The sequence below is a fragment of the Engraulis encrasicolus genome, chromosome 23, assembly GCF_034702125.1.
Source record: "Engraulis encrasicolus isolate BLACKSEA-1 chromosome 23, IST_EnEncr_1.0, whole genome shotgun sequence".
NCBI classification, from domain to species: Eukaryota; Metazoa; Chordata; class Actinopteri; order Clupeiformes; family Engraulidae; genus Engraulis; species Engraulis encrasicolus.
The window spans coordinates 20568625-20640713 of NC_085879.1; the positions used below are offsets into that span (position 1 = coordinate 20568625).

Genomic DNA, 72089 nt, shown 5'->3' on the forward strand with positions numbered 1-72089 from the left:
ATATCATGGGCAAAGATGTCGCCTGATGTAAAAATTAGAGTCCAACGTCAAATGCTTCTATGCAAGATTACAAGAATACAAGACGTTTTATTGTCATATACGCATCCATATCATGGGCAAAGATGTCGCCTGATGTAAAAAAAAAAAAGAAAGAAAAAAAAAGAAGGCGCCCGCAGCTCTGGCCATTTTGTATTGGGGCCCGGATACCATCTCTGACTGTGTTTGTTTTATAAAAAGCATTCGGAGAAAATGTTTTATATAAATGCCAACAGGAAGATTTGTATGTGTGTGTTTATTATTATAATTAAAAAGTATTATATTTATTTGGCTTTGGTTCTGATGGTGTGTGATATGTGCATATCACTGGGTCATATTAACTCTTTTGTTTAGGTCATTAGCTTCTCCGTTCATTGGGTCATTGCCAATTTTAGAAAAAGAAATGCCCTGGAGACTGGTAAAACGCAATTTCAAACTTCTGTGTTTACCCTGTTACATAGATTTTTGATGCACACTTGACTTGACACAACCATAGCTAATGTCATTCTTGTGTGATGTTGGTACCATATTTGTACCATATGTTTACAGGAAATGAATGTAACAAAATGAAAGATTAATCCATACAGTATATAGACCCATTAGCTGTAGTCACATCATCTGACTCCTTCTGCTTAAAATGTCAATGACCGTTTAGCCAAACAAACTCTTAGTTCCCAGTTCAGTCGAGTGCAATAAAGACCACTGTGAACCATTGCATCATGCGGCACCAACTGGTCCGTGTAGTTATTCCCTCCGCCTGAATTTTAAGCCATATAATCTTCCAATGCATTGGCCACATTGCTAACATACATTCCCCTGGGCTGTGTGCAATCCTCAGCACAGATCAGCTGACAGTGGGGAGGGGCGTGGGTCCTACTGCTCAGAGTGGGACAGAGTGCTCAGAAGCTAGTGGGCAGTAAAGGGTTGTGTGTGGGGCAGCCGCGGCTTAATGGTCTTAGCCAGGGCCACTGACAGCGTTGACTGGGTCTGGGACAAAAATCATCTGAAAGGGCCCCCCTCTCAATACATAGGCCTACAATATAATGTAGTGTATGTCCCTATTCTGCCCCCGTCCTCCCCCCATCCCCATCCCCACACACAACTTTTATTCCCGGTCCTGTTGGGAGGCCTGGTCTTCACATGGGAAAGTTGCTGGTTTGAATCCCATATCCCAATCCCACTATCCCAATCCTAATCCCTAAGGCTATGATCGAACCGAACACAGGTGGCCATGATGGTCTGAAATGCCACAATGCAATAAATGGATTAAAGGAAGCTCATCTGTGTGCAATTCAATCATTGCCTTTACTTGAACTACGTAATGTCTTCATCCTGCTCACGGTTTGACGTAACTTGGATGTTCGTCATATTTGACTGTTTGAATCCTATACCGTCCATGGCTGACAGGCAGGGTGGGACACAAACAGGTCAGATGCCTAGATGGCATACAGGTCCAATTCGGGCACCATGCTTAACGGAGTACACTGTAAAAAAAATCCCCAAAGAACCCTCAGCGGGGGGAACCCCTAAATGTTCTCTGAGGAACCTAAAAGTTCTAAGTGGAACCTATAGTATGTGTACACTGTACAGTAGGTTCTTGGAAGAACCCCAATGTCCTAGAAGGTTCCTTAGAGAACCATGGAACTCAAAAGCTCTTTGAGGAACCCTTTGATTGCCACTGTGGAAGAACCTCAAAAGTTTCTCCAAGGAACCTTGAGGTTCTTTCCAGAAATTGTAGGTTGTTCAGAGAACCTAGGGTTCTTCAGAAAAGTTGTGTAAAAGTCCTTTTAAGGAACCTTCCTATTTTTAAAGTGTAGACTGCATAAATTGGAAGCACAGATAGGCTCGAATAACCATGCAAAACCCAGGGCAACCACAATGTTAGGTGATATCACACACACACACACACACACACACACACACACACACACACACACACACACACACACACACACACACACACACACACACACACACACACACACACACACACACACTAATTGCCTTTTGAAACCCTGCTGTAGTTAAAGCAGAAGTCAGCAGATAATAAATATTTTTGTTGAATGCCTATACCTAGAAGTTATGTAATCTACTATGTTGTTCATGACTAAGCCTATTGAATAGAATTACGCCACGTTATGATGCATTATGCAGTGTTGTGTTGTGTTGAAGATTAATCCATTATAAATTCAGGTGAAACACCTGGACCATACTGGGTAAGGTTAAGTGCACACAAGACAAGTTTTTTTTTCAGGCAGGTGTTCCAAAAAGTGTGGCGGATTGTGTCAGTGGGTTTTTTTTGCCAGACCAGTAATGATCCTTTGTTTGCTACAGTCCCTACAAAATCCACCTTGTGACGCTGGCACACTGCAGAGAAAGGAAGGAGAGGGATTTTCCCTCTCCCCTCAGAGCTGTTTTGTGCGAAATGGGACAGATAGGCTACTGTAGAAACATCGAGCGGATATCAGTGTCGGTGTGTGTGTGTAGTGGATAAACCCATGTGCACCGACGGAGCGAACACACATATATACGCACATACAGCATCCCAGGAACGTCATGGCAACTTGGTGAGAAGGGGCGGCGCTGTTATTGCACCGCGGTCGAGACTGGTCGACGCAGCGCGGATCAGCCGATTAGACGCTCGCTCTGTCGGACCAGAGTGAACATGAACCAGCGTCAAATGCAGGTCCTCCATCAACCAAAAACGATGCAGTGACAGTGTGGATAACCAACAGAGGCCAGATTTTGGTCCTGGTGAAAGATGGCGCCGTCTGGGTCGCGCAGTGTCACACGGGGCTGCAAGAGAGTTTTACACTGGATCCCAGTTTTATTCATCGCCGTTATAGTGGCATGGTCTTACTACGCTTATGTTGTCCAGCTTTGCATCGGTAAGACGCTTTTCCAATGACTCAGACCAGTGCCTTTGCAGATATTTACATCAGGCACCAGTAGTAAAAGTATGTGTATGATCAAGTGTGATGCTAACATGTAGGTCTGGTGTGCAACCAGCTGTGGGTTCTAAATTGTTGTGTCAGAATCACTTACACTAAATTAATTATTCGATTAAGTGGTTAGGGGAGGGATAACGTTTAGGTTTTTTGCGCGCGATGGCATTTGGAAAGCGCCAACAACAACAAAAAATGTTGAGTCACTTTGAGAGAGTTCTATTTGTGTCAGGTGAACAGCACAGACAGATACAAAAATATCACAATTTGCATACCGCATGACTCCACAGACAAGACATTTGTGTGTCTCACTCTATATTTCTAAACGTCACTCGAAGATGCGATATAAGTGCTGTATAGCCTGATTTGATCATTTATCCATAACCAGATGTGGAATAGCCTACACATGCCTGCCATTGATCAAGAAACAGGCATCCGTTTGGACAGCATTCAATGGCCACTTGTAAACAGTCTGGCAATGAGTGCATACATCAAAACAAGACAGATTTATACCTACCTGTATCATCTTCCATGATAGCCTACATATTAAGTTACAATGAAGAGTGCCTATAAAGCACAGACAACTGACAGCTCAAAGTTGCAGAAACCCCACAGTCGCTTGTGTGAGCAGGAATTTGCCAGTTTTCAAGCTGCAATGCACTTTCATCTTCCTGTGCCATCTCAGCGGGTGGCATGTGGGTCACTTTTCTCCTTTTCTGAAGACATCTCTCTCTCTCTCTCTCTCTCTCTCTCTCTCTCTCTCTCTCTCTCTCTCTCTCTCTCTCTCTCTCTCTCTGAGCCTGTAAGGATCCCGATTGCAGATCACAGCCAGTCTTCTACAAACTAAGCCACATCCGAAACGTTCACTCGCTCACTATTCACTGCGTTGGGAACAGCACAGTGCCACAGTGTTAACATGTGGAGGTTCCTCCAAGAACTCTCAGCTGCTACATGGGGAACCCAAAAGGTCCCGGAAACCCCAAAGGTTCTCTACCCAATGTAGTGTGCTATGTAGCAGATGAGTTAACATTTCGGACCACCAAACCCAAGTGTTGTCGCAGCCATCCCCTGCATGTCACTCGCCTAACACTGTTTTTTATTTGTGATTTTCACATTTATTTTGATGAATATTCAGCCCCAGAATGCATTGAGTGGTTAAAAGATATTCAGGTGTTTTTCAGTCTTGTTGGTACACTCTCTGAGCTGTGGTGGGGTAACAGACCACAACACACACACACATACATACATACACACAAGCACACACACACTGCTGATGTTTCTGCTGGGTTGAGCTGAGCTGAGCTCCAAACGTGTTTATGCTGAGCTGCCTGCAGTCAGGCGGCCTCAATGGACACACACACACACACACACACACACACACACACACACACACACACACACACACACACACACACACACACACACACACACACACACACACACATTCTCTCTCTCTCTATCTATCTCTCTCTCTCTCACACACACACACACACACACACACACACACACACACACACACACACACATTCTTTCTCTCTCTCTCTCTCACACACACACACACACACACACACACACACACACACACTCACACATACAGTACTCTCTCTCTCTCTCTCTCTCTCTCTCTCTCTCTCTCTCTCTCTCTCTCTCTATCTTCCGCTCTCTCTGTCTGTCTGTCTGTCTGGCATGAACACGGATGCACGGCACGCGCACGCACACACGGATGCACACACACACACACACACACACACACACACACACACACACACACACACACACACACACACACACACACACACACACACACACAGGTGCTGTCTGACACCCCTTGCCGGTTTGTCAGACTCTTCTTAGTTTGCTACCACCAACTCAGCTGTGGGAACTTACGGCTTGACATTCACTTGGTCCAGGGCTCTCTGCCGCTTACCATTTCATTTCATTCATTCATTCATTCATTCATTCATTCATTCATTCATTCATTCATCTCCCTGTCTGCTTTTTTAATTCATAAATTTCGTTCATTAATTCATTCACTCATTCATTACATCTCCCCATCGGCTTTTGGAAGGGGTGGGTGGGTTAGTGCACGTGAACAGGGAAACTGACAGTGGGCGACAAAGGGTTCAGTTGTCTTGGGACCAAGGAGTGGGAGCTTCCAGATGACTTTCTCCCTGGCCTGGCCTGACCTGACCAAAGCTGTCCGCGGCCCTGGGCCTGCATGTGAAATACTAACATGATGAATAATACCAATTGATGTTAATTGTTGATCTGTGGATTTATCTTTTTTATCCATCTAGTCAAGTCACGTCAAGTCAATTTTACTTATATAGTACTTTACAATACAACAGAGGTAGCCATCCAAAGTGCTACACCACCAGTTTGGGAACCCCTGCTCTACGCATTGTAGTGTATAACTGTGAAAACTACAGCCGAGAATGCTCAGCTCCAGTTGGCTGAATTGCTGAGGTACAATAAGTGCAATAAGTGGGGGGGATTTTTCCAATTGAAACACTGCCTCCCCCCGAGTTCCATTCATGCCCGCCCATTGCAAGATGTCAGCAAGATGTCAAGCATTTTTGTGCGTGTCAAGTATTTGTGTGTGGGCCAAGATAAAGGGAAGGAGATGGGCCAGAAATAGCAGGGAGAGGAAATAGCTGATCACCAGACTGGGTTTGGCCCAAAGCATAATAATTACTTCTGTCTGTGACCTGCTGAATTTTGACTTCACTGTAACAGAAGATCAGCGATATAACATCTGCCCATTAGACTCACTGTGCTCAAAGCCCTCGCCTGGTGTTTCCCATACATAGGCCATTCTGTGGTGCAGCACCTCAGAATAAAAACTGAGCACGACAAATCGATCAACAGATGCCTCTTTTCCACTGCTGTTTTTCTGGTAGGCCTACAGTTCGACACAGTGCGACTCGGCCTTGCACTTTTTGGTTTTCTAATAGGCACGACACAGCTCAATCGTAATGCAAAAAGCGGCGAGCGATTCGCCCTGTGTCCAGCTGTAGGCCTACCAGAAAACCGGCAATGGGAGTACAAACATAATACTTTCCCTGGCCCTTTGTTTTTTGCTCATTGGGATGGGCAGCAGTTTTCTGTTAGCTGGACGCATTCTGTTATCTTACAATAAGCTTCCAAGGGGCCAAAGCAAAATGAAGAGCACTTGTTTTCAAGCCATTTTCTAGTGAAAAAGCTATGGTGTTGTCAGATCTGAAAATGTGCAGGCTGTCACACTGTGTGATAAAGACACATCAGTTCTGGAACCATGCTGTGCAATGGATATAATATTTGATGTTTGGTGAACAGGCCATACTGTTTTTTTTAACTTCATTTACTAATTTTATGATTCAAGCTTGCATGAGCTGAGCTATAAAAAAATACAAATTAGGTTATACTCTTTGTAAAGGAAGAAATGTGAGGCAAAACCATCTCATCCCAAAAATCGGAAGGCAAAACAATCCAATCTAAACTGGACATATCTCACAATTTCATAGCTTCTGCACTGTATTGGGATGTTGATGCCACATCAGTTGAAGTATGTGACATTAAATTAAGTTTTGCTTACCTTAAAGTAACAATTATGTCAGTGATGCCCACCTGGAAAACTCCAATTATCATTGTGGCACAGCATTCCACAACACACAGTGCACACCACACACAAAAAATATTTATGCTTCACCTGTGCAAGGGGGCAGCCCAAATGGCAAAACAAGGGAGCAGTGCTCAGGATATGTCAGGAGGATGGAGAGGAGAGGTTAATTACTACCCCCACCAACCTGGCGGGTCGGGAATCGAACCTAACAGGATGAAAGGCATTCCTGAATTCATGTTACCACACACCAGACCACAGCACTCACTGGCAGTTTGTATAGCACTGTAGCTTTCTTGTTTAGTTGCACAGAAAAGTATGGCTTATTAATTTTTCTTCACCTTTATAGCCAATAATACCCGGCAATAATTCCAGGCTATTGTACATTGCCAGTTTGCCAGTGTATAGTAGTAACACAGTACTTCTACTGTGCTGTTTTTCTGAGCACATAATATGATTAAATAATTGCCTGTTGTAATATATGTACGACTAACATCTACATCATTCTTTGTAAAACAAAGTTCAATCATTCATTCAGAGATTTACCATACGTAGGCTGAACTCTAGACAGCTGTAAAGAAATGCCATCTGCTGTGTAGAGTAGTGTTGTGTAATGTGTCTAGTTGACTGCACAAACAGCTTTAACTGTTATGTCTGATAGAGTTAACAGTAATGAAATTCCAAAAGTGTGTGTGTGTGTGTGTGTGTGTGTGTGTGTGTGTGGTTGTTAATTTAAAGACTTTTCCTGTGAATGTGATATGCGTTTGGGGTAATATGAGGAAGGACCTTAGCAAACCGGGGCAATCCTAAAAAAACCTAGACATGTGGCAACATAAGTAATGTGCATAGCTAGCTGCACAGGGGAGCGTAATTTCCCCTGTACTGTTTACACTCTACACAAATGAGTGTAGAAGCAATACAACTGATCATGCCACGATTAAATTCGCAGACGATACAGCCATAGTGGGGCTAATTAAAGACAGCAATGAGACCCAATACAGGGCCTGGCCTGGGTGGATCAGTTTGTAGAGTGGTGTGAGTCCAGCTGTCTTTTTCTAAATACAAGAAAGACAAAAGAACTCATTGTGGATTTTAGAATGGTGAGAAACACCCAATCAGAACATGGTCATACATGGGGAAGACATTGAGGTGGTGAAAAAACTATAAATATTTGGGAACTGTAATAGATGACAAATTAACTTGGAGCTGTAACACCGATACTATTGCACATCGCAAAGCGTATTTGCTTGTGATGTTGGCTTGAATATGTCCTCTTTTGAAAGTCGCTTTGGTTATAAAGCGTCTGCCAAATGCAATGTAATGTAATGTAATTTACAAAAAGGGAATGCAGAGACTGTACTTCATGCGAAAGCTAAGACAATTTAAAGTGGATAGGGATATGATGCAGGTTTTTTATCATTCTTTTGTTGAGAGCATTTTATGTTTCTGTTCTGTAGCCTGGTACTTCTCCCTGTCTGTTGTTAATAAAAAATAAGCTCCATAAGATAATCAACATGGCCAGCAAGATTGCTTGCCAGCCACTAAATAGCATGGCCATGACTGTTGAAGCAAGGGTGGTAAAGAAGGCAAATACCATATGTGAGGATCTCTCACACCCCTTACAGCAAGCATATGAGTTGTTGCCCTCAGGTAGGAGGTTTAGGATGCCTTCATTTAAGACAAACAGAGCCCGCCAATCATTTATACCTATTAGTATATCCATGCTAAATAAGACAACTGTAACTTAGATTGAATAGCACATTGCACTTTGGTACTGAATACTGCACTTTACTGTGTTTATGTTGGGTTTTTTGTCAACCTGTCTTTTTGTCCTATAGAGGGAGGGGAGGGGGGGTTGTGTTTGTCTATTGTGTTCTTGTTTATTGTAATGTCTTTGTAATTGTATCAGATGCACTGAAAATGGCACAGAACAATTTTCCGAAAGGACAAATAAATAATCTATCTATCTATCTAAAAAGCTTAGATAGTGATGTCAGCTGATCTGAGGAGTTAGAGTTGATTGTAACTGTAATGAAATGACCAAAACAAATGTGAGAGGTGATGGTGGAGTGTAGGGGGAGTGTTGTGCACACTTGTGTAATGTTTGTAGCGGTAGCTGGTTGCACAAAAAGCTTATCGGGGTAATGTCAGCTGATCCACAGTCTGAGTGCTAAGCTTATTGCCTCCCTGTCAAATGCAACCTCAAGCAATCTCCGAGTGACCCATTTCTTAATGCACAAGCACTTAGTGCGGCTTGGAAATGCACACCCATCGTTGTTCAGCCTGGTAGCGTCAGTGAGCTGATAACCAAACACACACATACTGTAGAAAAGCAGTGGAGCAACATCTAGATCCAGTAATACAGCTTTCAGATAACTAAGCACAAGTGTTACCAATCTATAAGTGCATATTAGGATGGCTGGAGCACCAGTTTGATTTTGAGATGTAATGTGATGTGATATAACGGGGTATGTAAAGTAAGTGTGCAAAAGTGTGTCTATCCACAATGTATGACACATAGCCTATGTTGTAATTAAAACTATATATATAAGTATAATGGATAACAACTGCATCCTACATGGTTCATATTCAGATATATTAGGCCTACATTCAGTGGTGTGCTTGTGCAGTATCATGCAGGCTGCCTGTATTTATCAACGTAGCAAAGATTTTCAAGGTAGTGCAAAATGGTCAACAAACAGGCAAAGATTCCAGAATAGAATGTACAGCAACATTCTAGAATCCTTCAAGGGAACTGCGGGAGACATCTGCAGTGGAGTGCTGGCCAGAACTGCACTGCATCCATCCCCTTCGTTCATTCATTCACTCTCCAGCTCACACAGCCACACTCAGTGGTTACCTATGCGTCACAATATCCTCTAGTATGATTAATGGCTTGCTGGCCCTCTTTGGCCGTGAGCAGACTGAATGCAACGATTGGGTAATAGACAGAACCAATCGTTGTAGCCTCCGAATGCGCACCCTTCCGCCGGTGGAATGCTTTACTATTCATTGAAAAAAAGTACATTAAACTCCATACTGCTACAATACAACAACAGTACATACAGGGGTAAAGCGTAAAGCGTGACTGAGTCACCAGGGCCCCCTGTGTATAGGGGGCTCACACAGAGTCTGATGTAAATATATGGCTTGGGGGGGGGTTCCATAGGAGCTGATTGTACATAGGGCCCACAATTCGCTGCTACGCCCCTGAGTACATATGTTAAGGTTTGGTCACTGCCATTCTGGTAACAACAACATATGTACATAACTATTACAGGTCTACACCTTCAGCACAGATTCACCACCAAGGTGATCCTCAAAATGAAATAAAGTGTAGTTAGTATGAGGGGTTGGTGTCCCAGGTTACTGCATACCAGGTTTACCGGGGAATGGACCAAATATAGTAAAAAACACTAATATCTGCTTCTGTGTTTTCCCTCCCCTCTCAGTCAGACCTCAGTTTCTTTTTTCACATGGCAGCCTCAAGTTAGAAAGTGATAGGGAGTCTCAGCTGGTCAGTCAGTCAGCTGGTCAGCAGTGCCTATCCTCACTAAAGGTTGCATATACAGCAGCATACAAACATGACACACACAGCACATGTTCACATCAAAAATGATCTAATCTTATAGACACACACCACTTGTACAGATGTCTTCATACAGTACATACAGATACAGTACACACTCTCAAAAGGCACAAAGTCAAGTACTCACATTCGCACATCCCAAACATTAAAATCGGGTGCAGAATAAAAGAACAAGTTCAAACACCAAAAAAGCCCCAAGGTGATTTGCACAGTGAAGAGCTCCCATTGTAACTTTTGTTTTGATGTTTGAAACTCTTGCAGCCCTTCCTCAAACGACCTCTTTCACGAGGCAGCCTCAAGTCAGAAAGTGGTTGTTGTGTCAGCTAGTCAGCAGTGCCTGTCCCCTCTAAAGGACGTTAATGCATCAGCAGCACAGCAGTTCCCATCATCTTCTCTCCTCTCAGGGCCAGGGCGTTTCATGCTCGGCTGGACTGCTCTATATTTTACTGTATCCACTCAGATACTGTAAGCAGTTTTTTTTATGACTACAGTTGGCTTGTTATGGGGCATTAATGATTGGCTTGTATTGTAACCTCAAAAGCTTTTGAATGCTACAGTATGTCTCTAAACATTAACATTTCTTTAATGTTGTCCTATGAAAAGATATAGGCCCTACTTACAAATCTGCAAACATGTCAGGGGTGTACACTTATGAGACATGTACTGTATATGCTTTTTGACTTTCCATTGTTGCACATTGGCTGGTCTTTCAGTATACCTGACTTATTGTTCATGACTTATTCAATTCTCCCTAACTCTGGGTCTGTTCATTGGTGAATTTATTGATTGCACATAACATAGTCCGGCAGCCAAAAGCCAAATATCAGCCGAACCCAGTTTCGTCTGATAAAGTTTTTTTCTTTGCAGTTTGTGGTTGCCTAAGGTGTACCTATTAAGATTCCAGACGATGCCCGGTGATATCCCTTGAGCATTTTCAGATATTGAGCCTTTTATGCTTGATGTGCTGCAGTCATAGATTACAACAGTGTTTGGCTCCCAATTCATGTTATGCTGACCAAATACCCTATACCATACTTATTTTGTGTTTGTTTACATGGTAGGATGTGTATAAGAAGAGGTGGTGAGGTATGGACATCAGTGGGGGTGGGGTCATGCATGTTTGGGGGCGGGGCATTCACCCAAAAAGCCTGATTTTCCAAGTCGGAGACACAAAGGCCAACATTTCGCCAAACGTGGCTTTACATCTCATAGTGGGTTGTTTGGTTTTGCTGTTTGTAGTTGTCCAACACTTACCCATCAGGATAAGAGTGGGTGATGTGCCAATTTCAGATATTAACCCTTTCATGTTGATTTCGCTGCAGCCATAGCCCACAAGCTTTTGACAGCTTCATAACTGCACTATGATTAACCATAGAGCATTCTGGGTGGTAGGCCTGCCACATCAAAGTGGAGAAAGTGTCCTCGTACCAAATACATTTTAGACAATTACATAACTAGCTGTTTGTCAAGCAGAAATATGTAACATTTAGGCGAATATTGGTGGTGTCAGCTCAGACATACCCAGAAAGGATTACTAATTCAACGCAGAATTTCACAATTTCATACATTGCCATTTACTCTTCCTGTGCTGTTGTAACACAAAATAAAAATTGTCAGTAATAATTACATAATTTTTGGCTGATTATTTGTTTGCCTACAAAGTACATAATTTCAGCGGTGGTCGTATTAACATGGAAAGAGATCAAATTAAAAATGTAAATCCACAAAATGACCCAAAGGTATAGGGCCTACATATATAGTCATTGATTTGTATTTTATGGAACAAAATAAACAGGGATATTTGATCCCCTGTTAACAATTCAAGACAAAGGCACTCTATTTACCACTGATTGACATGAAGCCCTCAGATCCAGACACCATGATGACAGCAATGGTTAGGGTCCAACAGCTAACATTTGCAACTGGACAGAAGTTCAGCATACTGACATGTGACCAACAGCTCTACCGGGTTGCAGTGCAAGTGTTGTGGGCCCATCCCACACATTTCACAGACATGTACTTGCGGCTTGGGGGTATGCATGCACTAATGAGTTTTGTTGGCTGTATTGGCACATTGATGGCAGAAAGTGGCCTTTCTGATGTTCTGTCAGGCAGTGTTCGGTGGGGTTTCCTAAATTGTTAAGTGGGAAGAAGTTCCCTCAGAATGTACGGGCTCTGCGACTGATGGCAGAAGAGGTGCTCCGGTGCACAGTGTCAGATGGACAATTTACAGGAATGCACGACATCATCAAACACTTGGATGACATTGCAAGTCAAAGCAAGACATACAAACTCTGGGTTGATGTCTTGGTGAAACCAGTTTTATTGATGATGTCATATATCAGAGCAGAGCGTGAAGGTGACTGGCTTCTCCATCTAGTCACATTCCGGAAGATGCTGCCATACTACTTTGCTGCTGGTCATGTCAATTATGCCAGATATGGTCTCTTATATCTGCGTTCTATGGAGTCACTTCCGCCAAATGTGCAAACCTTTTCCCTCCAGGGTCAGCATGTGACAAGACTCATGTGTGGAGTATGGAATGGGTTGTGGACAGACCAAGTCATTGAGTCCACTTTCATGAGATATGGGCACAGTGCATGAGGAATCATTGGCATAACCCTAAAGTCAGATGCTTTGAAAATCTGGGCACTGAGCCGCCATATCTGTTGTAAAATTGAGTCAGATATGATGGACATGGAAGATGAGGAGACAAGCCATTCCAGGATGCAGTTGTATCATAAGGAGGAGGGCAATGCTAGGATCGAAGCCGATGAGAAAGACAGGTCTGGGCTATGGCAGAAACTTACCAACTGTATTCATCCATTGGACCCGAATGGGCATCGGAAAGACTTCTGAATTTTGTAACTGGGAAGGTTTCTCCCCCATCTGTTAATGTGGAAAGTGCTGTAAGTATTGGACAGGCAGCCATGACAAAGTTTGAGAGCACTTGGCCAGGGGGCTTTTATAACACCATACCCAAGAACGCTGAGACAATGGCAGCAACATGCAAATCTGTCCGTGTTGGTGAATCAAAGGTGTATGATTTAAACTCAATCTACACAAGGGTTATTGCCCTGTTATGTAGTGAACGTGATGTTGATGTGAGGGAGGTCCTCTCACACGAACTAGCACCTGTCCCAACTTCAATGTTCACGCAAGAGGGAATGAGAATTTGCACAAATAAATCCATGCTGAAGAAATTGCTTCAGGTTGAAGTGTCTGGACGGACTGCTTGTGGTGCAGATGTAATGGTCATTGATGGTTCAGCACTTCTTTGGACCATTCACTGGCCAGCAGATGGCACAGTAGCTGATTTCATTGGTAATGTGAGGGACAGACTGACTAAATACCTGGCAAACAGCGATGTATACCTTGTCTTTGACAGGTACCACGATTACAGCATAAAGTCGGTTGCAAGAGATGGGAGACAGACTGGGGTGAGCAGGAAATATCAGTTGTTACCAACAACACAACTTCCAGCACAGAGGGTCATACTGTCCTCTGTTGCAAACAAAAAACAGCTCATCCGAATGATATGTGATGATTTGATTCATGACAGGCTCTTTCATCAACAGAGTATGTCTAAGTACAAGTTGGTGGTGACTGGGGAAGATCCTTTGCCAACTGAAATGGAAAGTGAAGAGAAAAGGCTGAGGCATGACTTGGAGACCCATCATGAGGAGGCTGACATCATTATTATACAGCAAGTCCTGAAGTGTGCTGCAAATGCTACAAAAATATGTGTCATTTCAGATGACACTGATGTCTTTGTCCTGCTTTTACATCACTACCATGAAGCAGGACTGACACTGCCTTTGTTTATGGAGTCACCTTCCAAAGACAGGGCAGTAATAGACATAGCTTCAACAGTGGCTAAACATCAGGACATTGTAATTGACCTTTTACCAGCCCATGCCATATCAGGGTGTGACACTGCGGCATCCCATTTTGGTATTGGTAAAGGCTCTGTTATCAAGACCCTAAAAGCTGGATATCACTTGACATCAATTGGTAATGTGCTGGCACCATTCCAACAAGTTTCCAGTGAGGCCACTAATTTTGTGTCGGCATGTTATGGCATTCCAGACAGTATCAGCATGTCACATACAAGGTTGGTGGTATGGGGGAAAAGGAATGGGAAAGGTAATTTATCTTCACCTAACCTGGCTGCTCTTCCACCAACAACAGAGGCATTTCTTGAGAATGTGAAAAGGGCTCATTTTCAAGCAATATTGTGGAGGACATTGGTTCACACTCCACCTGAACTATCTCCTGAAGCATTTGGATGGAAGAAAGACCCATGCAACAAAGCACTGATACCAATAAGTGTTCCAGAAAATGTCAAAGTGGCACCAGACTACATTTTACAGATGATCAGATGTGGTTGCAAGAGTAAAAGCCCCTGCAATTCTAAGAAATGTAGCTGTGCTGTAAACAGTGTGCCTTGCACCATTTTTCTGTGCATGTTTTCGGCTGGGATGCTGCCGAACCAATGTTGTGTGAGCTTTACTGTGTGTGTGTGTGTGTGTGTGTGTGTGTGTGTGTGTGTGTGTGTGTGTGTGTGTGTGTGTGTGTGTGTGTGATGTGTGTGTGTGTGTGTGTGTGTGTGTGTGTGTGTGTGTGTGTGTGTGGTGTATATAATGTAGGCTATAGGTGTTTTAGGTGTTAAGGACTCTGTATGTTGTATAGGTGTAGACAGGTCTTTCTGTGCGAATTTAAATGCATGTACATGTCTTATTTGATGGCTTTATGGACTTTTAAGTGATCATTTAATACCAGTCAGGATACACTGGATTGACTTAATTTTTTGACTCAACAGTATATATAATGTATAGCTGTTTTCCTATGTTTAGATCTCTCTCTCTCTCTCTCTCTCTCTCTCTCTCTCTCTCTCTCTCTCTCTCTCTCTCTCTCTCTCTCTCTCTCTCTCTCTCTCTCTCTCTCTCTCTCTCTCTCACTGTCTCTGAGCGTGCGGTACTGTATGTTGCAGTGTATATAGGTCTTTCTGTGTAAATTTAAATGCATGTACAGATCTTATTTGATGGCTTTATGGATTTAAGTGATCATTCAATACCAGTCTGGATACACTGGATGTATGTCATTTCTTTACTCATCTTTTGGAACAGCCAACGACTGCTCACCAGTTACCCCCACACTCTGTTGTTTTTTTTTTTTTGGGGGGGGGGGGTCTTTTATGTTGGCTATTTGTGGTAGGCTACCTGTGTTAGGCTACCTACCGGCGATGTTGTCATGTATGTTGTCATGATGTGATGTTATGCAGGATCTCATAATGCACAATCCGTTCCATACTTTACAGTCTTATTCTAAGCAATGTTGTGAATGTTTTTACTGAGGCATTTGTTGATTTGTCATTCATGACCTGATTTATATAACTAAATGCATAAAAATAGGCCGAAATCACATTTTTTAAGGTTATTAGCAGTATTTTCTCTGTACCTGGATAACAAAAGGAGATAGCCACAATTAACCACAGTAAATATTCTTGTATATACGATATTAACAAAATAAAAAAGGAATTTTGAAGCTGGCATTTTCAGGTGGTCAGATTCATTGCAAAATATAATGCAAATTAGTGCATATTTAATTAGATAATAGCCTAATTCGCATATTTAAACATAAAATATAGAAAACTTGTAATACATTTTTTTCTCCAATTCATACGAGTAATCATCTGATAAAGTTTCATATTGATATCTGCAAGTTAAAAAAAATACCCTATTCACCTACAGTGTCTCGCCTTATTTGTGGGATTGCTGTTATGAAAGGGTTAATTATTACCCCATATTGGGTTTGTTTCAATAAGGGCAGTGTTAAGGCAGTCCAATGTGAATGTTTTTCAGGTAATATAAGCAATTTGGTACATCATTCACAGTAATATTAGGTGTCTTTAGTTTTTTGTCATAATTTGCATTTATGGGACAATAAAGGCTCAAAATCTGGAAATGCTCAAGGGATATCACCGGGCATCGTCTGAAATCTTGAAGACTTGCCTAAAATCTATCAGATAAAGCAAAAAAAAAAACTTTATCAAAGAAATCTGGGTTCAACCCCACGGCTCCCGGACTAACATACCTGTGAAAACTAATCTTCTAATTTACCAATAGTGAGAATCAAAAGCACACTGGTAGAGTTTGGCAGTAGAACATTGGTAAACCTCTGCTCTGAAGCCTCATGCAGTTAGCTATCAACCTTTAGCTCAGTGGTATAGTAGACTACCTGTGCATGGAGTGTAGTGGAAAGCGCGCACATCCAACAGAAAAGCATCAGCAGGTGTCAAATCAAAAAACTGTCACTTACTTCCAATCATAGCTACAGTTTGGCATGGGATGCACAGGTACTATGTAGGAGCGGGAAAGGATCTGCACACTGCTTGCAAAAGACTTAACTTATTTGGAGCAACGTTTCGATCATCTTCTTCAGGCATCTTGCTCCAAATAAGTTAAGTCTTTTGCAAGCAGTGTGCAGATCCTTTCCTGCTCCTACATAGTACCTGTGCATCCCATGCCAAACTGGAGCTGTGATTGAAGTAAGGCTGCACAGTTAATCGAAATTGGGCGCAATGATGGAAAAGTGTGGCTGTGACAATTTAATCATGATTGCACAGGGGTCAATGTAGTGACCGGCCTTCAGGTGTTTTCGAAGTCAGAATATATGACAGGCTGGTATTTCTAGCCAAACATCTAGAAGGCCCACTTAAGGTTCATGCTATTGTCTTTTACATAATAATTCAGTTATTTTGTTCATCCCTTATACATTCTTGGTTATATTTCATTTTGTGATTTTAAACAGCATTCTGCATAAAATTCAGGTGTTTATTGTTGTTTAATAATCATGATTAAGGCCCAGCCGTGGCTCCAGCGGCTGGGCACTGGACTGCTACTCCGGCGACCCAGGTTTGATTCCGACCCGGGTCATTTGCAGATTCTTCCCTGTCTCTATCTCCCATCCCATGTCCTGTCTCTCCTCCCATTGTCCTATCTGAATTATAATAAAAAAAGACCAAAAACTATAATTATTCCTTCCTAGAATACCCCACTGCTGCTGATCACCATTAGTATGGTTTACTTACTTGCATATTGTGTTGCTATTTGAAAGACCACTGGAAAATTCTACCTCTAAAAGAAAGCTGCTGTAAAATAAATAAATGAATAACTATGTTTTGTAAGGCCTTTGGGAGGTTCTGTGTTAGGTACCAAAACAACAGATGGACTGTACAAAAGCAAAAAAATAAAAAGTCTGGGAAGCTCTCTCAAGATCCCACGGGAAGCCGGCAGTTCTGGGTGTTTGGCAAGTGACATAAAGAAATGCAAAGCTGGGGGGTGTCTAGAGAGAGTGAGTGAACAAAAGCAGTTGTTGTCATGTACATTTTTAGAGACTCTACCAACTGATTTGTCTATTTTTTGTTCTGTTTTCCAGAGTCTGTTGAAAATGTTGGGGAGAAACGTAAGTCCATTTTGTTGAAATACAGTGCTGTGAAGTATAACAAATGCCAGTTAGCAAAGCTTGGGGTGGATTTTTTGGTACATCGCCCTACCTATGTCTCCCATAGGAAAAAAGAAATTTCAATCAAATTGAAACTTACCTGGCTATACAAATCTTACACAATCTGAGGTAGAAAAGGAAACTATCCTCTGCACTCCTGTTTCTCACTATTTGGTGCATCATAGGAAAGGAATGAGTTCAAAGTTGAAAAGAGAATCATCGAAGCATCATATATGTGGAAGATTGCTTAGTAGTATGCATTTATTAGTATGTGCCAATTGTATAGTCCATTGGAGTCATTTTGAAAAATTGTTCCAAAAGTCAAACAAGTGTGCAGTAAACTTCTTTCCGATGTCTGATCATTTGAATTAAGACAGTCAATGCCATTATCTCTGAGAACCATTTCAGTGTTTAGTTTTAGGAAGGCTCGTCATAGATCTGCACATGCACACGCGCACACACGCACACGCACGCACGCACACACACACACACACACACACACACAAACGATACATGCATATAGTCGTGAGCATGGCTTGCCGGCGAGCCAGAGTCTGCCTGCTGATGCACCTATCTAGACTTGTTCATGCAAGCTTGGCATTTATCACAGGAACACTCCAGCATGCCGCCCTGAATCCCACTGACTACAAGATATTAATAATGCCGTTATGAAAACATACATTTTAAAAGAATATGTTGTCAATGCAGAATTTGGAAAAACCTCTGCACATGCCCCAACAATGTTTCTCCCAGAATGTGTGTGCATCAACCTTTGTGTCAACCAAGTATGGAGCATGATAAGGTTTCAAAAATAACTCATTTTCAATCAGTGATGTGTAACATAAAAAGAACAACTAGACATGTGTTTGGAATACTGATTTGAATATGAAGTGAAAGGTTTATTCGCACATGGGGGGACTTGTATTTCACAGCTTGGTATGTGAAAAATGTTAGAGATATATTTTTGTGTTTGTGTGTTTACTATTTCTTTTGTGTCATTATTTAGTTGTCTACCTGCTGGCCTATCACGTGTTCTTCTTCATGTTTGCGTGGGCATACTGGCAAACCATCTTCACCAAGCCCATGCACCCTTTGAAGGAGGTAAGTGAGCGCATCCTGTTTTCAGCCATGTGGGCGTGACTCTATAAGACTGCTGTATGTCGCTTGTTCAGGCACTCCGTCTGTCTTGGCCTCGACTGGCAATCAGGGGGATATTCCAAGAACACGGTTCAGTAATACACCTGGCTAAGTTAAGCTACAGGAAGTGGTAAACTTTACAAACATTTACCCAAGAAAACATCCCGTTAAGACACAGCGTTACACATTTGCTGTTACCAGAATGGCAATGACCATGTCGCAGTGCATTACTAAAAGCCCCATGTTATGTCATAGTATTGTAGTACTATGGTAGTTAACTTTTCAATGACTGATATTGTGTGCCACTGGAGGTAGGGCGTGCATGATTGGCTATGGCTCCTCTATTGGATGATTTACCACTACCTCAAGGTTAACCTAACCTCCTTTACTACTAACCCAGGTTCTTGGAATATCCACTAGGACATACAGGGCATTTCCTGATGGGCCAAAAATCTACAGGGACTAATGCTGTTGTCGTTGTTTTTTGTGTGGTATCTTAGAGAATGACCTAGCCTGGCAAGCCAGACTAAATGTGAGATTAAATGTGAATATTTAGTCTGGCCCCGATCAATAAGACATCGGAAGATTGCTGATGGGAACAACCCGTTGTTTTTCAAACCGTGTCTGTGTCTATAGGCCATCACTTTGTCATCACTCCCTTAAAACCCAGTCCGCTATGCATTCAAAGATTCAAAACAAATCTCCTGCGTTGTGATTGGTACACCAGTTTCAGGGCCTGGGGCATTGTCCGAGGCTAGACCCACTCGCAGGAAAAATAATTTTGGCCGCTGGCGGGTGTGGCTAGTTTACTAGGCTAAGAATGACCCACAATTTAGAGGGGGCCTTGTAAAAATGCCTTGGCCATTTCTTGGTTCAGGCCAGCCCTTTGTCAGTCAGTCTGAAATTGTTTGTGCTTATTTTAGTGTTTGCACACGACTTAGGTCCGTTGACCTGGTTTCTTCAGTGTTTTTGGCAGACACTGCAGGGAACAGAGCCAACTTTTTACATAAATACCCAGAATGTTGTAATTTAATCCATGTTGGCATTCAGTTAACTCTAAATTAGATAGCACTTGGCGAAATGATGTCTTAAAGGGACACTGTGCAGGAAATGGTCAGAAAAGGTACTGCAACTATGCTGCTAATTGAAACTGGGTAATAAAAGTAATAAACTAATATTTTCTAGTATGGCCCAAGAATGTCATTTTTATAGCGACCCATGGAGAAGATCCCCCTTTTCATGCATGAAAAGTGCAATTTTCCCTGTCATAATGAACACTTAGAATTTGATGGTGGAGGTAAGTATTCATGGAAAAGGTAACATTAGAGAATGGGTAGCATGAGTTCAGGAAATAAACAACTGAAAATGTCACACAGTGTCCCTTTAAGCATAATTTTGCTTCTTGCCTTTGTGCTTATGTAACAGGTTTATTTTCTTCCACTTGCCACTGTATATTGGTGGTGAAATGCCACAGAGGTGTCTGCAATTTATGCTTTGTCTCCCTTTGATATAATCTATTTGCTTTCCAATGAGATATTGATTGAGCACCATTGATTGAGCACCATAAAAACCAAAAAAACATTTTTTTTTTCTTTTTAAAGAAGAAAATCGACACTAATGCTTTGCTGCTTTTACCCCCAACAAATAGCACAGGATGTTGTCATGCGGTTTGTGAATCTTGTGTGCCTGTGTGTGTGTCTGTGTGTATGTGTGCACTAGTGTGTTTGTGTTTGTGTTTGTGTTTGTGTGTGTGTGTGTGTGTGTGTGTGTGTGTGTGTGTGTGTGTGTGTGTGTGTGTGTGTGTGTGTGTGTGTGTGTGTGTGTGTGTGTGTGTGTGTGTGCGCGTGTGCGTGTGCATGTGTGTGTGTGTGTGTGTGTGTGTTTGTGTGTGTAAATAACCGTGTTTGTATTCCACAGTTCCATCTGTCGTACTGTGATAAAGAGCTGATGGACAAGGCGGACAGAGGAGAGTCCCAACAGGAGATACTCAAAAGGATCATCAAGGACTTGCCAGTCTACACACGCACCATGTCAGGAGGTACAGCTCAAGACTGTTGACTCTAAGTGTGGAACCACATGGTTCCCCTTGGCTTTAAGTGTGGAACAACATGGTTCTCCTTGACGCTAAGTGTGGAACCACATGGTTCCCATTGGCTCTAAGTGGGGAACCACATGGTTCTCCATGGCGCTAAGTGTGGAACAACATGGTTCCCCTTGGCTCTAAGTGAGGAACCACATGGTTCTCCATGGCTCTTATTGTGGAACCACATGGTTCTTCTCGTCTCTCACATTATGTCCAAACTGCAAGCGATCTGCATGACTGAAAGCAACAAAATCGGTTCCATGTCTACATAGAATCCACCATAGATTCTACTTTTGTGACGTATGCTAACCGAAAACCCACCACCTGTCAATGTCGGTGCCACACCATTTTTCAAAATTACAACCCAAACTTTTAAAAAGTTGTACATGCATCGTGACTTGTTGTTCTACGTTTGTCACGTTCAGTCCAACAAAAAATGAAATGAAATGGGTTTTGTTGCTTTCAATCGGTCACGTCACTTTTGACACAGTTGCAGTATCAATTTTGTTGTACGAGACTATACCCACATGTCAGGAGGTACGGCACAATTATGTTGCTAGGGACTTAGGCCCAATCTCAATTCACCCCTTGGCCCTACCCCTTACCCCTCCCCTCTGTTTTATGTAGGGGTAGGGGTATCCCAATAGTCATTAAGGCAGAGGGGCAGAGGGGTAGAGGTAAAGGGGAGGACTTTGTAGCCCTCAAAAATGAGGGGTTCGGCCAGGCAGACTCCGTTTGGAGGGGTAAGGGGTAGGGGTAAGGGGTGAATTGAGATTGGGCCTTAATATCCACAAAACTTTAGGAGGCTAAAAAAAACATTCTACTTTTTATCTCTCACATCACTGTCACTGAAACGTGTATAGGCTGTATCAGGTATTGTAGTTTGTGTTGCTTTTGCACAGAAGTGTCGTAATGGCAGGGCTTTTATTTCCTTAACCAACAGACAATGAGAAATATCTGTGTTTGGAATTAGCCATGCAGAGAAATGTTTATAAGAAACTGCTGTGGCCTTTTGAAAATTTTGTTTGGCTTTACATTATTATGTTATTACTCTGACTCTGTATGAACACGAATCTACAGGTATGTCATGCTCTGCTGAAGATGTTGGTTTAAGTTTAGGGGACAGTGTGTGTGTGTGTGTGTGTGTGCGTGTTTGCGTGTTTGTGTTTCTGTTTGTGTGTGTGGAGGATGCAGAAAGAGGTGTCTTCAATGTGTTATGCGTGTTATGAGACTATAAAGATAATTTTCATTCAGTGTGTATTTCTGCATTGCCTGTTTTGTTAACCCATAAGGATAGAACAGCTATATTTGTCCATTAACAACTCTGGATTTGAATGCTTTCCCCCAGCCATCCGCTTTTGCGACCGTTGCATTTTGGTGAAGCCTGACCGATGTCACCACTGTTCAGTCTGTGATAAGTAAGACCTTTACCATTGCTCCTCTGACTATTGTTCTATTTATTCTATTCTACTCTATTCTATGTTATTCTATTCATTTTTCAGTCTGTGATATGCTATTCTACTCTACTCTATTCTATTCTATTCTATTCTATTCTATTCCATTCTGTTCAATGCTATTCTATTCATTTTTCAGTCTGTGATATGCTATTCTACTCTATTCTATTCTATGCTGTTCTGTTCTGTTCTGTTCTGTTCTGTTCTGTTCTACGCTATTCTATTCTATTCTATTCTATTCTATTCTATTCTATTCTATTCTATCACTTCTCAGTCTGTGATATGCATTACCATTGCAATATCGGATGTGACGATAAGGGTTATTGTATTGATTTTGCTAATAAGTTATTAATAATTGCAGCCATTCAAACTGCTCTGTTATGTTTCCTGTAGGTGCATCTTGAAAATGGATCACCACTGTCCATGGTAGGTACTTCTATATGTGTGTGTGTGCGTGTTTGTGTGTGTGTGTGCGTGCGTGCATGCGTTCGTTTGTGTGTGCATGCGTGCGTGCATGTGTGTGTGCGTGCACATATTTATGTTTTATGAATCACTACACCTAAATGGCTTGTGTTGTAGTCGTGTCATATTTGCATTTGAAGGCTATCTGTGGATTTCTCTGACCACAGTAGTTTTATGATTAGCACAGCTTCCTGAGAGACGCTGCATGCTTACACAACACATTTTACCACACAAATACCACCTTAAAAATGCATGTCCACTTGCTGAGCTAACAGAACAGTCCTGTCCTGTCCTGTACTGTACTGTACTGTTGTTACATGCACTATGCATCCTCCTACCAAAACACCTTCCTGTCATTATTGTTTGTTTGTCTGTTTGCTTGTTTTTGTTTGTTTGTTCGTTACACTTAATTCTACAATCCCTGTTTTAATTATGTATTAGGGACAGTTATGTAGAAAAATATGTAACATTATCTACTTGTACTGCACCATACACTAGTGTACAGTGTGTGTACATATTACATACTGATACATTCAGATACACTAAAATAGAAGCTGTAAAATAAAATGTTATAGTTTGTTTAAATACCATGCCCTTTTTTGTAATAAACTTTGGATAAAAGTGTCTGCTAAATTTTATGTCATGCAGTGCAATGTAATCTACATTTTGTTTTTAACATAGGCTGAATATTTGCACATTTTTTTTCAGCTTCACATATTTAATGCGTATTCCTGTCTTTTTCCTGTTTTTTGTGTTTGGTTTGTCTTTCAAGCACTTTATCCAACTGTTTTCTTGTTTTTTAATTATTATATTTGTTTGCCTGTCTTTCGTCTAGGGTGAATAACTGTGTGGGCTTCTCCAACTACAAGTATTTCATGCTGTTTCTGGCCTACTCTCTGCTCTACTGCCTCTTCATCACCGCTACAGACCTGCAGTACTTCGTCAAATTCTGGCTGGTAAGTTACGGTGATGAGATGGCATGAGATTGGCTGATGAGAGATGATCATGTGTGTGTGTGTGTGTGTGTGTGTGTGTGTGTGTGTGTGTGTGTGTGTGTGTGTGTGTGTGTGTGTGTGTGTGTGTGTGTGTGTGTGTGTGTGTGTGTGTGTGTGTGTGTGTGTGTGTGTGTGTGCGTGCGTGCGTGCGTGTGTGGGGCTGGAGTGAGTGTATGTATTGGTTCGGTGTGTGTGTGTGCTTACCAGACCGCACAATTGAGTGTCAATAACATAACCTTTTTTCTGTTTTCTTTCAATAATGCCACTTTGCCTTCCAGAAGGGTTATAAAGTTCATGTACGACTGAGAGAATATTTGGTAATGAAATATTCAATACCCAATCTGTCAATAAACTGTGATGTGCCCACTCTGCCTTTTGTCCTCCGCAGCGCTCCGTAGAGCTTTACTGTAGTTAGCAGTGCAGTAGATTAACCTTGCTCTCGTGCCAAACTGTCCGTGCCTGAAGGGATGAAAATTTTACTGGGTTTAATAAAACACCCAGGCTGCTAAGTGGCATTGCTTCATCTTGCCATTAGCATCGAAATGCTTTCATTGAAGTCTAGCCATAGTGCAGTTGTTGTTTACGCTAGCATGCAGCGCAGACGTTCCCTCCTTTTCCCCCCGCCATCACTCACCCTCTTTGAAGAACAACTTAAATAGGACTTAGTAGTTCAAAGTAGTTATTTTAGCTTTAAAATACTGTAGATAATTAAAATAATTATTTATAATAATTATTTATTTATTTTTGTGTACAGTATAGCTGTTGACAATATGTTCCCTCCTAGTCAATAGCTGGCTACACTTTTACTTTGTGTACATATTAGAATCTCTCTGCTCTAGTGTAAATGTTGATTGATTTTTGTCCTTTTTGTTGATGGCTTTTGTCTTATCACAAACCAGACATAGCCCATGGAGGCTGGCAAAACTTTTTGTTTTTATCCTTCACATGCCTTCAAAAACCACTGAAACAATTTTGAAAAACATAATTTTAGGGCCTATCAAATTCTCAAGTGTTCCTATAGACTTCCGGTCAATTTCAACATGCAGCTGTGGGCTAATGCTCATACCACACTTAACTTGCCAGTAGCCTTTCCCGATTATGCTGCATTTATAAAATTCTGCCCTTTCTGAGATCCTGGGCGTTCTAATGGGGACATGGCTGTTTTAAAAAAAAATCCAAAACATAAATAAAACTCCAAGACTTTCTGTGTGATTGTCTGATGTTGTTGGTGATTTAGTTTTATTTCCTTGCATAGAGTGGGCTGCCAGACACCCAGGCCAAGTTCCACATCATGTTCCTGTTCTTCGCTGCCTCCATGTTCTCTGTCAGTCTGGCCGCCCTCTTCTCATACCACTGCTGGCTAGTATGCAAAAACAGATCTACTCTGGGTAAGTCCATGTTAGCAATAGAATTAGCATAGTTCATTTACAAATGTGGGTAAAATTATGCAGAGAGGTTTAGGTGATGGGTAAATAAATGCATTTAAAGACACAGTAATTGATGCACCTTTTTGAATGACTTCACAGATTATAGAAAGAGCTTTACATACAAATTGTCCACCACTTATTTAACTTGAAAGCCACAGCTTTTGTCTGAATCATGTTTTACTGCATTAATCGACTTTAGATAACTACTGAACTATTGTAGATAATTACTGAAATAGTACTGTAGTGCTTGTGAACAAAATAGGTAGTGCAGTAAAAATAAAATAAAATAAAATAATATAATAAATAATAAAATAATTAAAAATGTATACACTTATATTGGTTTGTTTTAGAGGCTGTTCGAGCTCCTGCATTCCGTAATGGGCCTGATAAAAATGGCTTCAGCCTGGGCATCGAAAAGAACTTCCGTCAGGTGTTTGGGGACGAGATGAAGTACTGGCCAGTTCCAGTGTTCTCAAGGTGAGTGAACAACAGAGGCATTAGTCCCACACAGTAAATATGGCAGTGTTCATTCAACACTTAAAGAGCAGGACCAACTCGAACAGTGCTAAAATAGGCCCTGCAAGTGTGGAATTAGCCTTGCTAAATTCACTGTGTAGTTATTAGTATAGTTATTACATGGCTCGTCTTTATAAATCATTACACTTTTTGTGCAAAAAATGAATAGTTATTTGTGATGTGTGAATAATTTAAGTGTAGGGCCTATAGGCGAGTAATACGTGGGATAAGTGGGAACTCGTTTGACGAGTTGGTCCGGACTCCTTATCGTGGAACAGCAATTTGCAGAGACCCAGAGGGACCACAGAGACCTTCTTGACAAACTTAATTTTTTACTTAACATTCGGAGGTTTTCAGTGGTGAAATGGACAATCCCCTGTCCTGAGTCCAGGGTTAGTATTCATGGCCAGTAAGGTGAACGAACAACAGATATGTCAGTCCTGGGTTGAAATAAGAACTGCATACCTAATCTGTGTGTAAAACACTCCAACACACTTCAATGGGCCAACTGACCAACAGGTGTCTTGTAGAGTAGCATGCACAGGACTAAATGACTTTATCTTCTCATTGATATATAACTTCTGGGATAATATCATGCATAGCAGGTCATTGTTGGTTTTGGTGAGCAAAAAAATGTTAGATATTTAGCCGTTTTACTTTATTGTTGCTGATCTTTAAAATATGGTTTAACAGAAATGGGAAGAGCCTGCTGTGAACTTGATCCTGTACTCAGGAATCTGTCATTGACACAAATAAACATGAATTAATGTAACATTTTGTATAGAACATTTGTTAAAGAACTAGCTGACCAAGCCATTTAACTAACAGTCTAAATTGCCTGCATCATGCAGTGAGGTGTTAACTGTAGAGCAGCTATGCCGTTGGTAATAATTAATAATTGATCGACCACGGCCTGTGGTCTGTGAAGAATTATGAAGGCCATATTGGTCAAATAAAGGTAACTTTTAAGCAAGTGGACTTTTTTATGGAGCTTGAAGATATTTGATATTTCATGCAAAAGTCTTCTCCTATTCTGGCAAGATGGTGAATGGACAATTACAGATAATGCATGACTGCTTTCTTCTTCCATTCTGAATGTGATCTGCAGCTTGGGAGACGGCTGCTCCTTCCCCACCTGTCTGGTGAACCAGGACCCCGAACAGCCAACCACCTCACCCAGCCACAGCCTACCCAGTACAAGGTGTGCTAACACTCTTACAACCACACTATCCACTGTCCTCACCACCCAGTCACAGCCCACCCAGTACAAGGTGTGCTAACACTCTTACAACCAAACTAACCACTGTCCTCACCACCCAGCCACAGCCCACCCAGTACAAGGTGTGCTAACACTCTTACAACCAAACTAACCACTGTCCTCACCACCCAGTCACAGCCCACCCAGTACAAGGTGTGCTAACACTCTTACAACCAAACTAACCACTGTCCTCACCCCCCAGTCACAGCCCACCCAGTACAAGGTGTGCTAACACTCTTACAACCAAACTAACCACTGTCCTCACCACCCAGCCACAGCCCACCCAGTACAAGGTGGGCTAACACTCTTACAACCAAACTAACCACTGTCCTCACCACCCAGCCACAGCCCACCCAGTACAAGGTGTGCTAACACTCTTACAACCAAACTAACCACTGTCCTCACCACCCAGCCACAGCCCACCTAACAAGGTGTGCTAACACTCTTACAACCAAACTAACCACTGTCCTCACCACCCAGCCACAGCCCACCCAGTACAAGGTGTGCTAACACTCTTACAACCAAACTAACCACTGTCCTCACCACCCAGCCACAGCCCACCCAGTACAAGGTGTGCTAACACTCTTACAACCAAACTAACCACTGTCCTCACCACCCAGCCACAGCCCACCCAGTACAAGGTGTGCTAACACTCTTACAACCAAACTAACCACTGTCCTCACCACCCAGCCACAGCCCACCCAGTACAAGGTGTGCTAACACTCTTACAACCAAACTAACCACTGTCCTCACCACCCAGCCACAGCCCACCTAATACAAAGTGTGCTAACACTCTTACAACCACACTATCCACTACCCACGGCACTCAGTATACCCATCTGAAAAAGATTTATTTAAAATGTATATTAAATTTATATAAAACTTGCCGCTTGATTCATATAGTATGGCCAATGCAAGTCTTTTTTGGCACATACTATTCATACTGTACAAAACACACATAAACATTCTATGTACTGCAGAATACCAACATTGTATGTGGAATATCTTTGCTATGTTTATAATGTTTGCTTACTCATATGGCACATACCGGTACCATAAAAGTGGCCCATGTATAATCTTATATAAGATTTGATGAGATTTGTACAGCCGTGCAAGTTGTAATATGTATTTTTCCTATGGGAAATTCCCACCAGAGCCAGCCCAATGAAAGGTGTGACTCCAATCAAATAAGTTCATTGTACAAATTTTGCAATACTGCACTATTGAGGCGGGTCATTATTTTCATTCTATAAAAATACAATAACTGGTTTATATGCTGTAGAATTTCGTATAATACAATTGCGTTATCCATGCAATCTGGGGTTAGAATTCTTGACCAAAGTCTAGCCAATAAAAGATGTGTCAACACTCTTAAAAGTCCACTGAACACTGTATGCATTGTATGTTATGAAGAGACTGTTCATTATGTTCGTACTGCGTGAATAATAATTTTACATAGCACTTGTAAAACTATTTATTATCAATGGCATTTGGGGTCAGAATTCCACCCAGTTAATGCAAGGTGTGCCAGCTCTCACAAGTCTGCAATTCATCACATGCATTGTAGAGGATGGTCATTACCCTCGTTCTATGCACCTATTGTGTAAGTATTTTGTGTAGCACTTTAATACTTATAATATATTTGATTAAAAGTATCCTTGATATTCCGGGTTAGAATTGCAGCAAGGAAAGTCTGTCTGTCTGTCGGTCTGTCTTCATCTATCTGTGTGTTTCTGTCTGTCCATCCATCCATCCATCCATCCATCCATCCATCCATCCATCCATCCATCCATCCATCCATCCATCCATCCATCCATCCATCCATCCATCCATCCATCCATCCATCCATCCATCCATCCATCCATCCACCTGTGTGTTATGCTTGTTTGTGCTTTGCTAGTGTGGAAGAGCCTCAGCATCAGCACCAGTACGAACATCATCAGCATCCGCATCCTCATCCTCCTCACCCCCATCATCAGCACCAGCATCAGCATCAGCAGCAGTTCCCCGCCAAGCCCCTGCGGGAGTCCCAGAGTCGGCTGCTGAGCAGCAGCGAGTCGTGGCGAGAGGGCCTGAGCGGGGCGGCCGAGCACCGGGAGAGCAGGACTGGTGAGAGGAAAGGCGCAGCAGCCGCAGCAGCAGCAGCAACAGCAGCAGATGGAGGGCCCAGCGCTGGCATTACGACTGGCATTACAGCAACTGGCACTGGCATTGCCAATTATGGAGCCTGTCGGATATAGAGATTAGCTTACACTGAACGGTACCACTCTGCTGATGTAGGTCATTCGCTTCCTTCCTCCGAGCCCTCCTCTCTGGGCTCCAGGCTTTAAACTGAATAAATAATCATCATAATAATAATAATAATAATAATAGTCATGAATGATGTTGATACCATGCTGCTAAACACACAGGCTCTTAGTTGTTCTGCTCAGCACTCACATGATTTGAACCTTGAGAGCATCGATTGTCTCTAGAATAGAACACATGATGTCACATGGTGTGATGATAACCTTGCTCTGCTGGGAAGACAGTAGAGGCTTGCATGATCAAATACAAAAAAAATAATCCCTGTACTATTTGCCACTGTATACATTGCTGATTTTACACAAGATAATCCCGAATTGACCATCGGAATGTAGCATGCTATGAGACATGAATACCAATAATGATTGACAGTACGATCACCCAGTTTCTCAATTTAACACCCCACAAAAAAAGAAGTATGATGATGAATTATGAATGTATTATATGAATGTGTTTTCGTGTCATTCATCTATAGCTATTTTAAAACAGAACTGTATGAACTCAACATGCGTTTTAAGTGTTTTTCTTCTCTTCTTGTCCCCCATTTTTCTTTCAGGTACACCAAATCCAGCCATGACAATAGAAAATGAACATTAGCTGGAAGTGGTGTCAACGTTCTTCACGGAAGGTTTGTGGAATGCCTATGTTCGGCCTACATTAATTGTGACACAATAATAGCACACAGTAAAATTGCGCAGTGTCAATTCTACACTTTGAGAGTATGAGCAACAACACCCTGAGTTGGAAATTCTCAAGTGTGACATTCAACACATGCTGAATTAATACTGCGAAGGTTACTGTGCAGTGTGCCAGTCAAGTTCCAAATAACCCTGAGTCTATTTTTTTGTTGTTGCTTCAACAGAAAAGCTCCTCATTTACATAGACAAAACAGGGGAAGCCCTCTGAGCGTCTACGAGGATGTGTTGTTATGGCAATGCTATGTACTGTAACCCCCAATCGTTTTGTACACGTTGCTTCAGTGCACAGCGCATCCTGCCTAAGGGTAGTGTCACTTACCAGAGCGCATACTGACCACCTTGTCTTCTACTGGCACTATCAGCGGTGTCTTTAAAGTCATAACCCTCTGATATTTTAATGAAGCTATAACTGGACCTTTCTGAGTTTCTCAACGATGTGAGTTGGGTTGTACGAGTCCCATGAGTCTCTTGAGAAAAGACGCAATTGTATGCGAAAGTGCTTTGAGCACTCGCGAGGAAGTTTTACGACTTGTGTCCTTACATGAATCTGAAAAAAAAAAAATTCCACACATAACTGCTCTGAATGGCTAGGAGAGCTATATGTTAATGCATGATGTGTGTGTATTTTTTAAAGTGCTGTATGTCTCTTTCTATAAAAAATTCTATACAAATGCTGAGAAGGGCTGGAAAATGGTCTTATGAGGGTACCCGGAGGTAACGTTGGTTTCCTCGTGATGGGAGTGGACTGGTGACTCTTTGAGGAGTATGGTTGCACACGTGAGTTTAGAAACACTCACAAATCTGAGAGTACTCATTATGTCAAGGATTTTCAACACAGTTCCAAAGGAAATAGAATGCCTGTAAAAATCGAGAAGGACAGGGTCAAATGATTCACTCTTCAAAGAGTTAACATTATGATACCAAGGTTTGCCAGGTGTTTCAGAAGATGCAAAAAAAAAAGTTATGTTGTGGTTATGAGAGCACAGTGGAATTTTGGATCGATTTTCATGTCTTGCAAATAATTCAAATGGTGTCTGCAAAGCTTCTATGGCTGTTACCGTTCTCTGTAGCACACCCTAGTTGTCAAACAGGACACATTGAATATGTAAACTGAAATAGGCATAGCAGATGCAAAATATGAACAGTACCTTCATCTTTTTACATTTTTAAAAAATGCTGAGGAATGTAACATTCCGATGATTTTGAATGTCTTACAAAAGTATTTGTAAATCTGTGACTTTATGACTTGATACTGTATGGAGGGCTTTTTAAATAATGACAGGTATGAAAATGTATATGTAAGAAAACGTGAAGGTGCATGATAAGAATCTCCCAAATTGGTTTACTTTGTGGGTTCTGTAAACATAATTAAAACTCTTTTTTGAGTGTTTTTTTTTGTTATCCGAAGGAGAAGATATGCTTAATCCAAAAAACACCTACAGTACATCTAAGAGCAGGATAGCAGTAACCAATGCAACAACCGGAAGGTTGACACTACTGTATGGTTTGCAACTGTGATAGTGAGACATACAGTCCATAGCATATTTTTCACAACTAAACTCAACTGTAAGCATACACAGAACTATTCCTAAAAGAAGTGATCGGACACTAAGCTTTCTGGAGGTTTGGTTTCAAACTTGTCAGGTGCAAGGCTTTGAAAACAACACATTTATAAATATAAAATAAGGTTCTTAGTTGGTTCTTGGGCACATACTAGTCCTTCTAGTCCTACTCCTCCTTATGTTATTCATTTAGCTGGTTCTGTTATCTAGAGTGACTGACACAGTACATTGCAGTTATTTACATACAGGGTAGGCTACAGTCCTTGGAGCCATGTGGGGCTAGTTAGATTGATAGAGATATAAAAACTTAATTTATTCCAAAGGGGAAATTCATGTTCCAGGTTGCTCTGTATAGATTTAAAAAATGGATACCAAATAAAATAAAATATACAAATAAGAGTGAACACTACACAGAGAAGTCAGTGCTGTCTTGAGAAATTGTAAAGCTGGATGGCTCTTGAGACAGATGATTTCCCCAGTCTATCAGTTCTGCATTTCAATGCCCTCAGCCTTCAGCTGAACATACATGTTACAAGACAGACCACGTCCAAGACTGAGCGATAATAGAGATGGCAACCTGGCCCCCTGGCCAACACTAGATGCACATGGTGTTTGTGTGATTGTATGTGTGTGTCTGGTAACCAGTGTGACTCAAAGACTGTTTGGCGCCCCCTGAAGATGACTGAAGCACACTGTGGGTGGATTACCGCACAGATAAAACAGGGTCATGCAAAACCACCTGGCCCAACCCCCAGTGGGGCAGGTAACAAAGACAGCATTAGTTATTAACCCCCCAAACACACAGTCAGAATACTGGTAGGGGTATGAAATAAAACCCTTTCATCCCTAGGCTAAACTGGTGATTTAGAATAGGGGGTCTTAAATTTGCAGAACCCTAATGGCTGGAACAGAATGTTTTTCAAAGACCCCTCCTCCCCCCTCATAGTGTAATATTGCCAACAAATCACAGAACTTCTGATTGGCTTAGTGATGGTGTTACTCGGCTCTTTCAAAAGAAATAATAAATAATAATAATAATAATAATATTGCAGTTGCAACTTTTAAAAGAACTCAAAAGCTACTTTAGCCTCTGTGGGAAGAATCTGTGACATCAGATTATTAATGTATAAACTAACAGATTCGCGGCTAATATTTAAGTCTGAACACGTTTTGAGAACCCCTTGATTAGGAGATGATTGAGAAACGTTAAAAGTATGTATGTAGCACTTGTTTGTACATTTCCGTATTTTTGTAATTACACTGTTGGCTCTGCGATGTGTGGTTTCGTTGTTACAGTCGGTGTGAAATACAGTATATTTGGACAACTGAACATTTGTTAATACCAGGACTTCTAAAATGCTTGATCAATGAAACACAATCTAAAGACATGTGAATGATTGCAATTGTGTGAGGACATTTGAGAGATATTACTTTTTAATCTTGTCCTTGATTCTGGAAAGGACAAGGCTTTTAAAAAATCAACAGTCAAGTCAATATGACATCTGTTACAAGAAGAGTTCATAGGATGACTAACTGAATTCAATTCTCTGCACTGGGACTTAGTATTTTGTATGAAATGGAGTGCAACTTATTTCTACATGTTACCTATGTAATTGAAAAAAATGCACTAATGTTTCTGGCCAATTATACCTGGGTTATTTGAGCAAGTGTGCATTGTATGGTATTTGTATGAAACGTGTGCTTTTGTTACAGAGAAGATTTACTGAGCAAAGCTTTGTCTTTGCTTGTATATATGTAAACAATACTGTGTCTTATGTACAGATATTGCCTGAAACTTCTGTTTTAAAAATATGACTGTAGCATTTTCTGTTTTAGAATGACAATAGCATATCCACTGGATAAACAGAGCAGTGTCATTAATTCCTGAAGAATATGCCAAAACCTTTGGAAATGTATAACACAGTAAAAACCTAAAGATTTGTTGATGGCACCTTAGTTGAAAGGGGTATACATAAAGAAGTCATATAACTGACGTAAGAATGTCATGACACATCATGTCAGGAACATTAGACACACTACTGATTATTATTGACATTATTAATGACACATTGTTGTTACTGCGTAATTTGTTTTTTGGAATGTCAAATTGGCATGTTTTGGGTGTCATGACATTCCAAAAACCAAATGACACATTATGACAGCAGTCATGAACTTCAATGATGTACCGTTCATGTTCATGACATGCGTTACGTCTTTCTTATGACAGTTTCATGACACCCTTATGCAGACCGATCCAAAGAGAGTGGTATCAATTTGTTCAAGGGCTGGACTCTCATTTGGGCTTTACTGATCATGACCCTGATGGTTAAGGTATACCATGATTCAAGATAATGAATTGAATGGTCTGAATTGTCTGTAATGAATGCTTTCAGTAAACCTATGAAATCGCCCCGCTTCTGTTGTCTTTTTTTTTCTTGTATTCCAAGCACAATAAGGTCTTTCATCATACCACCTCATTTGTCAGGAGATATCATAGTTCTACAATCATAGGCTACAAATATTCACTATGTTCTGTTCCCAACTGAACTTACTTAGCTACCACACAGCATTTGAAGTCGGGCAACATCTGCTAGTTAGTTTTGCAAATACCTCACTTAAAAACAAATCACCCAAGTCATTTTGTGAAATTGGCTTTTTGCCTAAATGCTCTCTTCACGATACACCTTGATATAGGCAACTTACAGGGCATCATCACGATTTACACTTAACACAACACTCTTTAGGTGGTTCTATCATAGGTGAACATAGGCAACAGAAGTCAATCTTGGCGAAACACTGCCTATTTATTAGGCAATTATTTTTGGCAAGGTGGTGATTAAAGACTAGCATATAACACTGAAAACATGGCTCCATAAACTGTCTCTGACAAGTTTCACCACTATTGTTCACTTAATGCTCAAAATGCGTGTACTTTACAGCTATTCTCAAACTCTGTGAGACTGGTGAAGGTATAGTATGTATGCTCAGGGTGGCTAACAGCTTTGTCCGGCCCATCCACCCCCTCAGCACACATTCCATCAAGATCTGACTTTGTCACACACACACACACACACACACACACACACACACACACACACACACACACACACACACACACACACACACACACACACACACACACACACACACACACACACACACACACACACACACACACACACACACACACACACACACACACACACCAAAAAACAACAACATGCAATCAATGTCTTGTAACATTTTCTTGTATTTCTATAAAACCAAGGTCTACAAATACACATACAAATTTGACATGCTCAAATAATAGTGTTAGAAAAACAAACACAGCTCTTTTTATTTACACACTCTAAAAACAAAACAAAAAAGAAAAGAAACAAAACAAACAAACAAAAAATAAAACACACCTCTTGTGTTCTTGTGTTCAATGATTGTTAAGATCAATCCTGTCGTCACACGTTGGAAGTGTAAAGAGAGTGACCAGACGGTCAGAGGCCTTGCCTCGCACATGAAAAATGTATGGAGTCGTCAGCCGAGACTAGATTGCGACTCAGGTTTTCAACTTGCAAGTGCCATGCCCCAAGCACTTAAATGCAAAACACCCACGTGGACAAGGCAAGCACACGGTTGCAAAGAAGCTATAAAAGAAAGTTATTTCTATACACTATAGTCGTATTATAATCCTTGCTAAATTCCAAACTGCAACGATATACATGCAAGCTGACTTTTTGAATCAGAATTTAGTTATTTTTTACCCCCACACCTTTGCCCTCATGTTTTCAACACCCATGGATGTTCACAGACTTGTGTACAGTATGAGGCACACCACTCCACACGAAGAAAAGAAACCAAAAGTGTGTACAATTCATGGACATAGAACAACACATGGATTTTGCATCATCGCCAGTGCATACTTTTTGCAGTTGGTTTTCAAAGTGTATGCAACCCATTTGCAAATTCTATCTATTTTATGAATATGTACTTATTAGTATTAGTACAAGTATTCACTGGTCTGACCAGAGTAGAGTTCGCAATCAAAAATGTCCATGACTGGAAATTCAAAATGGCGGACTTGCATGGAGAAGACCCGCCTATTCATGTACGAAAGGTGTAGATTTCCAAGCCATAATACGTACCTGGTCATTGATCGCGGATGTAAATATTCATGAAAAACATGACATTTGGGCAGCCTACATTCTGGATATAAACTACTACATCAATATCACACTGGACCTTTACAGTAAAAGAAGGCTGATCTGTGACGAGGTGGACATCTTACAGCACCACTTAACGGTAGACAATTTATGATATATGGTTGCACTGGGCCATGCGAAGCGAAAACACACAGCCCTGACAGGCCATTGGAAGAGAGCTTGGCCTAGTTTCGGAAAACAAGTGCCATGTTTAGTGTTAATGTTCAAACACCTGCAGGATGTGCATTGACTGACTGGCAATACCTTTTTGTTACAAAGAAAACAAAGAGGGGGGGAAACAGTCTTAGGAAATAAAATAATAAAATAATAATAATAAACAAAAAAACACTGTTGAACTTTGTTCACTGACGCCTGGCGCAGACGAATGTCCCACAACTAATGGGTCGGCAGGCAGGAGAAGACATAATTCTTATGATTTTTTTTTTTCAATTAATAAATAGGGAATTAAGGTGGTCTTCTTACTTAAACACAGCACAATCCTTAAATGAAACATTTCCTCAAAATCTAAAATGGGCTATAGCCATGAAAAATGTACAACATTTTATGTAATTAATTCCTTGATGGCAGTTAAGAATCCCAATCCTTGCCACACCTACTGTCAAAACCAGCATTCAGTCCTGCTAAATTATAAAACACATGTGCCTCAGTTTCTCTTTCTCTTCCTGTGTGTGTATGTATGGAAGATCCCTTCATAAAATAATTTATTAAAAAAACAATATAATACGTCTCTAATCCTGTTAACCAGGGAACGTCATGATGCGACTTCGTAGCTACTCGGCAGCCCAACGGCTGGCCAAAAAACAAACAAACAAACTAGCCAAACATACAAACGAATAAACAAATGTTGTGCAAGTTAACTACAAAGGACACAAATGGTAGCATATTTTTAAGGCTGAGATATTGTTGGGGTGAGAACATGAACTAGAACGTCATCAACTATCCTCAACTATCACTCCTCTCTGCCCTTCAGAACAATGGACTGAAACCAAGTATTAAGTGAAAGAAGGCAACTTAGAGGAAACAGTTTCTTGTAGCTTCGTATACAAGTCTGCCAATGAGCTTATAAAGTGCAAAAACAGTCTCTTTTCTTTCTTAAAAAAAAATGCAACCAACAAAAATAATATAAATTGCGGTTTGTACGATGCCCCCGTATACATACTGCATATGAAGTTCAAAATAACCCAGAAGCCATTTCAAGGAGCTTTCACAGAAAATAATGTTGAAATGCTTGATCTCTGTATTCCAGAAAAGTGTTTTTTGTTGTTGTTTTTTTTGGAGTGGCATGGAGCCGTTGCCAACTTCTACTTTCTCAATTCAATTTCTCTTTAGACTTTGTTTTTTTTAACCAACCCTGTAAGGACAAGATTTTGGGTAAAAGGGCAAATCTACAGTACTTGTCTTCAATGTCGCTGTTGGCGTTTCCTCTTCCTCCATCACCATCTCATCCTGCTGAAATGAACCGATGAACATGATGGAGGCTTAGTGCTCTATGGCCTCGAGTGTGTACGGTCTATGGCCGAGGTCAGGGTCTAGGGCTCGCGGAGTTCAGAGGTGAAGGGTGAAAGGTCAGGACTGCTGCTTGTTAGCCTCCTCCTCATACGCGTTGCCCGTGCCGTTCTGGACGTATGAGGAGCCGGAGCCCAGACCGTAGAGGTGGCCGCAGTACTTGCCGTCGTCAATGTGGTCCTCAAAGAACATCTGGCAACAACAGGCAGAGAACAGTGTTCAAACACCAGACCAGCTGAGGTGGTCCTCGAAGAACATCTGGCAACAACAGGCAGAGAACAGTGTTCAAACACCAGACCAGCTGAGGTGGTCCTCGAAGAATATCTGACAACCACAGGCAGAGAACAGTGTTCAAACACCAGACCAGCTGAGGTGGTCCTCGAAGAACATCTGGCAACAACAGGTGAAAAAAAAACAGTGTTCAAAGTCAAACTATTAATTGTATATTCTCATTGATTGAAACACCAGACCATCTGATGTAGTCCTCGAAGAATATCTGGCAACAACAGGCAGAGAACAGTGTTCAGTTTGAAGAAGGCCAGAGGGCCGAAGCATCACTTCCTCAAATAAAACCTGGAGCAGTGTTCCAAAATCCTTCTTTGATTTTTGAATTCTTTCTTTGATGTTTGAATTCAGAAGAGGCCAGCACCTCAGAAAAACAAAAGTATCGTACAGCAAATGTAGTCTTACTAAGAGAAAAGTTTTCAAACATCAGACCAGCACTAGTTAACATCATTTACAACAACAATATTCAAACATCAAGAACATCTGTCAACAACATAGCCGAGGACAGCGGTCAAACATCAGACGAGCACTATCCACCATCATTTAACTGACGTGGTGCTTGAAGAGCATCTAACAAGAACCGGAAGAGAATAGTAAGACTATACTTAAGAGCAAGCAAAACACACATAGTTCAAAAATAAGATACAAAATGCCTCTGAGCTTCTGAGGACAGTTTTTTTTCTGAGAAGGACAGACGGTGTGGTGTGTTTCCAACACATACACTATTCTCTGGGGCAGCACCACTGAAAGAATGAATAAAAATCTTATGAAAAGAACAAACCAAGAACAGAAGAGTAGAGATCCTCTCCACACACGCGCACGCACACGCACCAGGCTTGTACGAAATTCCGAATGGAAAGAATTTCAATTCAAAGTAATGCCATAATACAAACACTAGGTGGTGGTGTTCTATGTACTTTCAATGGGTGGTGTAGATTAACCCATTGATGCCTGATGTTGCGATGCGCAACATTGGCGCTGGCGCCTGGAGCTGCATTACGCAACATTCAGGCTCATGAGATTTGAGACAACTTTGTTCAAAATCTCTGTTTGTTTGAGATGAATGAACACATTCTAATGAAAGATGAGAGTCTTATCTTTTAAATGCAACTTAGTGCATATTTTTATGTGCTTCAGAAGCTGAGATATTTAGGTTTTTATAGGTTGAGGGCAGCTTTTCCTTAAAAGGGCTCATGCATTCAGCACCCTTTTTTGCAGGTGCCTTAGGCGTCAATGGGTTAAATTCAAAGAAATTCAAGGTAATGGCACCACCTAGTTTAGTATTATGGCATTGTTTTGAATTGAAATTCTTTCCATTCAGAATTTCGTACAAGCCTGACACGCACACAGGTCGTACCTCCCTCATCTTGAAAAAGGCCATGCCGGTGAGTAGTGAGTCCGAGCCGGCCTGGTGCTGTGGCCCGATCCTCTCCAGCTCCAGCTGCTCTGCCACCTCCTGCAGGCCTCCCTGTTAAGAGCATTCAAGTTTAAACATTAATAATAAAACAAATACATTACACACAATAAACATATTTATTAGTACATATTTTCAAATCATATAAAATAATTATGAAATGTATACATGTGTTTTTCCTTTTTAGGGAGCTGTCTAAGGACTAAAGATGGAAATTAGCCTTATGGCTATAATTAAAATTACAAAGCTATTCATGGCACATGCTGTTCTGCCACCTCCTGCAAGTAGCTGCTGTGCATGAAACGCTGTAAAATTAAAATGAAAAGTAAATACAATGTATAATATTACAGATATTGTTTCATGCCTTGAGGTTTTTGCAGCTCTTCATGAGGTATTTGACATCATAGATGCTGGGGAAGAAGAGGCGGAGGATCTCAAAGAAATCAGCTTCCTCCTCCGGCAGGTTGGCATTGGACAGGATTTTAATAAGGTACCCAAAGTCATAGCCACTGGAAAAACAGAGGGGGGGGGAAACAAAATTCAAAATCTGTAATACACTTCCTTGTATAGGATATCATTCAACTTTTCACCAAAATGTGAATAAATGAACAGACTCATTATCAAGCAAATACAGTACATATTACGGGGGGAACAAAAAAAAAACAAAAAAAAACACTTGCAGTCCACTTCAAGTGAACCGGCAATGAGTAAACTTAGCTGAGCCTGACATTTGAAAAATTCCGACAAGTACTACTACTACTACTTCCTCTGAGGGCTTCTGGGTCTATTTTGAGGTACCCATGGACTGCTTGTGGACTTGCCCAGTGGAACTGGTCTATTTTGGGGACCCGTGTATCTCAAGGCAGGAACATGCTTACTGTGTGACCTTACGTACAACGTAGACCAAGATAAATGAAAACATGCGCCACTAATGTAAAGGAGTATGCTCAAGTCTGGTCTCCTAAGGGGTTGTGATCCTCTCCTTATTCTTTTTCTGTGGCATTTAGTGGCCAAACTGCAAACATTGATTGGAGGTCCAAACATAGCTGACCATATGTCCAAGCTTTGCGCAAATTCATAAACAAAGTGGTATAAACTTAATAGGCACTCATTTTGCCGCATTTCGTCATTAGAAGTGCTTGTTTCGTTATTAGCCAATTCATAGTATATTCACAGATTTTTTTGTTATCTCATATGTTATTTGTGCGCTGCCAGTGTTGTATTTACATCACAATTTCCACTGTGGTGAAATTGGGGTGCTTTGAAGTGGCCACTGTTCACGACTTGAAGATCTCGATTCAACAACTGTTCCAATGCATTTCAGCTAGTAGAATGCCACACACACTAGTTCCCACCACTCTGGAACAATGCATAAGGCTTCACAAAAAGGGTGGTCAACCCAGATCCATGTTTGGAACTAAGCCCTCTGGTGGACATTTGCAGTACCACATAAATCTGACAACAGCCGAGTTAAGGGCTCTGCATACTTCACGTGCGCATTTTGTCGCGTGTGGCGCGAGAACCATTAATGACGTCATCACTTGCGACAGACTATTCATATGTTGCCTTCACCAGCTCGGGACCTCTCGAGACAGCTGACGACACTGCTCACATGACAATCGAGTTCTGGAGTTTGGCGCATGAACGCCACTGATCCCGGAACAATCGGGATTGATGCGTGTTTTGTTTTGGTTCTCTTTTCTTTTTTTCACCTCACCTTGAGCCTCCACACCCACGACATATAATTTTAGCTGAAGTAAGCTAAATTAAACAGCCAGAGACCAGCATTACTGACATATGTGCATCTGCAATTGAATGACATTGACTGGTGCTGTTGATAGTGATTACAAGATGATATTTTAGCATTTATGATACTGTTTACATGTCAGTTGCATGCATGGGCGCCATGTTGATGATGCGTGTGTCGTCACACAAAACACAAGCTCGGGAACTCGTTCTTCTATACTTCCGCCAGAGATCAACCTCGATAATTATCGATCTGACATTGCGTCACCAAATGTTCACTCCCACTTTCCCGAGGTTTTAGGTCGGCTTTCTGGGGATTCTCGATTTTTTGAACGAGCCAATACTTCAGAAGGCTTTCGCTCGCATTGTCGGAAGTGCCCTCTGCTGTTCATGAGAGAAACGGCAGTATCTTTCGCAACTCGCAGCGTGATTTCTACGGATGTATAAAATAGAAAGCCAAACACGGCTGCTGTAGGGCTACTGAACGTCTGACTTGTGACTTACCACATTGAAACATATATTTTTTGTTGTAGCCTACATTGCCAGATCATTCCAAGACCATGTGAGAGCATTGTTCTGGCGGCAGAATTTTTAAATATATCGCCGAACACAACGTGCTTCTGAACAAAGTAAACAATTGTTTCACTGAACAACATTTAAGAGAGAAGATAAAATAACTCTCTAGGACATTTTATTATCCTCAAAATGATGCATGATCCATTCTGTAGTAGCCTACAGTAGTTGTAGCCTCTCTTCGCAACTCCTGCTTTGTCTGCCTATACTGTATGGTCGCTGGTGGCGCACGACAAGTTACAAAATATCTGGGGTGCACGACGTCGCGCCACGGCAGCTCACGACACGGCGTGTGACGTCATTTTGGGTCACGTGACGGCGCGAGTGAGGTCGCGAGTGAGGTCGCGAGTGAAGTATGAAGGAGGGTAGCGCCAGTCACGACAAGTATGAATCCCCCTTTAGGCTGGACGTTGGTTGAGTGTGAACCTTACACTGTAGAAGCAAAATAATTTGAGTTGTCTATGGGTGGATTGGGTGTGGACTTGCAACTGTAGAAGTGATTTCCTTTTGGGGTGTAGTCCTTTTGGGGCATATCTGGGTGAATATTGTTTGGGGGTGTCAAGCTCACCTGTGGAAGGAGAGCCACTTGACACCCTCGCAGAGCACCACGCCGGATGTCATGAGCAGCTCGGCAAAGTAGAGCGTCTCGATGCCTTCCTCCTCGTGCTTCTTGAACTGGATACCCGACGTCGTCAGCAGCTCGATGGAGTCTTGAGCGTACATGTCCTCCCTGCAGGACACGAGACAAGATTGGAGGACAGTTTGGCCTGGCTATCGCAAACTGCAACTCTCCTCCAGAATGAGGTCTGGGTAATTGGTGTCGTCAACCCCTTTCTCTGAGGGAAAGTCAAGTCAAGTGTACTTTATTGTCAACAATCTATGAAACAGGGTTAGCGCAGAAGTATGAAATGGCGTTTGACAAGTCTCCAATGTGCAGTTGAACTAAAACATTGACAATAATATCTCTCTCACTCTCACACTCATACACAAATTTACAATTCTTTCTCCGACACATTCACATGTCTAGCTTGTGTTCATGACATGACTCTTGTATGCTAGAATCAACGATCAGTCTGACCACCCATTCCTTCACTCACCTGCTAGCAGAATTGGTGCCTTAACCCATTGACGCCGGTTGTTGCGTTACGCAACATTGGCCCTGACGCCGGTTGTTGCAAAACGCAACATTATTGATTTGTCAATATTTTCAAGACGCATGAGAGATGCAATGCACAATGTTTTGTTCAAATACACAAGAGGTGGATGTTCTCGATTTTTTAAAGATCATGTAGCAAAAAAAAAGTTTGATTCGTCGACAAAAATGTCAAACGCAATCAACTACGCTTGCTTCTGCAGACGTGGGTTGTAGCCATTTCACACAGGTAAAAAAAAAAAAAGAAGAAGAAGGCTGTGGTTCGCAAGACACGCTGTTACAGCGGACGTGATGTTCAGTTGAAAGGTAATGAAGAAATTTTAATCGAGGAAAGGAAATATGATTGAAGACCCTTTAGATAGAGAGCAGGAGTGTGATTTGCCGCGGCCGCATGAAGAGGTGGGCGAGTGGCTTCCAAATAGACAGTCAGCTAGATTTCGCCCCCGACGTTACCAAAACTTCACTCCGACACTCGGGGCAATTGGCGAAGGTGCCAATATCTGAGGAAGCACGTCCTTCAGATATATTTCAGAATATTTTCACTGAGGAACTTTAGGATATGGTGATAACCTATTGGTGAGGCAGACAACGGTAGACATGCGAATTGTAGACGCGCGGCCACACATCCAGCTCAAAGTGGAGCCCCGTCTCAAAATAGGATATGAAATTGCTCATCGGTCTCTCTGCATAACGTTTGGAGGAATAAAACGTCCATACTCGCCGGTGGGAGAGCAAGTGGCTGTATCAGACAAATGTCCCCCGATTTATGGCAGAAATGACTGCCTAATAATTATAGGCCTAATAATAATGATTATTATGATTTAGCCTAGTTATAGTCGGCTATTGTAACAGTAGCAATAGTAGCCTAATAGCTTATAATAAATAGCATCAAGCATTATCCTGAAAGCACATGAAACGTTTTTCAATCATTTGACTATGAGATATGATTTTTTTAAAGGAATATGTGTTAGTGTTAATGCTGAATGAACATAATCCCGTGAAAGCAGAGGATTTTACCTTTTAAATGCAATTTGTCCCATGTCCATATGTGTTCCACAGGCTGAGATATTGAATTTTTCATAGGAGTTTTCAACCAATTTTTCTTATCTCAAAAAACCCTCAGGCATTGGGGACCTTTTCTAAAAACTGGCTCAGGCGCCAATGGGTTAAACATGCGTCCTATCAAGCCAGTGGGAAATGTAGAATAGAGTACAGTACACTCGAGTACAGTATGAAGTAAAAATGAGCCAATTTGGCCATTACAAGTGTGTCACTTGAAAATATAATTATGTGAGAAAAAAAGAAGGTCCCGAGGCAACTCTGCTATTAACCCTCAGAACTCCAGCGGCACGGATCCCAGCAGTTTTTTGACAAGACTTTATTGTCTTTTTTTATTAGTGCCACACACTACGACACGTTTTGACACACACACAAGCAGAGTTGCTTCAGAAGCATCCTTCCATTTCATGTTTAAGATTCCTACCCTTGCCCTCGAAGAGCACCTGCGCTACACAATTGTTTGAGAACCCAAGGCAGCGTACTCATACTTACTCTCTCTCGTACTTACGTGAGGTTAAACTTGAAGTTGAACTGCCAGGTGGAGGTGCCGGGTGGATACTCGCCCTGCTCGTTCATGAAGGTGAGGCCCAGCTGGATGATCTTCAGCAGGTCCACGTTGCACCGGAGCAGCTGGTACTGGTAGTCAGCGTTGCTGCGGAACTCGCCTATGGGCCTGGCCACTACGCCAGGGAACTCTGTATCCTGCAGGAACATGCGTAACAAGAAAGATAACAGAATAGACGTTATTGTCATGCGTGTCACTTTAAATGTAATATATTGTGAGCTCACCATTGCAACATTGTTGAACTTTCATATGACCTGCTGTGATCTTTGAATCTGTATCTTTGTGTATTGCTGCGAGACGTCTTCTTCTGTTATGGTGACACAGCTGAACTTGTGCATGACCTGCCGTGAATGCTAACTGTGTCTTTCTGCATGGCTGTCAGGTGAACCCTTTTGCGAGTCGTTTTGGGTAAAACTGTCTATTAACTGTCATGTCATGCAATGCAAGTTCACTGTGGGGACATAAGGCTCTTTTCCACTGCCGGTTTTCTGGTAGGCTTACAGCAGGACACAGCTCAGTCGTAAAGCAAAAAGTGGCGGCCGAGTCGTGCTTTGTCGAGCTGTAGGCCTACCAGAAAACCGGCAGTGGAAAAGAGCATAAAGTTGCACTTACGTATCACCTGCTATGATCTCTTTCAGTGTTTTTGTGTATTAGTATCAGATGACCCATTTTATTAGTCGTTTAGGGTGAAACTGTCTATTAAGTGTCATATAATGTCACATCATGTCACGTAATGTAATGTAATGCAAAGCAATCTCACCATGGCGACATAGTTAAACTTGCGGATGACCTGGCGAATCCTCTTCAGCTCCTGGTCCAGGTTGAAGGCCCAGACCTCACATATGCGCTGGCTGTGGTCCACGGTGGCTGCAGGCATAGTGCTAGTGCGACCGCTCCGACTCAGTCGCCCGGCATCACAAGCTGAGCGCTGCTACTAGTACGCGTAGGTGGAGGAAAGAAAAAACCTTCATGGGCCTGCTACAGCCAGATGCCTCACCTTACCTAAAAACACCTGAGGGATGAAGGATAGAGCATTAAAGGAAGGATGGAAGGGAAAATGGATGGAGGGAGGTTCAGCATTAGTGGAAAGCTTTAGAAGTCTGTAATTCTATAGGCAGCAACCTTAAAACAAGTAACTTTTGTTAGAGCAGAGAAATATCATGACTTCGTTCTTTGCTAGTTGCAGATGAATGTGCTATGACAATGTTTTTTTGTTTTGTTTTGTTTTTTTCAATGTAATTGACAGGACAACCTACATCTTAGGAGCCTTATCCTGAGTTCAGTGATGGTTTGCATCCGACAGTTTGAATAATAACCCACCAGATCTAGGTTGTTTTCTCCAACTATAACTTAACACTTAACTATATCCGGTCATCTGTGCCTGCCAGTGCCCATAGGCCTACTGTCAATCAAACTTTTGTAAGCTTAGTTCTGCAGTCTATGCCCAGTGAGTCAGTGCAGTTGTTTTGGTCATCACCGCTATGCTTAACTCGTCGTCTTAACCACAAATTAGTGTAGAACAATGATTATGCAATTCCTTTCGATGCAGCACACTTACTTGAGATGCTTTGACGTAGACCGTGCGTTACAGAAAGATGAAGACCTCAACATGCTAGCTACCAAACGTTAGAACCGTGGTTACAAATCAAGGAGGGAAATATCGACATACGCCCATGCTTGCCTTTCAGAGCACGAGCTGCAACAAGCTGACAAGACACTCCTGTCATTTCACCGTTTAAACCCAGCATGTTTTGATGTCCACAAAGGGAAATATCCATTTGACCTACGCTACACAGCTTCTGGCAAAACTAACATCAGCTAGTCATATCTACTGAAGTTACCGCAGTCAGCTAGCATTTTCATCAGTCACACTTGAGGTCGTTATTAGAACATTTCTAGGTAGTGTATTGTCAGTTTGTAGAATGCATGCCATGGACATTTCCATCTTAGCGTTATGCTCAGTGCTGATGCAGCAAGATCGCAAACTTTAGATGTGATAGAATTTCTAGAGCTATCTGGAGAAGGCTGAGCAGCTCCCTACGCTTGCCATAAATAGGCTATGTCCTGTCCTGCCGAGGCAACTTCTATCCTGGCCAAACAGGCAGAACTTACCTCTTCTCAAACAAGGCTGTGCACGTTGCACCTAAACTGACTCTGCAATACACGTCTTTTTCTGTAGTTTATTATATCGTCTAACTTTCCAATATCCCTGAAACCACACAGACGCCACTTCTGGGCACTTACTGCGCATGACAATGACGCCACTACTGGGATAACCTTTGAACCACAAAGGAGGGGCCCTAAAATGAAATAAAAATAAATAAATAGTCCTACAATTATAAATAAATAAATACAAACCAAAAGAGGGCCTCTTTACACACAACAACAACAACAAATGAGGGGAATACTTGGTTTGATATCATTCATTTATTTTACTTTCAATATTTAAATATGTTGTGAGACATTCACATTTCAAATATATCACATATTGAGAAATGACCAGGCTGACGCATTTGCGCGATTCATCCCCAAGTTATGAAACACATTGTTCATAATGATATTGTTTTTCTTTTTTAAATGTATTTATTTATTTCATATTTGTGTTGTTGTGCACCATTTTGAGGTTATGGTGGGCTACCATTTCTTCTGGAACGCCTGAATCGTAAAAGCCCACAGACTTCTATAAAAACCTAATACACTGCATCAAAATGGAAATAATAAGTGCTCTATTATGACGCAAACGTTCGGTTGCGTGCGTGACTATAAAATAGCCCGACAATCACGATTCAGTATCATTTCGAACAGTTTGAATAATAAGGAGAGTTTTTATCTGTGGGGTCCAATGGACCAGTACCCGGACTTTTTGTCCACCCTTAACCGACGCGCACGCTATCTCCTCGGTGTAGCCTTTGGCGATGTGGCGCAGGATCACCACCAGCAGGCGCTGAAGACCGAGAACCTGCTGGAGGAGAGCAGGTGTGTGTGCGCACGCGTGCGTGTCATAACGATATAGCCTATAATGTAATGTCTGTGATAAAATGTAATGTAATGTGATGTAATGTAATATAATATAACATGACATGATAGGCTAATATAGCCTATAGGCCTATGTAAAATAAATATAGGCCTACTGTGTTGCGGGGCTCAATCTCTAGCAGTAGCTGGGATACCTAACAATGCTAATAAATATTAGCTTTAGCATTAGCGTATTTAGCATCAACATTTGTTAGGCATTAGCACAGCCCTTATGTATTCCTAGAGTATCTGTGGCATTAGTATGAGCCAGACGCTACTTAGCTCTACATAGGCCTAATAGTTAGCATTAATAATGCTAAAACTTAGCCAATGTTAATGCTAGTTATTTATTATGTGTAGTGAATGTTAGTAGGCCTACTCGCTAATGCGAATGCTTAGATTATACCAGAGAGAGTTTAGATTTCCTTCCTAAAAAAATCTCTGATTTTACTCACATTTTGTTAATGCTAATGCTAATGTTAGCTAATGTTAAGTGGGTTATTTACCGTAACATAGTTAAGTTACTTTACTTACATCTAACCATTGTCTTTTTAGCATTAATTGGCGTCAACATTATCATTATCTAAGCATTAGATTAGTATTACAGTGTTTCCCACAGAAATTTTGGAAACTATGGGGGCAGCCATGATATTTTTTTCCGGGGGGGGGGGGGGGGGGGGGGGGGGGGGGGTCACGTGGACCTTTGGGGGGGGGGGTGCATTTAAAAAAAAAAATGCAGTACAGTGAATCATTTCTGTTTACAACAGTTTAATTCGTCCCTCATGCAGGGGTCTATGTCATGAAAAAAATAATAAAACAAAATATGAGCCGAGATAAGAATTTAAGAGTACTCTGACATTGTTAACGCATAGACAAAAAGGGTCTAAGACGGTAGGCTATGCCTTTTCCCCACACACACAGGCGTACACATTCTACATGAGGGGTGCTGGCCAGTTTTTCAAAATTCCTCCCATTAAAATGGCTGAACAACATATTACACATTTATGTCTTTTCACATTCATTTCTATATACAGCCCGATGTCTCCTCTGCCGTGTCAATGAAGGCCTGTCACCTAACTCATTACAACTGTAAAGCAAAGCCTGGGGAGTGTTAGTAAACTCATCCCAACTGTCCCTTCTCTGAATGTTTTTAATTGCTCCCAAACCCAAGTTAACTACAACAACTTGACTAAGCTTTTGATCCCTCTGTCTTTCAAGCACTTGTAGTTTTCTCTATAGGATGTATTTAATCCAGGAGAAAAATGCGAAGGAAATCGTAATTCAAATCGTTTTTTTAACAAAAACGGAAATCGTAAAAAAAAAAAAAAAAAAAAGTTAAAAAAAAAAAAAAATTTTTTTTTTTTTTATTTTTTTTTACATTTTCGGAAACTATGGCGGCCAAATTTAAACTATGGTGGGCCGCCATAGTTTCCTCAATGTATGGGAAACACTGGTATTAACTTGAATTAGCATTGGTAAGTGTTAGCTAAACATGAATGCTAGTTTTAGCATTAACTTTACTTTAACTCAGGGGCGGAGCTAATAGGCAGGGCAGACAGGGCATTTGCCCCTGGGCCCAGGGCCCTCCTGTATTGATGGTGGGAGCCCTGTTTTGACCTTGTCAGGCTGAAAGGTGAATGTTAGTGCTAGCTAATGCTAATGCTTAGATTATACAGTTTTGTTAATGCTAATGCGGTGAGTTATTTAATACAGTTAGGTAATTTAATACAGTTAAATTAGACATCCAATCCATTTAGGCTGGTTTATCAGGCTACCTTCATTGTCTTTTAGCATTAATTGGCATCACCATTACCCTACATTAGATTAGCATTAGTTTGTATTCACTTGAATTAGCAGCATTGGTAAGCATTAGCTACACCTGAATGCTAGCTTTAGCATTAGCAAAGCATTAGCATTACTTTAACTCAGGGGCATAGCTAATATACAGGACAAGTAGGACATTTGCTCCGGACCCAGGGCCCTCCCGTATTGATGGTTTTGACCTTGGCAGGCTGAATGATGGGGCCCATCTTTTATAGGCAGTGATGGGTAAGCGGTTAGAATGTCAGACTTGTAGCCCAAAGGTCACCGGTTCAACTCCCAAACCGCCAGGTTGGTGGAGGGAGTAATTAACCAGTGCTCTCCCCCATCCTCCTCCATGACTAGTATAGGCCTACCGTACCTGCTGCACTGCCCCATTGCACGAGTGTGGCATGAATGCAATTTCATGTGCAGTGTTGTGTGCTGTGTCACAATGACAATGGGAGTTGGAGTCTCCCAATGGGCTTTCACTTCACCAGCATTTTACCTGGGCCATGTATGCAATTGTTCCGGCCACTGCTTTTTAACCAGCAGTAACACTTATTAGTATTAGCACAAGCTAAATATTATTAGCTAGCGTTACATTAGCCAAGTATTCGCTTAGCATTTAACATTATCATAACCTTTAGCAGCTGAGTGTTTTGGGACAGTAAACTAGGTGTTTCAGGACACCAACTTGGTATCCCAGGACACAGCAGTTGGGTGTCCCACGACAGCAGAGTGTCAGCAGCTGGGTGTCTCTGGAAAGTTTGCAGGACACCAGCAACCATAGCCTAGGGCAGCGGTGGCCTAGTGGTTAGATAGTGTGTCTTTCAATCTGAGGGTTGCAGGTGTGAATCCCCCCTGACCTCTCCCTACATCTCCATGGTTGACGTGCTCTTGAGCAAGGTGTAACGGAGGCTAACTAGCAGAGTTGGCATGGAACGTTAGTAAACCTCCCTGAGTCTCATACAGTATCAATGCCGTTGGGCTGGGGGACTGGTCCTTTAGTCCAGCGGTATCGTACTGTGCCTCCCATTTCCGAACCTATGTAGTTGTCGAGGTTGCACGTTCGCGCCCAGAGGGGGACGAACAGGTGCAAGATGACCTCCGTCACAAAGGCACCTAACCCAACATTGCTCCAGGGACTGTAACCAATACCCTGACAAATAATAACTGTAAGTCGCTTTGAGTAAAATGAAAGCGTCAGCTAAGTGAAATGTAATGATAATGATACAGTATAAAATATTTATCTGTCTGTTTGTCTATGGATCTATCCGTCTGTCTGTCTATCTATCTATCTTCAGTGTGACGGAGGCTAAACAGAATGAAGAAAATGCCTCTCTGGAGGCAAAGTTACAAGCGCAGAGGGCCTCTCTGGAGTTGGAGTTTGAGAAACAGAGGGCGTCTCTGGCAGCGGCGTGGAGAGAGGAAAAGGCCTCTTTGGAGGCGGATTGGATGGCGCAGAGGGCGCATTTGGAGGAGGAGTGCCAGCAGCATAGGGCGTCTGCAGCGGCTGCTGTGGACGCAGAGCGCAAGAAGCTGTTTCGGTTTGTGTCTTCAGTGACCAGGCAGCTGTATGGGCAGCGCAAGCAGACCGCCCTCCTCCGCGCAGCCCAGTACGAGCGACTGCTGGTCGACCTAAAGAAGCAGGCCACTCGGTGGATGGTGGTAAGTAGTTAGAGGACTTACTGTTACAGGTACACTGTGTAAGATTTTTAGTTGTTTATTTACAGAATTCATGCTACCCATTCACTAATGTTACCTTTTTCATGAATACTTACCACCACCATCAAATTCCAAGTATTCATTATGACTGAAACATTTCCAGAAATAGCTATTTTTAGCTGCAAAAATGACTACTTGGGCCATACTAGAAAATATTAGTTTATTACCTAGTTAACTTTCATGAAACGATCAAATTTGGCAATAGGCAACCCAGTTTCAATGAGCAGCATAGTCGCAGTACCTTTTTTGACAATTTCCTGCACAGTGTACCTCAAGACATAGAATGTAGGAACGTGCCATGGTAAATCACTCTGTGGATCACACACTATCTTGTTTTTTTTGGCTATGTAACCCACATATGACTGATTGTGATAGGATTGGAATGGGAGGTCAAAATGGGGGGTCTGATGATCGACATGTACACAATAACAAACTGTTGCCTATTTGCATCAGACATTGGACAATATCAAACTGTTGCACTCTCTGCATACTACATGCAGACACTGGACAGATCAAACACATTGCACACACATGCATAGATGAAACGTTGTTGTTACCCCCATCTGCAAACAAACAAACATGGTGTGTGTGTGTGTGTTGTTCTGCTACTTAGGCACCATGGGATTGCCCGGCCAGTTGTGATAATGCTGATGTTCCGATGGTCTTCTCTTCATGGAGCCTGAGGGAGGAGACCAGGAGGATCCAGGAGGACATGCCCCGCCTGTACAACCACTTGGAGGTAACTAAGAGCGCACAGACAGCTGCCCTTCAATTACATCTATGATAACAAAAGTAACTATAATCTGACATACACCAACTATTACTGTTGTTATATGATGTGATAATCAATGTCATTTTAGAACTAGAGGTGATAAATTGGTTTTACAGCATCCTATTTACCACCCAATAAAACATAGTAAAGTGGGAGTCAATGGAGAGACAAAAAACAAGATAATGACAAAGTGATGCATTAACATAAAAAAAAAACATTTGCAAGCTCATGTGATGGCCATGCAGATTTACTTGACCAGTATTGCGCCTTAGTTAGACCTTTCTTGTGTTCCATTGTTTTAGGAGTACTATCAGCATGAGAAGATGCTTCAGCACCTTCTGGAGCAACAGAGAAGAGAGTCAGAGCTTGAGGGGAGGGCGTACATCAAGTGCCAGGTCCTGCATGCCAAATACGTCAAGGAGGAAGCAAAGAGGCAGGAGGCTGAGCGGAAAAAGAGAGCGGAGCTTCATGCCAGGCTGCTCAAAGAAGCGGAGAAGAGATGGGTCGCCGCACAGAAGAAACAGAGGAAGAGCGAGGAGAAGGCCAGGAGGGAGGCGGAGAACATTGAGAAGAAGAAGAAGGCAGAGCAGGAGAAAAAAGAGGCCAAGGAGGCAGCCAGGGAGGAGAGGGCAGCCGCAGGAGGAAAGAGCTGGTTCAGAAGACTCCTGTGCTGCTGCTTCAGAAGGAGGGCCACTGCAGCTAACTGAGCTGTGCTCCTGTCCCCCCCTGTCTGTCTGTGTGTGTGTGTGTGTGTGTGTGTGTGTGTGTGTGTGTGTGTGTGTGTGTGTGTGTGTGTGTGTGTGTGTGTGTGTGTGTGTGTGTGCCCCATGTCCCCGTCTGTGATTGTCATCTGTCCTGTCCTGTCCTGCCCTGCCCTGCCCTGCCCTGCCCCGCCCTGCCCTGCCCTGCCCACCAGTGACTTGCCTTCCTAGTTGTCTCACCATTTTTGCAATGTGTAGTCAGTCCTACTGTATTCTCCCTGTTCCTGTGCATATGTCTGTAACGTGTTTTGTAAATACCCCACCCCCCAACTCCACACCTGTAAATACCCCCATCCCATGTTTTGTAAATCCCCCCCCCCCCTTTTTTTTGTAAATACCTCCTGTAAATAGCCCATCATACCATTTTTTGCAAATAACCCCTGTAAATAACCCCACAGCCTTGTAAATAAACCTCTGTAAATATCCCCCCCCAAAACTTTGTGTTTCGTGTCATGTATTTGGCTCCACTTCCCCTACATTGGGACTTTCTGCTGGACAGAGTTGTGCACACACACAGATGATAGCCTCAGGCAATGAAGTTCATCGTACCATACATCACACAGACACAGGATGTAGGCCTGATAGAAGAAGAAAATCCAAAACCTGAATCTTTAACTTATTGGAATGAGAAAAATCTAATGAGTATGCTTTATTCTGGCAAACAAACTCCATCAACCTGAAGTCTGAATACTATTAAGCCCTGCAAATTACATGCGAATGCCTACCTTCCTGCCGCAGTGCTTCTCTTCTGCCAAAAGTGGAGCTACGTTACCACCTTGTGGTGAAAAAACAAAACAGCCACTAAAACTCAGTTCATTCAAACACTTTCTCCAAGTCTCAGTGGATTACCACACAACTAAATACAATATGACACATTTATCATTTAACATAAAGTAATAGATTTGGAGGAGTCTGCGATTAAAGCCAGATACTGTGAGAAGCCAGATTGCTTGGTTTACCTTTTTCTGTAATGTTAGTGTAGAGTGTGTTGATTTCAAACATATTGTGTTTGAAATATTGGGTTAGGACTTGAAGTTTCAGCAACAGTGACCTCTCCTGGTGAATAAGCAAACCTGCAACTAAATATGCTTAGCTAGTCAGTGTGGCAATGAGTGCACCAAATCCACATTGACACAGCCTAGATCAGATCAGGTGGGGAACCTTTTTTTATTCGAGGGTCCACTTTAAAGTTTATAAAGTCCTCCTAGAGCCGTAGTACGAACACAGACCGGGATTTCCCCCTGCACTTTAGGCCTATATTGAAGGCGGCCACCTTTACAACAGACCTCACCTTCACTCGGTCCCCTGAAAATATAACTCAATTGTATTGCAAATGTAATGTCTACCATTTCTTTACAAAAGATCTTGTATTTCATTTTAAACTGCATAAAATTAAAATTATGTCTGGGTCTGGATAAGACGTCCTCAAGGGTCGTAAACAGTGCTCAAGAAGATATAGGTTCCCCACCCCTGGCCTAGATGCTCACCTACAGCAGAGATTCTTTAAGTACAGTGGTGCTCATATGTTTACATACCCCAGCAGAATATATGCTTTCTTGGTGATTTCTCACAAAATATGAAGGATTACACAAAACCTTTTTTTTTACTCATTGCTAGTGACTGGCATAAGACATTTATTAGCAATCTTCTGTGTTTACTCTTTCAAAAGCATGATCACAACCCAAACTACCCAAATGACCCTGTTCAAAAGTGTACATACCCTAGTTTCTGATGCTGAATATGGCCCTGTTTAACATCAGGGACCACTCTAAATTGTTTGTGGTAGTTGTGGATAAGGCTCTTAATGTTCTCAGATGACAAAACAGCACATTCTTCCTGGCAGAATGGTTGTTTCCTATAATATTTTTGGGTGTCTTGCTGGAACCTCACATTTGAGATTTCCCCTGAATGGCTCAATGATGTTGAGATCAGGAGAGTGAGACGGTCACTCAAAAACTTCATTGTATTCTTTCTGAAGCTAATGACGGGTTGATTTGGCTTTCTGTGTTGAAATATTGTCATGTTGGCATGTCCAAACAATGGACCATGTGCACTTTCAAGGCTGATGTGTGTCAAGTTTCCTCCAGTATTTTTCACAGGGCAATGTATTCATCATTCTGTGAGTATGGACCAAAAGTATAGTGCATTTGTAACTCAAATGTCCCCATGACATCAGTGGTCCATGACCATGTTTCACAGAAGGGATGGTGTAACTTTCACCATAGGCTCCGTTGACTGTTCTCCAACTGGTACTGTTAATAGTGGCTGAAAAAAGTTCCATATTGATTTCATTTTTCCAAATGACTTTGTCACAGGCATTCTGATGCTTCTCACTATGCTATTTGGTGTATCACACTACCACAAACAATTTAGAGCGGTCCTTGATGTTAAACAGGGCCATATTCAGCATCAGAAACTAGGGTATGTAAATTTTTGAGCAGGGTCATTTGGGTAGTTTGGGTTGTGATCATGCTTTTGAAAGAGTAAACACAGAAGATTGCTAATAAATGTCTTAAGCCAGTCACTAGCAATGAGTGAAAAAAAAGGTTTTGTGTAATCCTTCATATTTTGTGAGAAATTGCAGAGAAAGCGTATATTCTGCTGGGGTATGTAAACATATGAGCACCACTGTATATAGAGATATGGCAACATAATAGGTTTCTATGGGCACCTAACGTGACCAGGTTCTGGTCTGCCTAAAGGAGCGTGTCATAATGCTCCTAGCATTGAATAGAACAGTCCTTAGGTCTGCCTAGGTCTGCCTAAAGGGGGATTTCCCCCCTCTCCCCTTTGCAATAATAGAACCCGGAAACAATGGGCCAATGGAACCTCTCTCTCTCCCTACTCTCTCTGCCTACAGTATGTGAGCCGGATATCTCCTGCTCTGCAGGTGATTCCCTTGTATGGGGTAACGTGGGCTTCAGGATATATGCAGAGTGCCCAGTGGTTGCATGTGATGAGTGTGAAGTGAGTAACTAACCCGGCACAACCCACTACCCCAAGGTGAGCTGCTTTCCACATCCCTGGGACATCAAGCACCCAAAAGGATGGGTACAGGGGTGCTAGAAAATCGCAAAAGTTGGGGTGCATGGTTGCTAGAACATTGCCGAAGGATGGCTATGAAAACATGCGAAAGGGAACTAGTTTTGATCAAATGGCCTCAAAACAAACATGTTTCACTGGTTTTCATTTAAAAAGCCCCTTCACTGTAACTGAAAATTTCAAGCTTATTGTGTCCTCCTTTATAATGGATAAAATTAGCTAAAACTTTGCAATGAAGTTGTGTCCAAAGTAACAATAATGTAACAGGGATGGATTAGGACTCCATATGACCCTGGACCAGAAACAAGAAAGGACCCCCTCCATTACAAGGTTCCAAAAGATTTGGGGGTTTAATGAAGATGTTAGACCCTTTGTTATTGGGGGTTTGGTGTTTTCATCCCCGAGAAAATGTGAAAATACAGTTTAAAGTGCAAAATAACACAATTAAATATGAGAATTCAGACCAACAATGAAGGGTTTTAAGTAGCGCGGAGGGTTGGACTTCTGTGATCCCTTGGGTCTTTAGGCCCCTGGGTCTGGGCCCGGTAGGCCCATGGTGTGATCCATCCTTGTGTAAAAGAACAGCAGGATTTTGCTTAGTCGGTAGTATTTGAAAACTCAACATCATTCATTCATGCATGCATGAACTCATACAGTGGTGGGCAGGGCACATACGTATATTGCCTTGTTGGTGGCATTGCACACTCAAACACACAGAGTTTAAACGTTCAGAAGTCTATTGTTTGTGTGCGCATACATTTTTAAAATGTACTAGCTCCTCACTATCCTTTTTGTACGTCTCAGAATGAGTATAATGTGTATGAAAAGTGAAATATTCACATCCTGGTCCACTGGGCCAATATGTTTCAACTTTGATGAGGGAGACCAAGAAAGTTTTTTTTTAAAGTTCATGAAGGTTGGGGCAGGCTTCACCCAAATAGACTTTTGTCATATTTTAGGGTGCTCACCCAAATAACACATAACATATAAAAAAATAAGAGGAAAAGGTCACACCATGCATTAAAGGATAACTTCAGTCAATTTCAACATGCAGTTGTAATGTTCACACTACCCTGGACTTGTCAGTATGTTAGAGTATTTTGTGTGTGTGTGTGTGTGTGTGTGTGTGTGTGTGTGTGTGTGTGTGTGTGTGTGTGTGTGTGTGTGTGTGTGTGTGTGTGTGTGTGTGTGTGTGTGTGTGTGTGTGTGTGTGTGTGTGTGTGTCACACATCAAGAAAGGCAGAACGCCTAAATGTGTCTAGGTAGTAAACATTTTTGAAAGTTGAGTTGGGTAATGGCTCATTGACAGAGCCGGGTTGTCAGTGCATGGACATTTTTTATACATAAAATGTCTAGAGCAGGAATTGCCATAATTTATTGGCAAAATGTTTTATACACATTGATGAATATAAAAATCTAACATTAACTCTAACATTGACCAAGGGCTTAGAAGCATTGCACATTATTTGACATCGCATTGTGATATAACACCAATAACAAATCAATTATTATTCACTTTGACAGAATGGGCTCAGCACAATAATGTATTAATTTTCCTGAATTCATTTTAATACACAAAGGAAGGCACATCGATGGATGCTTGCTTTTCACCTATTGAAACTTGTGCTATTGGGAAGACACATACCTCATTTGGTACAGAATATAATATCATGTGTTGGTGTTGTAGCCTACTTAATACCACACTTTTACTTATACTTTTACTTTTGACACCTCTGTACACATGTAAAGAGCCCCATTCCTAAAACCAGACTGTTGGTGGCTAGTTGGGGTTAGAGAGCGCTATTGGTGAACTGTGGATCCAGGGCCCCAACTTCCACCACATTCAGGAAGGCAAAAGTTGTACTTGAGTGAACAAAATTCAGATTATCACCAAGTGGCCCACCACCATCCTGAAAAACTCAACACAGACAATGCAATAAACTAACCTTCCCCAACACTGAACAGTACACACTTAGGCCTACGCGCCCACACATGCCCACACGCCAGATTTCAAAATCTACCAGTCACTCACTGTTTTTCTAGTCAAAGTGACTGGTGGCTTGAAAAATTTACCAGTCACCACTGAAATTTACCCATCATTGGCAGGTGGACGAGTGCTTATTTCCATCCCTGCCACACGCACACCAACACACACACACACACAGCAATAACAACTACAGTATGTAGGCCTACATAATGTAAGCAGCTGTAGGGAGTCCGGAAAAAAATAGTACCTGATGAGATGTTGGATACCACCTTTTACTACCTTTTACTGGCCATAATTTTGCACGTTTTCATTTACTACCTTTTACTACTTTTTAAAAACCTCTGGGCACCCTGACACACACATTGTATCCACAAGCACACACCTATTCCCTCCATCAACAAAGCAGAAATACACCTCATTCGCTGTCTCTGAGTCTGAACTAGGTGGCTAGTTGGTGGTGTGCTGCTTGAGTGAAAGTGGTGGTAGGTCAAGAAGGACACAAACTTTATTGTGTGGGCCATTTTTTAAGAATATGGAATACATATGGATGGATGTTATGTTTATGGATGGTATGTCAAATACTAAAATGTACAACGAAGTTAATATGAACATAATCTACATCTTGACATGACTTGTCTGCATCTGTTCAATCACTACGATGTTGCATCATCACTCAACGGTGGCATATAGTTAACCATACCAGTAATTATGCTGCACATTCAACTTTTTAGTTCATTTTCATAATACACAAACCTCCATGGAAAAATGACATAAAGGGGTATGACACTATTTTGGGGCTTAATACAGTTAAAATCGTTGGCCGGGGTTTATAAAGGTGGTAAAGTGTCTTAATTTTCATGTTAGGCGTTGTCTTGCTAAGTTAAAAGAGGGAGTATGTAGCTAAGCAAGTGAAAGTCAATGGATTGCTGTAGCATGTGTGATCCATTGACTCTCACTAGCTTAGATACTTGCTTCCTCCTTAAATCAAGACAACGCCTAACATGAAAAATAGGACACTTTACCACCTTAGAAACCCAGGGCAACAATTGTATCTGTATTCAGCCCCAAAAGAGTGGCATACCCCTTTAATGGCACAGGATAAACAGTATAAGTGTTCAACACTAAAATCATGCTCCTTTCTAACTACCATCATTTGAACAATAGAAGGTTAAATTCATAAAAACAAACAGTGCACAATAATAAATGCCAAGTAATAATGATAACAAACACACATTCTTCATCATATATTTAATGTAACCACCACATGGCAACAGCCAGGCATTCACAAATCACAATCACCTTGTAAGTTGCACCCAAACTACATGTGCATGCTACAGGGTGGAAAATGACTAATGGAACGTGATAAGAGCAAGAGTTCGGGAGCTGGTCCAAGAACATTTGATGTGATCACAGTTTCAGATGGCGTGATCACAAACACACACACACACACACACACACACACACACACACACACACACACACACACACACACACACACACACACACACACACACACACACACACACACACACACACACAAGAGCTCCACTCATACTGTCTGCTAAATGCTAAATGTTTGATAATGTCAAGACTTTATGGAACAGAAGTTGAAAATCAAGGATAAAAGTTTCACACACTATGTAAATTACTCACGGTGCAATTTGGTGCCGATATTCTTTCGAAGTGGGCTGCTTCATTATAATGAGCTACCAGCTTGTTAACATTAGCCTGGTAACCTGTCCATAATATTTCTCTTCATTCGTATTGGTGGTCTGTGTGTGTGTGTGTGTGTGTGTGTGTGTGTGTGTGTGTGTGTGTGTGTGTACACATTTCAACATAGCCCAACACTAGGGCCGCCCCCTAGCACGGGTGAGGCATAAATGAAATTTCGTTGTGTGCAGTGGAGTGCTGTGTCACAATGACAGTGGGAGGTGGAGTTTCCCAATGGGCTTTCCCGTCAATAGAATAGCGCTCAGAGAGCGCACCTCCGTCCTCTGATGGACAGTAACACACATGCACTAGGAAAATCGTGATTTAATAGTGATATCGACATCGTGATAATAATCGTGATTTAATCATGGTAATAGTGGCCTGCCTTCAAGCATCCTTGAAGCCAAAATATATTGACAGGCTGGTGTTTCTGGCCAGAAATCTGTCCACCTAAGTTTCATGCTATTGCCGTTTCGTTTTCTATTTTGTTCGTTCCGTATACAATTCATTCTTGGATTTCATTTTTTTATCATTATAAATAAAATTCAGCAGAAAAATTAATAATCGTGATTAATAATCGTGATTCCCATTTTTGACCCAAATAATCGTGATAATGATTTTTTCCATAATCGTGCAGCCCTGACATGCACCATGACCGAACAAACAAACAGACAAACATACAACAACAACAACACAACAACAAAAACAGACTATTCTTGGTGGGGGTAGCAACCATAACTCAAAACCTGAACCCCTTAGCTCATGAGCAGTCCAGGTCATACGGTAGGTCATACTGACTGTAAATGTTACAAAAGAGGGGCACAGCTTGCATCAAGTGTCCGTGCAAATAAAACACACTTGATGCAAGGTGCCCCCCTCTTCTGTTGCATGTGAAGTTTTAATTTGTGTCAGTACCCTCAATGTAATTTATGAGGAGTGAGTGAAGCCTGCTCCTTACTACAATAGGACCAGGCTTTGACATTTTTTTTCACTCACCGGCCACTGGGGCTAGTGGTTTTCCTGTGTCACTAGCCATTCACCTATTCTACCAGCCACAAATTTGATATTGTTCCTTTTTTTTATCACGACGCTGTACATCTCAGAAGATGAGGTGCTAAAGCAAAAAGATTACAGCATAGCTTTCAACATGGAAAAAAGACAGAGCTTTTTTTCTCAAATACCAACAATTGACAAAAGAGTGGAAAACAATATAGGCTACTTGGATATGTCACACCATTAGGATAAACTACCTGCCAAATTGGGTAGTGACACTGAAATTATTACGAGCCACAGGGAAGTTTTACCAGCATTTGGCCAGTTGGCAGGTGCCAGTGTCAAGCCCTGAATAGGACATATTGTCAGGACACCATGCATGAAATGGAGTGTTGCCCTTTTTGACTCTCACCCAAATGTTTTTACATATTGTACAAGACACCTTCATTTCCTCCGGGATTAATACATGTTTCTCTACTCTACTATTCCTACTACAGGGTGTCTTCAAGGTCAGGAGGTCAGGCTAGGGCAGAACAAATGATGCACTCATCAAAGTCTACAATGACGCAGACTTCGACTGAAGAGATTGCAGGGGGTGCGTGGAATTTTGTTTGTGTTGAGGTTTTGACAAAGATTCTGCTTATTAACATTATAATTAGGCCAAATTAAGACCAAATTAAAACATTTTGGTCCCCATGTAAAGTCATTAAGGTATTGATGATCTCAACGAAGAATCATTGTAATTAATCATTTATACACACACACACACACACACACACACACACACACACACACACACACACACACACACACACACACACACACACACACACACACACACACACACACGCCTTCAATCAAAAGACATTTTTCTAATATGGCAACAAATTAGACAAAGCTTTTTGAATCTTTGTGAAATATTTTTTGGGGGCATTTAAACATGTAGAACTTTGTGTTGGGGGTGTGCTGCTTGTCTTCGGCACAGGTAAGAGGATGCGTTAAAGAAAAAATATTAGTCAACCACTTTTCATGTAATGACTGATTTTCTTTGTGTTTATATACTTCCACCTTACCACATGGTTTACCTGTACAAATATGTTTTTTTTTTCACATTTGGTGTATTAGGTTTTACACAATAACATCGGCTAGTAATACAAACACTGTAATACTACCATATTTTGAAATGACAAACGTAGCATTTTACAGTGTTGCATTTCACGAGTTAGTGAAAAATAATCCAATCATCCTCTGCACACCGAGATAACTCAACCAGTGACCTGTCTACTTGCAAGTGATCTTGATATCCGACTCATGACATTGAAGAAAACATTGGATGTCTAGTTGTAAAAGTATTACGGTAAAGTCAGATGCAATGGAGGGCGCCCTAGCAAACGCTCTGCTAGGGGTGTTATGACAAAACACGGTCAACGCTTGTAGCGTTAAAGTTGCGTCGTCCTAGAGTTGTGTTGAGGTCTTAATCTTTCCACAAGTCAACAACTTTCGAAGTCTTTATTTTCTCTCGCAAAGTGAATATTTGCAAAGACGCTTCATGATGCGATGTTGTTAATACCTTTTTCTGCAATAGTGGTGAAATCCACGGAACGTTCCATTTACAGGAACAGAGCTGAAGATAATGCTGCACCGAATATCTGAAAGAGATGTGAAGGATTACAAGGAGAATCAACAGTGAATCAAATGCCTGCAAATTAACAATCAGGTAACCACTTGGATAGCTTCTTCGCGTGCTTGCTTTTACATTTTTCTACACTTTGAGTGCATACTTGGTTTATTTTTTCCGGGGTTGGTGTTTGCTTCTCTGTTCGTCTTTTCCCCCTAGCCTTGAGCCCCTCCTTGTTTTGCTGGTTGCTAGCTGGCTATGTTGTAATGTTTACATTTAGGCCCAAGGATGGGAAACGCGCTTTTTCTATCTGCATTTACTTGGTTAATCGGATATGGGAGATAATGCTCATTGCAGAATGAAAAACAAACAAATGTCTTCAATGTACATGCATCTGGCTATTCCGTTTCTGGAGGGTGTGCAACAGTATTTTCTCTGCAGTGTGACTGGAAAAGGCCTCATTTAGAAAGTGCAATTCCTAATTTAAACATACTGCGATATCCATATTACTACACCAATTACATAAGAAGCGGACTTGGGCTGTTTGAACCGGGGAAGTATGATATCCGTCATGTTTGTTTGGGGGAGGGGGCCTGGTACACGCTACAAGGCCTAGGCTACTTCACATAACCTGCATTCGTTTGAACGAATTTAAATAATTTGCATATGAATCCTAAAACATACTGTGGCACGCGTTATGAGTGTTGATGCTTATAAATGAAGGCGCTTATGGCCGTGAACAACAAATCATTTTTGCCTTTGGCAGCTCCTCGTTTTGCTGCAACTCATGTCTTACGTAACAGGCTAGGCTATGTCATATCTTCTCTAATGAGATGAGTTAACAGCCAAATCAGTGGGGGCTGCGAATCGGCGCGTGTTTGTCAAGTCCATAGCCGTGTTCCAGCCACGCGACTTGGTAGTATTTTGCGCTTAATAGCCATAAAGTCGGTCATTAATTTGCTCCTCGTCATGGAGTTTGTAATAACACAACTAAAATACCGCCTCGGCCAGAGAGCATGCTGTGTATTCCATCAGGCCAAGCGAAACACTAGATATAGGCTATGAACTGTAGTGCAGTCCACGTTTGAATTGGTCTTTCGCCTTATAACTTTACCCTTGCCACATCCTGACCTGTACGACCCAAATTAAGAAATAACTTGCACGTCTTTGCTAGCCTATTTGTTTCCAAGCTACAGCAGCGGCAGTGGCTTTAGGAAAAACATGTTTTATCCGCACGAGCCCTGACTATTTGATACCAAGAACACGCGCTTTCACGCATCAAAGCCAAGATCAATAGAATTACCAAACCAGCCCTAGACCACAGGTGCTGAACGCAAATGAGCTTAGAACGGTGCGAAAGAATGTATCCAAAAAGGATGCAGCGCCGTGCAGAATTCTAAAGCCGGATACAATGTAACCAAGGCTGTTTTTATGGCTAGTTTCTACATGACGGTTTGCTTTGATTGGTCCTCTTGGGCACCTGCGTAGTGATTCAGGGAGGAAGGCGTGGTGTTTCTCTATTCTCAACAACAAGACATTGAATGAAAACACGCGCCAAGGAATGTTGTGGATTAAATATTTCTTAGAATGTAAAGCAAAAAGCAGTTATTTCGTAAAGTAGAAGTTGTGTAAAATAACTAGTCTATATCTATAACTTGTGATATGGACAGCGTTGCTATAAAGACAACCCCCAAACCATAGCCAGCCATTGTTTGTGATTATGTGGACTTGACATCAGGATCAACAAGCAACACCCGACGTTAACTTTTACTACCGATGAACGAAACGACTTATCATACTTCAACAGTACAGCTGATCAAGAAACACCAGAACATCGGCTAACGTTAGGTACTACTAATAACTGAGTTCGGCGTTATTGCGTTAGATTGTTTCGAGTTGGGGCTGACTGGATTTACTTGCGAGGTAGTTTGATGTCTTCCTTTCTACTGATGCTATTGCTAACTTTAGTTAGCTTAGCGATAACTAGCTAGCTGTTCCATTTCTGGTCGCCTTTTAGCCAATACTAGCTAGTTTTGACACTTATCGCGGAGCTGTCACGAACATCATCTGTCTTCGTCGGCCGTAAAGGATATGTAAGGGCAAACTATTTGCGTCAAATAACCAGCTAACACATGCACTATGATGATTTCGCCCAAGCAACCTTATTATTATTGTTGTAACACACGGAAATGTCTGTTTCCTGTTGGCCAGGCTGTTGTGCATCCGCCATCCCCATGCTAGGTGGTGAACGTTGGTCCGCCTGCTAAACTAGAGTTTATGCGTACAGCATTGTGGTGTAACGCGTGCATTTGATGTCTGACCTCCACATATCTCCATAGTGCTACTTCTACATCTATCTAGTAGGATAACTTCAGCGTTGGGTAAGAGGTTGCCCTAACTGGGAATCATGGCTAACTTCACTTTGTTGGCCAGCCTTCCACTGCACCAGAAGCATAAACCTTATAGATCAGTGTGTCTTATGTCAAACAACATTGGTTCTGCACGTATGTGGAAAAGAGAAACTTCTGAATCTGAAATTAGTTCATGTGGATTGTTTGTAGGCGGGAGGTTGGTTGTTATGCCTTTGTCAAAGCGTACATTGACGACCAGTCTGGGTGGCTAGCGGGCTAGCCAACGAGATTAGAGCAGCTTAGCTTAGTAGCTTTATGTAATGTCATCTTTATTTTATATAGCGGCCGTTTAATGGACGAAGTCAACATGCCCTTGTTTGATACACACACAAGTATGTTAAGAAAGGCCGCGATCGCGTCGCTTGTGTTTGAGTAGTTTAGCTGTTGGACTCTATTTCATGTCGACTCTTTGTTATTGCTTTGTTTCTCTGGCTCTGAGCACATGGCTTGCCTTGCTTTGTTGTTAAAGTTGCAGTACGCTCTACTCCCATTCTGCATTGCTCGTTCCTTTGTGTTTCCGCGGTCTGTTTGGACAACACGTTTTTGCTTTGTCCCAACTAACGTTGCTTATATTTTTTATCGAATATGAGCGATATTTTAAGATGATTATTAGGTTGTTGTGATTTTGAACGGTCGTTGTGGTAGATTTTCCATGGGTCTTCTGTTGGTGAGGTGTATCGCCAACGGTTACAATAGCACACGAATTATGCTTAGAATCTCTTGTTGGGTGGGTGGAATTCCTACCAGGTTGAAACCTTTTTGATTGTTTTTATTATTGGTGTTTATTAGTGTTTGTTTCTTTCCGACGTTAATAAAGGGTTTTTTCAATGTTGGCTTGCTAGGTTTCATGTCAAGGACAGTTGTGATATTAAAACATATTTGTAAGTTACATATCACCCTTTGTGAACGTTGCCACCTGCAACCATACATTGTTTTAATATTTTGTCATACATGTTTGTGAGTATTTTGTTTCATAACAACAGATGTAATGTTTATTCACACTCTTCCATTTGTTGTATGTTCCATTTGCTGTATGTTCATGCAGTTCTTTCAACATGCTGGCAAACAAATACACAAAGAATAAAGCTGATTGATTTATTTCATGATTGTTATTATTTTTTTTAATATAGAGTGAAGACAATCTGAAGGTCCAAGACACAAGTGCCTCCAGCACTGAAGGTCTCCTCTTCCTGGGTGTGACTCGTCCCCACGACGTCACAAATGCGACCATGGGAAATAGCAGTGAATAGGCGGCCACCACCTGCCCCCTTAAATCCGAGGAGGTTCCTTGGGGAGCCCTGCAACACCCCTGTGCATCTCAGGAGAAGGTGAGTCAAAAAGGACTAAAGACAGGAACTTAAGTCAGGAAACTTGCGTAGACCTATGACTTGATGCGAAACCCTCTGGCGGTCTATCATTGAGATCGTTTACATTACCACAATAATTGGGTAATTGGACTAAACAGGTTATTGGAATAAACTGTTTATTGTTGTTTACATGCAGGCTGTCGGTTGTATGTGTTCCACTCAACTGTGTGACATGAAATTGGAATTCAAGGCTTGTGATTGGCTACTTATACTAGACTGTCAATAATTCGACAAGAACCCGATAAGGGTGTATACATGTCTTGAGAAATCAGTTTATTAGCCAGAAACCTACCTATGCGAATTGGATTTTTCATAAACCAATAACTGCAATAAACCGATTATTATAAACTGTTTATTTCGTTTATATGAGCACTTGAATAAGCCGGTTACTCCAATAACCTGATTATAAACTGTTTATAGATATGTTATAAACGGGCTCATTGCGATAGGCAAGACAGTGGCAGTATTGAGACGCATTGCTCCCATTACCTATCTGGTGAGGTACAAAAAAAAGGAATACACTATGCATTCATTCACAGTCATTATAATGCGGGGTCAACTATTATTACAACAGCTGTAATAAGTTATTTATGCATTGCACACCCTGTGTTGATCACACAAACATGGAGAAACCCAATCTGACATCTTAAACACTTTTCGGGGGATTTCTGTCCTATACTTTTCCAGACGTCCTAAGTGCAGCAGTAGGGCTTTGTCATGTGATGCGAGAAATGGTCACCTTACCAAAAGGATTGTACACTTGCTATTGTGACCGCAAAGTAATGTGACATGCCTGGGTTCTGTCGCTCCCACAGCCCTCCAGTGCGACGACAGTGGGGTCCACGAGAGCGGCCTGTACTGCACGGCTCCCTGCACCAGGATGAGAACTTCCACCACCCTCTCTTCTCGCAGCAGCAGCAGCCGCAGCAGCAGCAGCAGCAGCATCAGCAACAGATTCCTTTAGATGAGTCTAGACAGTACAGCCATACCAGCGCACCGCCACGTATGCTCCACCCTGCCACGCACCCCCCACAGCAGAACCCCATCATGGTGGATCTTCACGAGCAGGTAGGTCGTAGGTCTCAGCGTGTTATCCACGTGTGAGCCCGTGAAACTAGGACGAGCGGTCGCTAAAAGCCATCTCTGCTGCTCTTCTCAGGGGGTCAGGGTCATGTAGCTCGTCGTCTCCTCTTTTTTGTTTTAAATGGTATCTCTGTGTCTCTCTCCTTCAAGATGCACCAAGGATCAGTCCCAATCTCTTACACAGTTACCACGGTGACGACCCACGGTTTTCCTATCCACACCGGGCAACCCATCCCAGGGTGCAACACTCAGCAGCTCCCAGCATGCTCGGTAATGTTCAGCGGACAGCTCTCTCTGCTCTGCTGCCTTCCTCCTCCTGTGAGTTTGAAAAGGAAGAGCTGGATTGTCAGCGAAGTTTGTGTAGTTGTTACACCTTCTGATCCTCCCCATTACCACTCCAGCTTTGATTCTGTGTCATTTGTTTTTGTTTTGTTTTTTTGTTTTTTTTTGTAGACCACCATCAAGCCTTTCCCCCTTTTTTTGTCTTTTCTTTTTTTCAAAATGCAGGTTAGGTGCCATTTTTGTTCTCACCACCAGCTTTAAAGATGTGATTAAAGCCATTAAACTGCTTTGTATAGGTTCCTCACATGGAGGAATATGTAGACGCCTTAAAAGCCACAATTAAGTAAGGCATTTTCTCAACATCTAACATGCACATAATGTTGTATAAATAAAACGCTACTCGTTAAGAATACTATGCTAAGCGCAACTAAGAAGGAGCTGACTGTAGAGCTCAATGTCAGAGGTGTGTTTCTCGACAGTATTGTTGCTAACTAAGTTAGCAACTTACTTACTTGGTTGCAATGCAATATCCTATTGGCAACCTCCTAAGTGGTTAGCGCCAATGCTTTCGAGAAACTGGGTCCTGGGGTGCGTGTCTCGACAACATCGTTGCTAACTAAGTTAGCAACTTACTTGGTTGCAATGCAATTTTCCATTGGAAACCTAGAAAGTTGCTAACTGGTTAGCGCCAATGCTTTTGAGAAATGGGGTCCAGAATGTTCCGCAAAGTTGTGTTGTCCGCCTGAGCCATCGCATTTGTGCTGTCAACATATCCACTCCCTGTGTCATGTTTGTGGACGTACATGATAGAGCTGTTAAGTGTGTAGAATATGTTTATGTGTTAGTTACCTGGACCAAGTAAACATTTGTAAAAGTTAAGTGAAGTAAAGCTGTAACGTTCATCTATTGGTGAGGCTTCTTGGTAATATTCTAACCTAGATTTCAAAAGGGGAAACCACATTAACAACCTTTTGCCATCTGGTTCAACCCAGATTTCTCTGATTAATTGATTACAGTGTAAAACTTAAGAAAGTAATATACATCACCCTACATCATACTTGTAAAGCAGTAGGCAGCTGTTATGAACTTCCAATGTATATCAATTAACAATCTCCCTTTGCCTTGTGTATTTCCTGTCTGTTCCCTTCACAGCTTATTCAAGCATGTACAATGCAGCATTTGCCAGTGTCTTACCAAGCCTTCCCGCCACTCATCTCCAGTGAGCATTTTATACTGCACCCTTCCCCACCCGTGGCCCCGCACCAGCCACCACACCTGGCTCCCCTCAGCCAGTTCGTCCCCTTACAGCCTCAGCATCCGCGCATGGTGAGTATTTTCACTTCACTTATGTAATGCATTGTCATAACAATGTGGACGGTATTGTCCATCAAATGTTTCAAATGACTGACTTTCGAATGAGTGCCGTTTCGTGCATAGAGTATTCCCGTGTCAAATAGAATATTGACATCAGTCCTTACCGTGGCTGATATGGTAGGGCACACGTTTACCACTCGGCCGACCCGGGTTCGATTCCCGGTCCGGGTCCTTTGCTGGTCCTTCCCCATCTCTCTCTCCCAGCTCACTTCCTGTCTCTCCTCCACTATCCTGTCTCACAAAAACCAATAAAGGCTGAAAAGCCCCCAAAAAATACTTAAACTTAGAATAAGATACACCAAGCCCACACTATTCCTGGATCCATGTGACGTCAGTGGTGTGTGGAACAGAGTTCTACAAAGGACATATTCCACATAACAGCCACATTCAGAATGAGTGACTCATGCCCAAACCGAATACTGTTTAAAATCGAATATTCTTTGCATGTACAGTAACTGTGCTTAATGTTCAAATAGAACACGATTAGAACACGATTTTCTAATTATTACATTTATTATACCAGTTAAATTCTACACTTGCACCATTTGTGTTTATTCAAGGGCTCTTTTAATGGGAGAATTGTTTTGCTTAGTGGACACAAACCGACTGCTGAGGAACATAGGTTTTGGTCCAGCACCTTTTTACTTCAAGCGGAATTCACCTCTGGGCAATGTGTGCTGTTATCACATGTAATTTATCCCCATTTTGCTTTTTACATGAGAAAAATAAAGTAATTTGCATTATTTAGTTTAATTTAATACAATTATGTGCTGGACCGCGATTGCCAAATCTATTTTAAAGTACTCAGTTAACCAGAATGCACTGCGGGAAACTAAGTAATCGTTGCCAGGTTAACGCGTCACCGAATTCGAAGGAATCTTGCGTTCTGGCTGCTCAGTGCTCGCTGCCAGCAGTCGAGGCTGGTTTTAGGACAAATGTAGGCTGATATCCGAGACAGATTGATGTTGTTAATGTAGACTGTTGAAAAACATAACAATCATGCATTTTCCTCACTGGGTCTCATTGCGCAAACTATAGCTACTAACAGCGAATAAAAAGCGAATGGAAAAACAAGCTGTTGAGAAGTGCAGCTCTTGTCGCAACTGTCGCTGTCCTCAGATTAGTGCTGAAACGGAAAATGAGAAGGCTAGCCTAACCTTACATTTAGACTATTTTTGAAAAAATAAATAAATGTAATACTCATTCAAGAAGGAAGTAGCCTGTCTATCTCTGCTCATGTTCTATCTATCTGTTTAATCCCATCAAATCCAAAGGCGAGGCGGACTTGTCTCCGTTCAACCAACTTTATCAAAGAGCGCACGCTTTCTCGCCCTCTCTCTCTCTCGTGCTGGTGTTTAACCAAAAGCCGTTTCATCCGGACCTCTGCTGTTGGTCCCTAACAAATAGGCCTAGGCCTACAAGCCAGAGGGAATTGATCATTTTTAGGCCTAAATAAAACAAATGTGCAGGCTGCCTTTTAAAAATGGTCTTCATCCCATTCATTGACTCTAATGCAAGTGCAACATGAAGGAAAATCGCCCCTCGGTAAGTTGCACCGTGCGCACGCATTTCTGGACATTCAGCTGTTCAGGTTATGCTTTCTCATTTTAGAACATGAGAAATGACTTGCGTGAAACATAGCTTACAAACCCACATAGGCCTACATAGCGCATCGGGACAACCCACCGTCTCCATCTCGCCAGTTTGAGGGTGTTGGGTTAGACCTGCATTTTGAAGATGTAGGCTATCGCTTACTTTGGTCAAGTGTTTAATTTGATTTGTCCGTTCGCGTCTCAACTGTCCCTCGAGAGGAAGTGTGTGTTTATAATTTATGCAAAATAGGCGGCCCTGACTGCCTGGGGAGTGAGCTGAAATCTACAATGACTTGACAGTAGATTTCAGTAGCCTGCCTGAGTGTGCCTTGTTCTTGCTCGTGTTGTTTAAATGCAATCAAGTCCAAGTGCAGTAATGATAGCCAGCGCATGCATTTATGGCTACCTTGTTTGCAAACTGCGTAAGAGGAGCATGAACATCGCCTGCAGTGCAAGGAGGACGCCACGTTTGAGGATAGAAATGGTCGCAGCCTCCTTCAGCAATCCATCAAATAGGCCTAACTTTGAATAATCTTAAAATAAAGCCTGATTCAATTAAAGACAACTTCACTGTCGAGCTCCTATTGTTTAGCCCTTAGGACTCGGGAGTGTCCGTGGCCGCTGCACCGTGATCCGGACCGGACCTCAAATAATTCAGCAAGCTTTTAAAAAATAGGCCTATATATTAATAGCATATTAACATTAATAACAAAGCAAAACAAAAACAAAAAAACGTGTAGGCAATGCCTACCATGTGTTATTACAACTTGCAGGCCTAATAGGCTAGGCCTACACCTGGCAGGCGTAGACATCGTGGACAGGTGCTCTCCGATAGCCTATCACACTGTAAGTGATTTGTAATGACAATGAGCGCATATAAACAATGCGGACAAAACTTTTTTTTAAGCAGTTGGATTGAATGCACCAAGGCTTTTACCACTGTGCAGTAACCTATAGGCCTACTTGAAGTAGGCTTATTATCCGGACAATGTAAATATCTCCATCCTCGAAATGTGTTATGTGCCTGCCCGCTGTTAAGTTCCATGCCGCCTGTCATGCCGAGGTGATTTGATGACGCGTCCAATCAAATCACCCAGCAACGTTCTAATGGCATTGTAGTCGTTATTTTTTCTTCCGGTGATTTGATGACGCTTGAAATCACCATTACTAAAACAATAAATAGCTTTTATATTTAATATAAAGATATTATATCCAGTGGCTACATAATCCCCTGTTATAATGTGGTCTAATACAGAGATAGGGCACAATATTGTTTGAAAGGTGAATTCCGCTTTAACTACACTTGGGCCGTGTCCCATTACTCTCCACTCACACTTCACTTTTTTCGTCGTTCACTCTGTTCGTAGTGGAGAGTCCCACTATTTCTCCGATTCAAAGGGAATTTTTAAGGGATAAGCACTTAACCTAGCTCTCGAAAGCCTCAAAACTGTGTTTCTTTCACATGTACCCACAAAAGAGAAGGGTTGGGGGCAAAAACAGACCAGAAGCGCTTAAAGCCATTTACGCAAAGCCTTTTAATTGAGGAAATGATTTGGATGAGATTACATGAGCGATTGCTGAGAGAAAAGTTTAGAGTATGCAGTTGTTGTTTTGGTTGTTTGAGTTTAAATGTGTTGGAACGAGATGTGCTTGGAAGAACATGGTTTGAAAAGTAGCTCTTGAAAACTGAGGAGGAGGCATCCTCAGTCACCTCCTCTAGTAGCATTTCAATCAGACATTCTATGAGTATTATCTTATCCACTCTCTCTGCTTCAATCCCTCCAAATCCAAAACAAGAAGTGACAGGGACAGCTCGCATTTCAGCTGCATTTTACCTAAACAAAAAAGATTTATTGTCAAAGAGGCTTGCTTTAGCAAACAACTCGGCGCACACCTCATGCTATTTCAGTTTCATTTTTGAACTGTATGACATATCGCCACTGACTGTTGTCAAAACACATATTACTTTTGTAAATGGGTGTTCATCTGCAGACAAGGGGGTGATTGTGTTATGGTCTCACCTGAACTAGGAACGGAACTAAATTAGAATACGCTGATGCCTTGGTCAGAGGGTAGAAATAGAACTGAACTAAAATATGCCCTTTCCTGCTCATCCTTTGCAAAGGGTAGAACATGAGAACATGAATTAGGAACTGAACTGAAGTGAAATGAAGTATGCCCTCTCCTACCTTGCCCTGCCTACGCAAAGATTGCGAAATGAGTACCGGAACCCAGGAACTGAACTGAACTAAAATATGCCCTTTGTCCTATTTAGCCTCTGCAGAGGGTAGAAAATGAAGTGGACCTAAGAGGGGAGCAGCACCCCATCGGGACCTTCTCGTACCCTCCTGCACACCATCCACCAGCAATGCCTCCCTCGATGCCCCTGCAGTACCTTCCACAAGAGCCCCTTCACCAGGAACTGCCCTTTGGAGTGGTAGGCAACCGCGCACAGTCTTTTTATATTCC

The 72089-nt window shown here is 41.9% G+C and overlaps 4 protein-coding genes across 13 annotated transcripts in view; 3 read left to right on the forward strand and 1 right to left on the reverse strand.

Moving 5' to 3' along the window:
• The first annotated feature begins 2500 nt into the window (after positions 1-2500).
• zdhhc2 (zinc finger DHHC-type palmitoyltransferase 2) lies at positions 2501-31436 on the forward strand. 4 transcript variants are annotated; one of them, XR_010032771.1, is made up of 13 exons: positions 2501-2924; positions 17609-17635; positions 18681-18775; positions 20729-20849; positions 22243-22312; positions 22742-22774; positions 23646-23766; positions 25061-25193; positions 25583-25709; positions 26857-26949; positions 28907-29266; positions 29867-29938; positions 30173-31436. XR_010032771.1 is itself a non-coding variant. In XM_063189360.1 (13 exons), the coding sequence occupies exons 1-12, from the start codon at positions 2798-2800 to the stop codon at positions 29905-29907; spliced, it is 1197 nt and encodes a 398-aa protein (XP_063045430.1). In that variant the 5' UTR covers positions 2501-2797; the 3' UTR covers positions 29908-29938; positions 30173-31436. The 4 variants fall into 4 exon arrangements, 3 of the variants coding, with proteins under 3 accessions (XP_063045430.1, XP_063045428.1, XP_063045429.1); XM_063189360.1 differs by having other exon boundaries at positions 28907-29115; XM_063189358.1 differs by lacking the exon at positions 30173-31436 and having other exon boundaries at positions 28907-29282; positions 29867-30145.
• Positions 31437-34802: 3366 nt separating this feature from the next.
• Positions 34803-46336, reverse strand: cnot7 (CCR4-NOT transcription complex, subunit 7). 3 transcript variants are annotated; one of them, XM_063190628.1, is made up of 7 exons: positions 46198-46336; positions 44846-45097; positions 44029-44222; positions 41877-42038; positions 39354-39498; positions 38933-39043; positions 34803-37482 (listed from the first exon to the last, which is right to left on the reverse strand). In XM_063190628.1, the coding sequence occupies exons 2-7, from the start codon at positions 44960-44962 to the stop codon at positions 37351-37353; spliced, it is 861 nt and encodes a 286-aa protein (XP_063046698.1). In that variant the 5' UTR covers positions 44963-45097; positions 46198-46336; the 3' UTR covers positions 34803-37350. The 3 variants fall into 3 exon arrangements, with proteins under 3 accessions (XP_063046698.1, XP_063046696.1, XP_063046697.1); XM_063190626.1 differs by having other exon boundaries at positions 45644-46336; XM_063190627.1 differs by having other exon boundaries at positions 45342-46336.
• A 463-nt stretch (positions 46337-46799) lies between these two features.
• Positions 46800-52504, forward strand: LOC134439860 (uncharacterized). Of its 2 annotated transcripts, none has more exons than XM_063189761.1 (4): positions 46800-47061; positions 50208-50571; positions 51242-51367; positions 51703-52504. In XM_063189761.1, exons 1-4 carry the CDS (start codon positions 46817-46819, stop codon positions 52105-52107), a joined length of 1140 nt encoding a protein of 379 aa, XP_063045831.1. In that variant the 5' UTR covers positions 46800-46816; the 3' UTR covers positions 52108-52504. The 2 variants fall into 2 exon arrangements, with proteins under 2 accessions (XP_063045831.1, XP_063045832.1); XM_063189762.1 differs by having other exon boundaries at positions 46803-47077.
• Positions 52505-61098: 8594 nt separating this feature from the next.
• Positions 61099-72089, forward strand: part of rnf44 (ring finger protein 44) — a 21826-nt gene continuing 10835 nt past the window's right edge. Inside the window, exons 1-6 of one of the 4 annotated variants that reach the window (XM_063189840.1) lie at positions 61099-61610; positions 65053-65250; positions 66105-66357; positions 66523-66690; positions 67807-67980; positions 71896-72057. In XM_063189840.1, the coding sequence (XP_063045910.1) occupies positions 65144-65250; positions 66105-66357; positions 66523-66690; positions 67807-67980; positions 71896-72057 (864 nt within the window). In that variant the 5' untranslated portion in view covers positions 61099-61610; positions 65053-65143. Of the gene's footprint in view, positions 61611-63052; positions 63360-63384; positions 63435-65052; positions 65251-66104; positions 66358-66522; positions 66691-67806; positions 67981-71895; positions 72058-72089 lie in introns of those variants that run through there. The other 3 variants (XM_063189844.1, XM_063189842.1, XM_063189843.1) reach the window with 3 other exon arrangements.

Coding starts and splice junctions, on each gene's coding strand:
- zdhhc2 (XM_063189358.1), top strand. CDS start 2,798: ATGGCGCCGTCTGGGTCGCGCAGTGTCACACGGGGCTGCAAGAGAGTT. Junction 25,194..25,582: donor CAAAAACAGATCTACTCTGG/GTAAGTCCATGT, acceptor GGTTTGTTTTAG/AGGCTGTTCGAGCTCCTGCA. Junction 26,950..28,906: donor CACAGCCTACCCAGTACAAG/GTGTGCTAACAC, acceptor GTGCTTTGCTAG/TGTGGAAGAGCCTCAGCATC.
- cnot7 (XM_063190628.1), bottom strand. CDS start 44,962: ATGCCTGCAGCCACCGTGGACCACAGCCAGCGCATATGTGAGGTCTGG. Junction 39,499..41,876: donor AAGTGGCTCTCCTTCCACAG/GTGAGCTTGACA, acceptor CTGTTTTTCCAG/TGGCTATGACTTTGGGTACC. Junction 39,044..39,353: donor AGAGCTGCAAAAACCTCAAG/GCATGAAACAAT, acceptor TGCTCTTAACAG/GGAGGCCTGCAGGAGGTGGC.
- LOC134439860 (XM_063189761.1), top strand. CDS start 46,817: ATGACGCAAACGTTCGGTTGCGTGCGTGACTATAAAATAGCCCGACAA. Junction 50,572..51,241: donor AGGCCACTCGGTGGATGGTG/GTAAGTAGTTAG, acceptor TCTGCTACTTAG/GCACCATGGGATTGCCCGGC. Junction 51,368..51,702: donor GCCTGTACAACCACTTGGAG/GTAACTAAGAGC, acceptor CCATTGTTTTAG/GAGTACTATCAGCATGAGAA.